We start from the raw sequence: 71,609 nt of genomic DNA on the forward strand, positions 1-71,609 counted from the left end.
CTCTGGGGCCAGTTTAAGATTTCTCTCCGTTCTGTGGTCACCCAGATTTTGCTCTTTTTTACGGTGGACAGCGAGTATTGCAAAAGCTGATGCTGATTTTATAGAAGGAACCAGATGAGAGAGTAGGAAAAGCCCAGCACATCTGTAGACTCAACTGAAGCTAAAATCAAAGCATCTGTACTCGTACTGACACCAAGTAGGTTGAGAAGAAGCAGAACAAACTTGTTTGTGCTACGACATGCCCAGCATATAAGTCCTCAGGTCTAACTTCTGATTTTGAATGATTTGATGACTGAGTCCCTCTGGGTCATATTGCTCATTCCTCTGTCATGGGGAGGGACAGTCCTTTCAACATCAAAGCCGTTGATTGTAGTTTTAAATGTCATTTGTTACATATCCATGCATACTCAAGTGTTTAGCGACATTAGCGACATAGTAGACCAATGTCTGCAATTTCCTTTGAATGCATCCAAAAAACAACAAAAAAAAGATGGAACAAGAGATGAATAGTTGATTCACATTAGCCAAAACATGGAAACAACCTAAATGTCCATCAACAGATGAATGGATAAAGAAGATGTGGTATATATACACAGTGGAATATTACTCAGCTATTAAAAAGGGTGAAATAATGCCATTTGCAGCAACATGGATGGACCTAGAGATTATCACACTAAGTGAAGTAAGTCAGAAAGAGAAAGACAAATACCATACGATATCACTTATATGTGGAATCTGAAATATACCACAAATGAACCTATCTACGAAACAGAAACAGACTCACAGACGTAGAGAACAGACTCGGGGTTGCCAAGGGGGAGGGAGGTGAGGGAGGGAAGGACTGGGAGTTTGGGATTAGCAGATGCAAACTGTTGTATACAGGTTGGATAAACAACAAGGTCCTCCTGTAGAGCACAGGAAAATATATTCAATACCCTGTGATAAACCATCATGGAAAAGTATATAAAAAAAGAACGTCTGTATGTGTAGAACTGAGTCACTTTGCTGTACAGCAGAGATTGGCACAGCATTGTAAATCAACTATACTTCAATAAAAAAAAGAATTGAAAGAGATGAATAGTTAGATAGCTGGGTGATAAAGCAAATAGAGTAAAATTGTTCATTATAAGATCCAGGTGGTGATGGGCTTCCCTGATGGCGCAGTGGATAAGAATCCGCCTGCCAATGCAGGGGACACGGGTTCGAGCCCTGGTCCAGGAAGATCCCACATGCCGCAGAGCAACTAAGCCCGTGTGACACAGCTCAAGCTCTGAGCCCAAGCTCTGGAGCCCATTGAGCGACAACTAATGAGCCTGTGTGCCACAACTACTGAAGCCCACGCACCTAGAGCCCATGCTCCGCAACAAGAGAAGCCACCGCGATGAGAAGCCCGCGCGCTGCAACGAAGAGTAGCCCCCGCTCGCCGCAATTAGAGAAAGCCCACGCGCAGCAACGAAGACCCAACGCAGCCAAAAATAAATAAATTAATTAAAAACAGAAAAGAATACTGGATACTCTTAAAAATAATTGTTAAAAAAAGGATCTAGGTGATGGTGTTCACTGTGCATTTATTTCAACTTTTCAGTATGTTCAAAGTTTTGCATAAGATGTTGTGAGAAAATTCAACATTTATTAAAACCTTGTGATATTTATTAAAATATTTATGAATATAAATTTTATTAAAGTAACCTAGGCATCAGGGATACAGTGATGATCAGAAGACATGGCTCCTCTTGGTACAGCACTCGCTGAGAGAGACAGACACGTCAGCAGGTGATGATCAAACAGCATGGTGAGTGAAGTGATAGATACACACAGACTTCTCTGGGCGTGTCAAGAAGAACCCACCACATTTCGCCATGTGTATTTGTGCGGTCGTGGTGGTCAGGGAGATCTTCCTGGAAGAGAAGCCACCAGAACTCAGCCTCTAATGGCAATGGGATAGAGATCAGGTCAGGTAGTAGGGAAGGAAGGAATTCCATGAACAAACCCTGTATAGTGTTTGCAGCAGCGGGAGATGGGCTGGACTGGTCAGCTCTGGGGAGCTTGTGTTCCAAGCTGGCCAGCTGGGCTTGCTCCTTGGTGGTGGGGGGAGGTGGAATGGCTGAAGGTAAGACTGGATATGGCAGGGTCAGATTCGCTTTTTGCTGCATCTCTACCTAGCTGACTGCAGAGCATCCCTGAGACACCAAAGCTGGAGGTCAGGTCGGTGCCTGACTGTGCAGGTGTTCCTGTCAGGAGATGCACACATGGCAAGAGGGCTGTAGGTGGGGGGAACAGATTTGAGGAGCATTAGGATGTAAAATTAGAAAACTGGAGATGGGAAAGATGAAGGGTGGTAAGCACGCTGCTTACGGTTAGAGGGGCTGTTGAGGAGGGATGATGGGCTCAGCCTTGAACAGCTGGGGCACCCAAGTGGAGCTGCCAAGTTGGCAGCCAGAAAACAAAGCTGAAACTTAGGGAAGAGGTGGATACATTTCATTACTGGAATCGAAATAATGAAGTTTGAATCTGCAGTTGAGACTAACAAGGGAGAGTATGGAGAGTGATAACTGAAAGGGATGGGGTTTCCAATACCTGGAACAGTGCCTGGCACATAGGACGTGGTGATGAATATGAACAAAAGTGGGAAGAATTCTGGGACAAACATTCAAGGATGGTCTGAGAAAGGGAAGCTGGTAAAGGTGTAAGGACCGATCAAAGAGGGTGGAGAAGATTAAAGGTCATGTTTGGGAAGGAAGTGTTTCAGGACAGGGAGGAGGTTACAAATAAAAGATGAGGCTAAAATCTGTTCATGGGTGTAACAGTCAGGAGGTCACTGGTAGCCAAGGGATATCTACAGAGTGCAGAGGGTGGGGACAAGAGAGCACAGGGTGAGGAGTGGAAGCAGCTGAGGCATCGGGAGGAATGTGACACGATTCCTCCATACTGGAGCGCCGTGGTCTAGATCAAGGGTGACTGGAAGGCTTTAACTTTTCATCACACCCATAATTACTTGAAGAAAGATATCTAGGGACGTCCTACCCATTTACTGCTGTGATCTATTATCAAATTAAATCATGATTCATAAATAACTATAAAGAGCAAATTCTCCTTCAGTTATGGCCTGTATTCCTGTAGGAAGAAAGCAAATTGTGGCTAAGTAACATCAGCCCAGCATTCAACACAATTTTTAAAAATAAATTTTATGTATGTATGTATTTATTTTTGGCTGCGTTGGGTCTTCGTTGCTGCACGCGGGCTTTTCTCTAGTTGTGGCGAGTGGGGGCTACTCTTCTTTGCAGTGAGTGGGCTTCTCATTGCTGTGGCTTCTCTTGTTGCGGAGCACGGGCTCTAGGTGCGTGGGCTTCAGCAGTTGTGGCTCGCGGGCTCTAGAGCACAGGCTCGGTAGTTGTGGCGCACGGGCTCAGTTGCATGTGGGATGTGGGATCCCGCGGCATGTGGGATCTTCCCGGACCAGGGCTCAAACCCGTGTCCCCTGCATTGGCAGGCGGATTCTTAACCACTGCGCCACCAGGAAAGCCCTCAACACAATTTTAAATTAACTCAGACATTTATTTAGTGCCTGTCATGTTTTTAGTCACTGGGCTAAACTGAACAGAAGTTACCAGGAGAAAGAGAGAAGCTGGAATTACGGGAGAGGGAGGGCTGGACAATGAGGTGCTGGGCAGGGCAAACAGGCCAGGGGTGAAGGTGCTGGCCAAGGGCGTGAGCAGACGCAGCCTCTGATCAGGACGGTTGCTCAGGAAACAGGCGTGTGCGTGGGGCCAGGAGCGGGTTCCAGGGAGACCAGGTCTGATGGTCTTGGTGTTCTGGAAGAAGGAGGAGACTTGGTCTTCTGCTGAAAAGGAAGCTGAGGATTATCCCGGCAGCTTCAATGAAGTGAGAAAGGTCTGGAATAGTTATTGAGGAGCGATAAATTAAAGTAGCTGTGTGCAGACACACCAGGCCTCTCGTTAAACTGCAAGTTCTCTGAGGGCGATGTGGCCCTTTTCTTCCCCCTTGGGCGCTTGACTCCACGAAGGAAGACCCAAAGGCATTTTGAAAGCCTCCTACTCCATGATTTCATTCATTTTGAAAAATAATTATTGCCTCACAATTTTTTAAAGAGTTGGGCATCAGTGAACTTCTAGGCCGTTTAAGAGATTTAACAAATGTATGCAATTAACTTTTCTCCTACACAACATGTAGTAGCTCTAACTTAAAAATCAGAATTCTCAAGAAAAGGTGTGACATTAATTTTCTCAGAAAATAATTACTAAGTCAGGAGACCCTATCCAGTCAGTTCACCAAGATGTGTCAATCAAGGGCATACTTGTCAAAGTTCTGATAGTCCAAGTTCTATCCTCCAATGGCAGGGCAGGCTTCTCCTCACATCTGGTTTCCCATTGGCTCTGAGATGTGGGCGGGGCCACCCATTCCTGCTGCTGCCACTAGCTCCACCCCACCCCATGCAAATGAAATCAAAGCCTTGGTGAACCCACGTGATTGGTCACGTGGCACGACACACTCGCCCCACCCCCTCAAATGACATCATCACCCTCTCAAACTCTCACGAGAGTTTGCACAGATGCTGGTGAGAGACTGGCAGGCCAGTCCACTGTGGCAGGAGGGGGGGGTCAGGGGAGGGAGCTTCAATACAGACCCCCATTCCCACTGCTGAGTCTCCAGTCCAGCTTAAGACAGGGGCCCCTAGGGGCCTGTGGGGCAGTGCCCAGGGGTCCCATGCACACTCTTCCCCCATTGGCTGGCTGCTCCGGCATGCAAATGAGGGCGCGCGTCACTTCCGGAGGCCAATCGAGCGCCATTTTCTCTTTCTGGCCGAGCTGGGAGGAGGGGACGGGGTCGCGCGGGGTGGGCGCGCGCCGAGCCGGGGTCCCGCCGCGCGGGGCTGAGGCGGGCGGGCGCGGGGCCCCAGCGGGCGCGGCGAGAGCGGCGGGGGACGCGGCGGCGCTGCGGTCGCCCAGCGGTAGGTAACCCCGGCCCGCGCCGACGCCCCTGGCCCGGCCCGGCCCGGCCCGCGAAGTCCCGGCGGCGGCCCCGCCCCATCCCGCCCACACCCCGCGGCCCGGGGCCGCCTCATGAATCCCGCGACGTTCTCCCGGCGCGGGGTAGCCGCTAGAAGGGCGCCCGTCGTTCCTCCGCGTCACGTGGGGGCCGGGGGTGGGGAGGGGGCGGGGATGGGGGTTCGGGGGGCGGGGCGGGGGGACGGGACCGGGGTGAGGGGGACAAGGGGACTGGGCGGCGGCAGGGGAGGTCCGGGCGTGCGGAGGGCGGCGGGACGGGGATCCGGGGAGCCGCCCGGAGCGAGTGCGGACGCGGGCCGAGCGGATGCGAGCTCACCCGGCCTGCGCTGTGGCGGCTGTCTCAGGAGGAGAGAACAGCCGGTAGCAAAGCCCAGTTCCTTCACCCCTGAGCGTTTGGTGTGAATATTGACCACATGCAGTTGTTGACATGAACGTTTTAACTTTTCACATGTCGTCGCTTCCTGCGTTGACGTACAGTCTGGGTGCAGAATTTCTCCTCTCACTTGGCTTTGGAACGTCCAAACCTGTAGCCACCAGTTCACCCTGTACACAGTTGCAAAATGATAAGTAGTTAAATATTTAAAGTATTTTCTTTGAATTTGAATGGGAGGCTTACCTGAATGCTCTTAAAACGCGTTCTGATTGAATGGAATGGGTGATGGCAGCCTCTTGAGACCTGAAGGACTCTTCTGTGTGGTGATTTACAATGCAGATGGACAAGTGCCGGCAGACAGCGGCGGGTACCCCGGTCTCGCCAGATAGGTGGGGCGGGGAGTCAAGGTTGTGGGGAGAGGACCGCGTGAAAAGTGCGGCTTCTGGGAAGTGAAGTAATGCGTGCGTGACTTATTTAGAGCTGAACGAACTTTGATATTCCGGTTGGAGATGCAGCTGTGTTGAGCCAGTGGTCTTTAGGCGTGGAAGTGACAGACCTGTGTGCAGGAAGGGAACTGGTGCTGGCCTGGAGGGTGGGGCGGAGATGCTCACCCGTCCGTCTGAGCAGTGGTGAGGACGTGAGAGCTGGATTTAGGGTTAGGAATTGAAGGTCGGTGACGGGAGGTGAAGGTGGAGTTGTTAAAAGATTTTTAGCTGCAGAGATCTGGGACACCTTTTTAACTTGAACCCAGGTTTGCGATGTGCTTTTGGTGAATTTGTGGTTGAAGTCCCTTTGAGGGGTCACGCCCCAGCTTTCTGCCGTGGCCACCACTCTGGATGTCACACACCTGTTAGGGCAGTGTTTAACAAGTGGGGAGACTGACTGAAAGATGATGACTTGCTGAAGGCCGCAAGTCTGAGAAGGGGTCTTCCTGTGTTTGAACCCAGACCTTTGAATCTTGCTTTCATGCATTGTACAAATACTGTGTGTGTTTTTTTTAAAATTAATTAATTAATTTATGGCTGCGTTGGGTCTTCGTTGCTGCGCGCGGGCTTTCTGTAGTTGCGGCGAGCCGGGGCTTCTCTTCCTTGCGGTGCGTGGGCTTCTTCTTGCAGTGGCTTCTCTTGTTGTGGGTCACGGGCTCTAGGCGTGCGGGCTTCAGTAGTTGTGTCTCCCGGGCTTCAGTAGTTGTGGCGCACAGGCTTAGTTGCTCCGCGGCATGTGGGATCTTCCCGGACCAGGGCTCGAACCCGTGTCCCCTGCATTGGCAGGCGGATTCTTATCCACTGCGCCACCAGGGAAATCCCTGAATATTATGTGTTTTCAAAGTTACTTAAAAACAAAAAAACAACAAACCTGTATTCCAATAGTTGGGACATTTCATGTAGATTTTTTGGAGTTAGATAATGGCAACTCACAGTTCTAAGTGCTTTTCTTGTATTAAACTGTTCTTTCTCAAAAGTGCTTCTCAGAGTAGGTTGTGCAGAAGGAACTGAGGCCCCAGGATTAAGTGACTTGTCGAAGATCACACAGCTAGTCAGCTGTGGAGCTGATTTGAGCTCAGGCAGTGCAGCTCCAGAATCTTTTGCTCGTGAGATGATTGTGTGGGGTTGCTTCTGAAGTGAAATCTTTTTAGAACTGAAAAGAAACTGAACTGAAAAGAACTGAACTGAACTGAAAAGAAAGTTCTGTGGCTTTAAAAAGTATTATATTACCTGAATGATTTTCTTTTTTGCAGTGTATTTTTTCAATAATGGAATATTCTTAAATAATCATGATACTAAAAAGCAACAAAAGAAACCCTTTAAGTGCCTCTTTGGGAAGTAATATTTTCTTGTGCACATCAGCACAATTTTTGGTAATCCCGTGTCTACCACACACTGTGAAATTAAAGGTAATTTACTATGAACAGAGGTGGATAGATTAGTGCAGCTGCATTAGCCTGCTGTTTTCTAATGGTGAAGATACAGATTTAACCGAGTACTAAGAATATATAGAGAACAGCATCAGTAAAGGATCTATAGGTATGGAAGCACTGAACAACTTCTTTCCTAGTTAATTAATCCACTAGGTCCTCTTTATGAAATCTTGCATCTCTTAGAATGGAGAAATAATGGTAAAAGTCACCTTCTGTTCCCCAAAGTGATTGGCAACAGCAGACCAAGGATTTTGAAAGAATTGTTTTAAGGTTATGAAACTTCTATGATTTACCTACGTTTTATTTTTTATTATCTTTACTTGGTTTCCCTAAAACAGCAAACTGCTGAAAAGGGGAAACTTTTTTTTTTAATTAAGAATGGATCTGTGTACTTGTTTTGGGAGGGGGCGGGGAACCACAATAGCGATGATGAGGGAATGGGGCACTTGCAGTTGAGAATAAAAAGCTCCGATTCTCCAAATTGAAGAAGACAAACTTCCTTGGCCCTCCTCCCAAGCCTTGAACAAGTAACTGCCGAGCCCTTTAAAACTTGCCCAGTCACTGGAAGCCTCTTTTCAGTGCCTTCCTCCTGAGGGTCGGCCTGTCGGTAGCAGCCTTGGGAACCATCCTGTGAAAATTGGCCAATCCCTAAACTGCTTCTGAGAGTGTACCAATCCCTGTACTCCTTGCTTCTCAAAACTGTGATAAGATCAGCACTTGCTTTGTAAGGCCAGATTTCTTTGCAAGCAAAAAATTCAGCTTTTTTGTTTTGGATATATGTGGATGGTGGTCTTAACCTTGGACAATTCTATTTACCAGCTTTGGGGAAAGAAGAACCCCAAAGGATAGAGAGGATAGTGGGACTTTAAGGAGGAAATAACGGCAAGTCTGATAAAGTGAGTGGAAAGCATAAAGAAGGATTTTTGTTGAGGCATGCTCTGGCCAAGGAAGCCAGTCTGGGCTTGAAAGTGACCTTGTGCTTAATATTTAGGAATGCCACCACGAGGTTCTTGACAGCTCCTCTGTTAAATTATGCTTTTGAAGGCTAGAACCCAATTCAGTGAATTTTATTGTTAATAATTTTATTATTAGTTTTTTTTTTTTTTTTGCTGTACGCGGGCCTCTCACTGCTGTGGCCTCTCCCGTTGCAGAGCACAGGCTCCGGACACGCAAGCTCAGCAGCCATGGCTCACGGGCCCAGCCGCTCTGCGGCATGTGGGATCCTCCTGCACCGGGGCACGAACCCGTGTCCCCTGCATCAGCAGGCGGACTCTCAACCACTGCGCCACCAGGGAAGCCCTAATTTTATTATTTTTAACTTTACTTCCTATGATTTTTATATCTCCCAGTTCTAAAATGCTAAATGATCCTTCAAGCTCACTTTCTACTGAGCCTGAGATATACTTTTCACATAGATAACTTGTCTGAAAAGCGTGTCTGTTCCAAATCAGCTTCTCAAACACTTCATGTTTCTTTATTACCCACGACAAGTTCCTCCCACTGTTAACCCTCCCTGCCCTGCTCATCTCTCGTTTTATTCCAGTCCACCTTTTTGGTTTTACTTACCTTTTGCCCAGTATATTCAGACTTTTACTACCTTACCTCAGTCATTTTCTGATGCTGATCTATTCCCTTGGAATGTCTTGGACTCCAAGTCACCAACCCTCCATAGCCTTTCCATTTTGAACCTCAGTGATAGGCCCAGATGTGCAAAGAAAACATGATTCCTGCCCTGAAGAAGTTCAGTCCAATAGGGAAAATAGGTGTAGAAGTAGATAATTACAACGTAGTGAGGTGAGTGCAATGAAATAAGTATAAACTGGCCACTCTGGGAATTCCTCAGAGGGGCACCAAGCTTATCCTTGAGGGAGGAGGGGTTATAAGAGGGTATAGAAGCGGAATTGCGGGCTTACAGAAATTATTTAAGATCTTGGGAGGTACTGCCAGTTGTCCTGTAAACATGCAGAAAGTACAGTTTTTCTACTTATCCTCACTACCAGTGGTTATTATCAATCTTTAAGTTACTGTTTTGATAATAAAAAATTGGCATTCATTTTTTTACCTGGCATTTCTTTAACTCGAGTTTAACTGATTTTGTTTTATAGCTTGCACATTAAAACTCTTTTTGAAATAGTTTCGGATTTATAGAAAGTTGCAAGTACAGTACAAAGAACTTCTTCCCCTGAATCATTTGAAACTAAGTTGACAAAAATGATGCCACATTACCCCCAATATTGTCTGTTTCCTACAATAAGAACATTCTCATATATATCCAGAACACAACCATCAAAATCAGGAGATCAATTTATTACCATCTAATCCTCAGACTCCATTGAAGTTTTGCCAGCTGTTCCAATAACATCATTTATAGTAAAGAATCTAGTTAGAATTGCGCATTGAATTTAGTTATCTTTAGTCTCTCTCAGTCTGGAACAGTTCTTAGTTTTTCCTTCCATGATCTTTTTCTAAGTGTATAATTAGTTGATTTTTAGTAAATTTATAGAGTTGTGCAACCAACAGCGCAATCTAATATTAGAACATTTCCAGCACTCTCCCCAAAAACCTATCCATGTGCAGTTACTACCCGTTCCCACCCGCAGCTGACTGCTAATCTACCTTCTATCTCTGTAGATTTGTCTTTTCTGAACATCTCATGTAAATGGAATCAGACAGTATGAGGACTTTTGCGTCTGGCTTCTTTCACTTAGCGTCATGTTTTCGAGATTCATTCATGTTGTAGCGTGCATCAGTACCTAGTTACTTTTATTGCCAGATACTATTTTGTGGTATGGGTATGCCATATTTTGTTCATCCAGTCAACATTTGGTGGACACTTGGGTTGTTTCCACATTTTGGCTATTATGAATAGTGTGCCCTTGTATCATCTGGACACTTTTGAAGATTGCAGGTTAGATATTTTGTACAGTGTCTCTTAACTGAATGTCTGCCAGACTTCTGTGAATTACACTTTCCCCTTTGGTTATTAACAAGTATTTTGTGGGGAGATGCTTGGAAACCATGTAAAATATCCCATTCCTCACTAAACTTTCAATTTATTAAATTGTTTATGTTACCATGGACTTAAGTTTACATTCTAGTGGGTTATATTTTGGTTACTATTTCTGAATACCAAACCACCCCAAAACTTTGTAGAATGAAACATTTTATTAAAAAAACTCAGTAATTCTTTGGGTCAGGAGTTCAGGTGGGAGCAGGGAAGCTGGCTTGTTTATATTCCACAATGTCTGGGGCCTCATCTGGAAAGACTCAAAGGCTCAGGGTGACTGGACAGCTGCAGGCTCTAGAGCATCTTCACTCTTGTGTCTGCTAGTTGATGTGGAGCCTCTCCATGTGGGCTAGTTGAACTTCTTACAATAAGGAGTCTAGATTCCAAGAGTAATGGTACCCAGAGGGCAGGCAAAAGCATGTGGCATTTTTATGGTCTACCTTTGGAATTCACATGGTATTACTTCTGCCACACTTTATTGGTTGAGGTTGCCAGAAAGTTCTGCGCAGGTTCTAAGGGTGGGAGCATAGATGCCCCTACTTTTTGGGAGGAGTGTCAAGGACATATTTTAAGGAAAGCATGTGGGATGGGAGATCCTGTTACGCTATCTTTGGAAAATTCAGTGCCACAGATTAATCTGTTATTGTCATTACTTATTTGGTACCCACATTGTCCCACATTTGGCTTGTGGGAACTTCTTCAAGCGCTTGACTTCTTTTGAGTCCTTTTGACATGTCTCACCATTCTTTGAGCAACTTCGTTATTTTCTGGCATAAGACATTCTAGGCTCATCTTGTCTTTTATGTGCTCCAGCCCTAGAATCAGCCGTTTTTTCCAAGGAGCCCTGTTTCCTTTTAATGGAAAGTGGTATTTAGAAAGTAAGATTTGAGGGACTTCCCAGGTGGCACAGTGGTTAAGAATCTGCCTGCTAATGCAGGGGACACGGGTTCGAGCCCTGGTCTGGGAAGATCCCACATGCTGTGGAGCAACTAAGCCCATGAGCCGCAACTACTGAGCCTGCGCTCTAGAGCCTGTGAGCCACAACAGCTGAGCCCGTTTGCCACAACTACTGAGCCCATGCCCTGCAACAAGAGAAGTCGCCGCAATGAGAAGCCCCCATACTGCAATGAAGACTAGCCTCTTCTGTCCGCAACTAGAGAAAGCCTGGGCGCAGCAACAAAGACCCCACGCAGCCAAAAATAAGTAAATAAATAAATAAAATTAAAAAAGAAAAGAAAAGTAAGATTTGGGCCCAAGGAGTGCTCACTGCTACTGGGGTGTGTAACTGCTTCCAGGCTCTCGCAGTGGACAGAGCTATACAATATACACAGACACATTAACAAATGTATTTATTTTTAATCTATGTATGTGTTAAAAATAATGAGGTCACAGCTATACCTCTTATCATGGTCAAGTACCACAGGATTTATTTTAATTTTATGCTTTTTCAGGTATTTTAAAAACAGCTTTATGGAGATGTAATTTACATACCATACACTTCACCTTTTTTTAAAAAAAATATTTATTTATTTGGCTCTGCCGGGTCTTAGTCGCGGCACGTGGGATCTTCACTGGGGCACACGGGATCTTTAGTTGCGGCATGCAGGATCTAGTTCCCTGACCAGGGGTCGAACCCAGGCTCCCGGCATTGGGAGCGTGGAGTCTTAACCACTGGACCACCAGGGAAGTCCCCAGTTCACCTATTTAAAGTGTACTTACTAAGTGGCTTTTAGTAGGTTCACAGAGTTGTGCATACATCACCACAGTCGATTTTAGAACATTGTCATTATTCCAAAAGGAAACCCTGTTCCCCTTAGCCATCACCTTCCAGTCCACCTCAGCCTTAAGCAACCAGTATTCTCCTTTCTGTCTCTATAGATTTGTCTGTTCTGGATACTTCATATACATTGGATCATATAATATGTGGTCCTTGGTGTCTGGCTCCTTTCACATAGCATAATGTTCCCTCACACAGGATCTTTGTTGAGGCATGTGGGAGCTTTCGTTGAGGCACCAGGGCTTCTCTTTAGTTGTGGCTCATGGGCTCAGTAGTTGTGGCCCACGGGCTTAGTTGCTCCACGGCTTATGGGATCTTCCCAGACCAGGGATTGAACCCATGTCCCCTGCATTGGCAGGCAGATTGTTAACCACTGCGCCACCAGGGAAGTCCCCTTAGCCTATTTTTAAGTTGGGTTTTTTATTTGCCTTTTAATTATTGTTATGTATTCTGGATATAAGTTTCTTATCAGAAATAAGATTTACAAATATTTTCTCCCATTTTGTGGATTCTCTTTGCTTTTTTGATGGTTTCCTTCAAAGCAGGTAGGTCTTTAATTTTGATGAAGTCCAACTTATCTATTTTTTCTCTTGTTGCTAGTGCTTTTTGGTGTCATATCTAAGAATCCATTGCCAAATCCAAGGTCATGAAGATTTATGCCTATGTTTTCTTCCGAGAGTTTTAAAATTTCACCATGTGCATGTATGATCCATTTTGACTTAATTTTTGTATATGGTATAAGGGAAGAGTCCAACTTCATTCTTTTGTATGTGGAAATCTGATTGTCCCAGAGTAAAAATTACTCTGCTTTACCAGCCCTGTTTTAAAAAATTTTATGTGTGTATGTGTATATGTACTTATTACAGTTTTGTTTTCTTCCCTTTTAAGGAAAATTTCAAAAATGTTTCAAATTCCCGTGGAGAATCTTGACAACATCAGGAAGGTACGGAAAAAGGTGAAAAGCATTCTTATGGATATTGGGCTTGACAGCTGCAAGGAGTTGCTGAAGGTAAGAAGACATAAGTAACAGATTAAGAGAAGACAGTAATATTGGAGATACTGGGGGTGGTGAGATTTGAACTGGGAGGTTTTGGAGAATGGGTAAGATGCCTCAAGATGGAAATTGCCGACTCTTGAAATGAGGCGTGGGAATAGCATTCGTTTTTATTCATGTCTTTGACTTAAAGTGGGCTACTTTAGGTTCTTCCAGTTTTTAACGTTACTTTTAGGAGGGACTGTTTATAGTCATTAGTTGCAACATATTTTTGTTTTTGATCTTTGAGGCGAGTGTCTTGAATTACATAAATTATTTTATCAGAAGAAAACTAACTCAATTTTGTTAGAGTGATTGTCAAATGGGGATGCATACTTGTATGATAGGGTTGTTTGTTTTCTTTTGTTTTTTTCTGATTTGTGAATTTAATACATTCAGTCTTACAAAAGTTTAAAAATTCAGGTCACAGTCACACACTTTATTGATAAATTATGTTCTCATATAATTTTATCTTTTCTTATAACTGGAGAATATATGGCCGGCATAAAGAAATAAAAATTGTTAAATAAAGCTTGCTTTGTAGCTTTATAGCCACTTATAATTCTATGCATGTTTAATTCATAGCTATTGAAATAGGGATCGTGTCTGCTTTGAATTTTTCAGACTTGTGAAGAATTCGATTCAAGGTGTTATTGGCCTGGGAAGAGTTCAGTTTCTTAATTTTCAAATCTCAGACTTTGAACCAGATTGACTTTTATTTATAAAAAGGTGTTCAGGTGTTCTGATGCTGAAAGACCAATACGTAACCAGGATTCTCATTAATGGTCAGAATTGATTTTTGCTCTAAAGTAAAATTTCTCAAAGGTAGACCTCAAATAGTTATCTTCAAACATTACCACCCCAGAGAGATCTTCCCCCTAAAATGCTGCCCTTTTCACTTTGTTATCTTACCTGTTCTTTCTTCAGAGCTCCTGCAATACCTGATGTTATTTGTTTATCTGTATCCCTCACTTGAATGTAAGAAGGCATGGACCACATTGTTTTGTTATCCACTCTATTACCTGTACATGCTTAACATATATATTTTTTTTAACAAATATTTTTCGAGTGAATGAATGAAAGTAAAACCCAAGTAGAGAAGTACTTTCAATAACAGACTGTGCCTGAAAGTTTATTTGGAAATAAAAGGTTGGAGGAGATACTGAATTGGAAGCTCTTAGACACTGTTGTTCAAGAACAGTCTTAAAGTGAGAGCACGGTCATTGTTCCTGCAGCTCTGTCTGTAAGTCATATTTTATGCATGAGGAAGAAAGCAGGATAATCTTTTGGAGACAGGTTTGAGAAGGTAGATAGTGGACACACAGTCCATTAATAATAGATAAGTATGTGAGTTTAAGTAATATTTGCAGAGAATATAAAAATAACAAGCTAAGAGCACAATATATATAGACTGAGGAAATTTCAAATGATAATGTATGAGAAAATTTTTGGAATGGTGCCTGGCACGCAGTAGATGCTCAAAAAATGTGCCCTGAAGGTATAGCAGTGCCTTCAGTAACAGACTGAAACTCTCTGGAATATTTGGGGGATGAAGGCGTGGCTTTCACTTTAGTCCTGGCTAGCAGCTAGCGGTGTGGCCTTGGGCACATCCGTGACTCTTTGGGCCTCGGTGTCCTCGTTCCAAGGAATGTAGAGAATTAGTCAGGATACTTACCCTTGAAAGGGGTTGACAGTCTAGCAGGAGCTGAGACAAACTTGAAACAGTCATAGTGAGAAACAGACAGATCACTTCTAGCTGAGGAGGCTAGAACAGCCTTTATGGAGGAGATGAGATTTGAACTGTTTTTTGTTTGTTTTTATTTGTGTATTTATTTATTTATTTTTGGCCGTGCCGCATGGCATGAGGGATATTAGTTCCCCAGCCAGGGATAGAACCTGTGCCCCCTGCGATAGAAGCACAGAGTCTTAACCACTGGACCGCCAGGGAAGTCCCCATGTTTTTAAAGATAGGGTAGGATTCTCCAGTGGAATTAGAAAGAATATTTCAGGAACATGGAATTTAGAATCACAACCCAGTTGATTAATCCCCATCACACTAGGCTAAGTAAATTCAGTTTTTTAAAAAACTGTTCTATTTGGAAATAATAATTCAAACTTACAGAATAGTTACAAGAATAAAAATAGTACAGGGAACACTCATTACCCTTTACCCAGACTCACCAGTTGTTAACATTTTCTCCCATTTGCTTTAATATTTGCACACTCTTGCCTGTGCTGTGTGTGTGTAGTATTTTTCCCTGAGCCACTTAAGTAGGTTGCTTATCTCATGACCCTTATTACCTAAATACTTAAAGTGTGTGTTTTCTAAGAATAAGATTAGTCTCTTATATTGCCACAGGATGGTTATGAACTTAGGTAAATTTAACATGGATATGACATTTTTGTCTAATCATTTATAGCATTTTTTCCCCCTGTCAGTGGTGGACCCAATTTAGGGTCAGGTATTGCCTTTGGTTGTCATCTCTCTTTAGTCTCCTTTAATGTGAATTTACTTTTTAAATGGAATTTTTACAGAATTAGTTTTATTTTTAGGTAAAATGCCAGAAACAACTCAAATTTTTCATCCTGGAGTCCTTTGTTTTTGACATGGCGTAAAACTGGACATTCCTCACTAACTTGCTTCCTCAGTCAGCCTAAGAATTGTTTACTCATCTGAATTTGTTCAGGACTGTTTACTTTTTCTTTCCAAGACTATAGTGACACAGAAACGTACATACTTCACAAGAGAAAAGTAAGAGATTTGAATGGCATACCAGAATTGTTAATTAACTATTAGGTTAAATTTTACTATTTCTTTTGGGGGAAAATTTTTGTTTTATTAATTTGTAGTTGGGCCTATGTTTTGCAAAATTTTTGAAAATTCAAGCAATGTAGAAGTTCATTATAGAAAAATTAGAAAATATACACAAACTTAGAGGAAAAAAATGACTCAATTGTAAACCATTACCCCAGAATCTCCATGGTAAACACTGTTATATCTTTCCAGATTTTTAGAAACAGGACATGATCTAACTATAAAATACTATACTAGTAGCTTTGTTCTTACTTTTCTCTGAATCTCCTATGAAGAACTTCTTTCCACGTCAAATGCATTTATTCTTAATCCATTGTATTATTTAGAGTCTCTTGGTCTCAAGCAACGAAAACCAGTACTGACCAAGTTAAGTTAAGCAAGAGGGAATTTATCTGAAGTCTGTGGGTGCTTACAGAGAGTCAGCCCTGGGGACACCTGTCCATGTGGTCCTTTCCGTTTCCTTAGCCAGCATTTCAGATTTCATAGTGAGAAATCACTCTGCCTTCTCTGATTTCCAAGGTATATATGACTCCACTTATCCTAAGAGTTAGGCCCTCAAATCGTAGGCTGTACAGTTCTTGTCAAAAGCCTGGCTGAGAAAAGTGAATCTTAGGGGAAATAGGCTCTTCCAAGAACCTTATCTCCTTTTCTAAAAATAGATCTAAACCCTGCTACTCCTTAGAGTATCTTGAGGAGTTTTTTAAAAAGTTAACATTTGGGGCTTCCCTGGTGGCCCAGTGGTTAAGAATCCGCCTGCCAAAGCAGGGGACATGGGTTCGAGCCCTGGTCCAGGAAGATCCCACATGCCGCAGAGCAACTTAACTTATGTGCCACAACTCCTGAGCCTGTGCTCTAGAGCCCGTGAACCACAACTAACTGAGCCCTCATGCCACAAGCCCGCACGCCTAGATCCCATGCTCCACAACAAGAGAAGCCACCGCAATGAGAAGCCTGCCCACCACAACGAAGAGTAGCCCCTGCTCACTGCAACTAGAGAAAGCCCACGCGCAGCAATGAAGACCCAATGCAGCCAAAAATAAATAAAATAAAAATTTAAAAAATAAAATAGGGCTTCCCTGGTGGCGCAGTGGTTGAGAGTCCGCCTGCTGATGCAGGGGACGCGGGTTCGTGCCCCGGTCCGGAAGGATCCCACATGCCGCAGAGCGGCTGGGCCCGTAAGCCGTGGCCGCTGAGCCTGCACGTCTGGAGCCTGTGCTCCGCAACGGGAGAGGCCACAGCAGTGAGAGGCCCGCGTACCGCAAAATAAAATAAAATAAAATAAATTAGATCAAGATACTCAAAAAAAAGTTAACATTTGATCAGTTAAATTAAAGGCTACCTACATAATTTGGAGGACACTGTGCAAAACGAAAATGCAGGGCCATGGACAGGCCCCATAGGCGCACTGTCCCAACCCACAGCAGATGGGTGACTCCCAAGAGATTGCAACTTCTGTGCCAGGATGCTTCTGTTGCCTGGATCCAGGGTGGGCTCAAGGCCCCAAGTTATCTACCAAACACCTTGGTGCTGCCAGTCCAGGGTTGGGCTGGTTACCACCTTCCTCCTCCTCTCCCCGGGTCTGCCTGGCTCCCACCAGGGCGACTGGGGAATATGGACCTCTTGACAACTTGGTTATTGCCCCAGGTGGTGGACAAGAGTCTAGGAGTGGTTGCAGGGTGAGGGGAGTTTGGAGGGTTGTGGAGGGCAGGGACAGAATCTGTCCCAGGACAGTGGAGGTAGGACCACGCGTGAGCTGACGCTTAAGGCCCCTGACACATGCTCCACGGTCCTATCAGACTTCACTTTATAAAATAAATTCAAAGATGAAATTATTAACACTTTCAAAATGCTGACAACAGGGATTACACCCCAGCACTGGCCTGTCTGAGCACAGGGCTCTGTGCAACTGCATCGGTCGTTTTGAAAACTTTCCCAGTTCTTTATTTTTTTAATTTAGTTAAAAAAAAATTTAGTTATTTAACCTCATGTGGAAAATATTATTTCAGTATGTAATCAGTATAAAATAAGTAATGAAATATTTTAACCTCTTTTTTCTCTTAAATCCTCCAAGTGTATTTATAGAATTTTTTTATTATGGTAAGATATATATAACATAAAATTTGCCATTTTAGCCTTTTTTTTGGGCCACGCTGCACGGCTTGTGGGATGTTAGTTCCCTGACCAGGGATTGAACCTGGGCCCCGGCAGTGAAAGTGCTGAGTCTTAACCACTGGACCACCAAGGAATTCTGCATTTTAGCTATTTTTAAGTGTACAGTTCAGTAGCATTAATGATATTAACACTGTTTTGCAACTAGATTTTCATCATCTCAAACAAACTCAGTAACCTTGAAGTAGTAACTCCCCATGTCCCACCCCAGCCTCTGATAACCTCTAATCTACTTTATGTCTCTATAGATTTGCCTATTAAAAATATTTCATGTGAGTGGAATCATGCAGTATTGGTCCTTTTGTGACTGGTTTATTTCACTAGCTTAATGTTTTCAATGTGGCATGTGTCAAAATCTTAACTCCTTTTTATGGCTAAGTAATATTCCATTATGTAGACATATACCACATTTTATCAGTTCATCTGTTGATACACACAGGTTGATTCCATCTTTTGGCAGTTGTGAATAATGCTGTGGTGAACTTTGCCTCACAGGTATCTGTTTGAGTCCCTGTTTCAGTTTTAGGGTATATACCTCAGAGAAATGCTGGGTCATGTAATAATTGTTTAGCTTTTTGAGGAACCACCTAACTGTTTCCACAGTGGCTGCACCTTTTTCAGTTGCCACCAGCCGTGCATGAGGGGTCCAGTTTACCCACAGCCTTGCTAACATTTGTTCTCTCTTTCAGTCTCTCCCTCCCTCGCCATTGTGGCCACTAATGATGTTGAGCATCTTTTCATGTGCCTATTGTACTTTTTTGCCCATTTTTAAATTGGATTGTTTGTCTTTTTGTTGTTGAGTTGTAGTTTTTTATGTATTCTGGATATTAAACCGTTATTAGATATGTTTTGTAGATATTTCTTCCCATTTTTACTTTCTTGATAATATCTTGATGCACAAAAGTTTTAAATTTTGATGAGGCCCAATTTATTTGTTTATTTATTTATTTATTTATTTATTTTGCGGTACCTGGGCCTCTCACTGTTGTGGCCTCTCCCGTTGCGGAGCACAGGCCCCGGACGTGCAGGCTCAGGCGACCATGGCTTATGGGCCCAGCCGCTCCGTGGCATGTGGGATCTTCCCTGACCGGGGCACGAACCTGTGTCCCCTGCATCGGCAGGCGGACTCTCAGCCACTGCGCCACCAGGGAAGCCCGGTCCAATTTATTTTTGTGTTTGCAATGCTTTCTATGTAGTATCTAAGAATCCATTGCCAAATTCAAGCCAAGAAGATTTTCTCCTTTGTTTTTTTCTAAGAGTTTTATGGTTGTAGTTCTTTTTGTTTAGGTTTTGATCTGTTTTGAATTAATTTTGTATATGGTGTGATATAGGGGTCTAACTTTATTCTTTTGCATGTGGAAATCCAGTTGTCCCAGTGCCATTTATTTGACTAATTTTTCCCACATTGAATGGACTTGGCGGCCTTGTAGAAAATGATTTGGCCATAGGTGCATGGATTTATTTCTGAACTCTCAATTGTAGTCCATTAATCTTTATGTCTATCCTTATGTTAGTATTACACTTTTGATTACCCTAGTTTTGTGATAAGTTTTGAAATTGGGAAGTGTGAGCTCTCCAACTCTGTTCTTTTTTTTTTTTTTAACATCTTTATTGGAGTATAATTGCTTTACAATGGTGTGTTAGTTTCTTCTGCACTTGCCCTTAGTGTGTTTTCGATTACCTTCATTATTTTACTCAGGTTTCCCCATGTAAAACCCTAAAAGAAGTTTTTTTTCAGAACTCACACTAGGAGAGTATGTGGCATGTCTTGAGTGTGCTGGACCCACATCAGGGATCGGTCCTGACCATCCTTTTCATTGCTTGGTCAGCCTCGTTAGGCAGGCCCATCCCTTGAATCTCATTAAAGTGTAGAGGAAACTAGTACTGGGTTGCTTGATTAAAAAAAACAAAAAAACACATGTAATCAGTGGGAAAGTGGAAGAGACATTGGATGTTCTTTCTGTGTATGATGTGTGTGTTGCTTAGAGGAGAGATTTCTAATGTATGATGTGGACCCTTGAGGAATCATGAAGTTATTAGGGAGTACTACAATTTCTCTGGTGGCTGCAAATTCAAATGAAGCATTGTCTGAGAATTGAAAGTAATCTCTCCCATTAAATTACTGTTATATATCAAATGTTCATAGATACTGAGGTGATTAATATTATCCAAATTTATTTAAAAGTATTACTCTTCCTATCAGCTTTTGTCATCCTCTGTTTTCTCAATTAACAGCTATCAGAGATACAAATACTGTCACATGGAGGCCAGAAAGCTTTGAAGAAGCGGTAGGGAAAAAGGGGATTAAAAAAAGAAGGTCCCTAGGTTAGAGTGTCAAAGTATCTATCAGATTTATTGAGGGAGTTAGAGATAGAAGGAATTAATGTTGACTGTCTAGTAGAAGTTTGGATCCATGATCATTTTCGCCTTTTTGTCACCTTGTGGGTTATTACCTTGTAAGCCTTTTTTTCCTCCCAGTCTTGCCTTTGGTGCAAAAGCTTGACTACTCTAGCTCTTGCTTCTCACTGCACTGCACCACGTTCCTTTCTGTGCTGTTCTGCTCAGAGCTGCCATTTCTGAGGCAACTAGTGCACTTCTTTGCATCGAGTTACAGATTAGATGAGAACATTTCAACCAATGTTTACAAATTTGGGGTTGCTGCATCTAAATTAGGGAAGCTTAAACAAAAAGAGTGCACTGAACCCACCCCATGTCAATCTTCTGAGACCTATATATGTACAAACAGATTTTTAAAAATGTGTTAACCTATGTTTCTACATCTTATGTACAAAAATATATTGAAATATTCTTAATCCATTTATTTCCTAATGATTGTGGTTTTTTTCTTACTAGCTCTTTTTTTCCTGCATCTGACAATGGAAAGCACTCTTTCCTTTAAACCCTTCTCATCGCCTGTCATAGAACATTACTGCTTCCCTCTTCCTTTTCCAGTATTTTCTTATGAAAAATTTAAGCCTACAGAGATACTGAAAGTCTTGTACTGTGAAAACCCATGTACCTACCACGTAAAGTCTACAAAATTAACATGAATATGTATCTACACTCATCATTTTATCTTATTTTTTGATGCATTTCAAAGAAAGTTGCAGGCATTGATAAATTTGCTGTTTTTGTATTTGAAGTGAGACTTTCGTAGACAGCATATAATTGGATCGTGGTTTTTAACCCAATATGACATTCTCTACCTCTTATTTGAGTGTTTAGACCAGAGGTAGGCAAACTATGGCCCATGGGCCAAATCTGGCTTGCTGCCCATTTTGTAAATAAACTTTCTTGGAATACAGCCATGCTTATTAGTGTTTACATATTGTCTATGGCTGCTTTTGTGCACAATGGTGGGATTGAGTAGTTGTATCAAACAGAGACTGCATGGCTGTCAAAGCCTTAAATATTTATCATCTGACTCTTTACAGAAACAGTTTACCAGCCCCTGTTATTTAATGTGATTGTTGACATGATTGGGTTTAAATCTCCCATCTCACTGTTTCTTTTTACCTATCTTATCTGTTCTTTGTTCTTTTTATTCTTTTTCTGCTTTCGTTTGGATGAATATTTTTATGATTACATATTATCTCCATTTCTGGCTTATTAGCTATACTTTGTGGGTACCTTCCTCATATAATACTGCTTCACATATAGTATACAGCAGCATGCTTTCATTTCCCCTTCCAGCCTTTGTGCTGTTGTTGTCATATATTTTACCTCTATATATGTTACAAACCTCACAATAAAAGCAGTGTTCTATCCAGTTTTTTTTTATTTTATTTTTTTTTGCGGTACGCGGGCTTCTCACCGTTGTGGCCTCTCCCGTTGCGGAGCACAGGCTCCAGCGGCCATGGCTCACGGGCCCAGCCGCTCCACGGCATGTGGGATCCTCCCGGACCGGGGCACGAACCCGTGTCCCCTGCATCGGCAGGCGGACTCTCAACCACTGCGCCACCAGGGAAGCCCCATATCCAATTTAAATCCTTGTAATAATTTGCACTTTTCTCTAGTTCTGAATTGACCTGGTAGCAATGTATTAGCCTAGGTATAGTCCAAGGCAGATGTGATATTAATTGTCATTCTCTGGCTTAACTAATTCTTTATTTTATATTAAAATAGTCTTTAATTATTTAAAAAACCCAGTAATATATACTGTGAAAGTTAGAAAGTACAGGTTATCATTTCTTTAGAAAATAGAAATATGAAATATTAAATATGAAATGCCACGTGCCTGCGTTCAGAGATTTAGCTTTCTCTGTGTGTAAACATGTAAATGCGTGTAGTATTTACCACAGTGAGCTCATAGCGGTCACTCTTTTTTATTGCATGCTTTTTCAGTTACCTTCATCTTTCTGTGTCATTAAACGTTCATCCTATCTAATACCCAGTCCATACTCAGATTTCTCCAGTTGCCCCCAGATATTTTTCACACTCTGTCTCTTTGAAGCGGAATTCAGTCTGAACCCTGCTGCATCTGGCTTTAGTGTCTCAGAGTCACGTCCCTTTCCGTCTTGCCGTCCCTGTGGTGTTGTTAGCCACACACTTGAGCCCCTACGTCACTCCCCACCCTGACACTCTTCTCCGTGGTGCTCGCGCTGATGGAAGACAGTGTCTGCTCATGCAGTTTCTGTCTTTCAAAACTTACTTGTGGAAATCTCATCTGTTTATTTCTTATAAAACTGTAACTTTAAAAAATATATATATATATTTATATATATTTTTGAATTTACGGAAGACTAAATACATGGAAAAAAATCCAGCACCCTAACAAGTACGGCCAGGAAGGAAATCAGCTCTGTAATAGGATGGTTTAATGAACTACAATCAAGAAAGGATGGGAAAGGAAGAAAAAAATGTGCATTGAATTTAAGACACTGTAAAAACTCGGAAGACATATTCATTTATTATTCAAGTGTAAACTCAGTAAGTACTTGGTATAAATTAAAAGGCCGCTGCTGAGGTACAAAAACTGTAATATTAACTTGGATTATTTCAACATTTTCCCCAGGTCTCCAACTTGATGGGAACTCTGTCACAACTTGCCCTGGGCTGCATTTTCATTTCACTCTTCCCAAGTAGATTTCTTAGGTGCCAAGTAATCCCATCAGGTTCTAATTAAATATTTCTTTATCTTCTGAAATTATGTAATAATCTCTCTTTTTCTCCCTTTTTAAAAGGACCTTAAAGGCTTTGATCCAGGAGAGAAGTACTTTTATAACACATCATGGGGAGATATTTCTCTCTGGGAACCTTCTGGAAAGAAAGTGGTATGTATTTTCATTTTTGATTTTCATGTTTCCTAAGAACTTGGGGGTAAGTGTCAATTTAGTTCTGAGGAACATCATATGTTTTGGGGTTGCAGATGAATGAATGGGAGGAGGAGGAGGTGTAGTGTAAATATTCAGGGAAGTAGAAAGAAAAACAAAGTTAAACGTTTTGTGATATAGGATTATTGATGCTTTGAGAGTTTTCCGCCTATCAAGTTGGTAAAGTGATGTAGTGAAACTATTATTTGTCCTTGATTATTATATGTCTCTGATGTAAGAAGGGCTTCTGATTTATATAACTATTCTCAGTAAAAAGAAATGTCATGACTTTATATGTAATGAAGGTACATCCTGGTTTCAAAAATTAAAATAAGAATATGGAGTTTGAATCGAGGAACACAGTTTATAATACTTTGAAGCCTCACACTTAGGCAGATTCGAGCTAAAATATGTGACATACCGCTGAATACTCCTTCTTAAAGTGTTTTCTTCTGGAACACCCTTCCTGCCCCCCAGCCACTGGACCTATAGCACCTTCATCAGCGTCAAACCAGCACGTCACAGATATGACGTCACTGCCTCCCCTCACCGCTCCCCACCCCCATTTGGCCAGACCGTGTTGACCTTGGGAATTCTGGCTTTAACAACAAATTCCTGTAGCCAGTGAGTCATTTCTCCGTCAGAATTTTACTTAAAAAAATTTCCGTTGTCACCTTGTCCTCCTGAGTCCTGCTTTCTGCCCTGTTTTGTGTCTCTTATCCTCCTTAACCCGAAACTCCCCTCTCTACCCACAGATACAGGGTTCCTTGAAACTGCTTTGATTTGGTTATTCTGCTCAGAACAGCTCATAGCTATTCAAATATGCCTTGTTTTGAAGACCTTGGCTTTGTGAATATTTTCTTGGGCCTCCCTGATTTTTCTCATCCGAATTCTTAAAAGATTCTGTAACATAACATGCAATATAATTTATAATTTATGCTTTTCATCAATAAACATATTTTGAATTCCTGTTACAAACTAGGTAAAACTTTGAGTGCTTGATACAAAGAGGTGAAAGTTAGGGTTCTTTTCCTCAGGGAGTTTATGTTTTTGTTCGGGTGAATAGGGCCTAGCATAAAAAGTTAAATAACAATATGAAAGAGTGGAGATTGAATTTGTTAAGTAGATACCATATTGAGAAAAAAAACCAATAAACCACTGTTGCCTGGCATGGTGGAGGCTGTGTTGTCTGCTCGTTTTAGTACCTTACCCCTCTCTGTGCCGTAGGTAGCTTCTTGCTTTAATTTGTCTCTGGGTAATAGGATATGTGAACAGAGACAGTTTCGGGCACCATAGCAGAAAAGTGTGACCCTGCTGGATTATGTAGCTCATGCTGCACAGAAGTGAGATGTGTTGGACTTTTGGGTTTGGGACTGAGACGCTCAGGTTATATCAGGTGATGGAGCCCAGCTGTTGTGGGACCTGAGGACGAGGCCTTAGGCTGACAGAGAGACAGGGACTATCACAGGGACAGGATTTCCACCAGCACCCAGAACACCTGACTCCCCTTCTTTTCGGCTTCTCTCCTTGGTTATTTTTTCTAACTCTGTTACAGTGAACCAAGGTCTCACGCTCAAATTGTTTCTGATTGGTCACTGTCCTAGAACTTTCACATACAAGTTTTTCTCTGAACATTTTGTCAGGGATTTTGTGCTTATGGACTTACTATTTATTTTCCATTTTAATAGGTTTGTAGTGGTATCTGCTCTGGTGTTAGTTTGCATTTCCCTAGTGACTAATGATGTTGAGCATCTTTTTGTGTGTTTGGCATCTGGATACCCTCTTTACTTTAAAGTATTTGATGCTTAAAATGTTTTGCCAGTTTTCTAAAAATTGGGTTATATGTTTTCTTACTGAGACTTTAACATGTCCACAAAAATGATTCTGGACACAAGTCCTTTATTAGATATGTGGTTTGCAAATATTGTCTCCTAGCCTGTGGTTTGTCTTTTTATCTTTTAAACAGTGTCTTTCAAAGAGCAGATTTCTTACTTTGATGAAGTCCTGTTTATCATTGTTTTCTATTATGGATCATACTTATGGTGTCATATTTAAGAAATCTTTTCTTAACCCAAAGATCTGTTCAATACTAACAGATAGTAACAAGTTGTTAGTAAGTGCTATTGACTCTTTAATTCGGTGTAATTTTCATTAAGTATCTGGTTTTTCAGTACAGCATTTTGTGGAGTATAAGATGCACCATTTTAAAATGAACCACTAATGAAACTAAAGTAATACTTCACACTTAAGCTGTGTTGCAGCATTGAACTGTCAGTTGTAAGGTGTTTTCAGATTTCAGAGATATTAAAATATGGGGGGAAGAGTGTGTCAGAATTAGTGAAAAATGTTTTTTTACTTTGTGATCTGTGGTTGGCTGTTGCCCTAGGTTTATTATAGATCCTCCTTGAAGTGCCAGAACCCGGGATTTCTAATTGCTGGGAAGGCAGTAGTAACATGTTGTTGAATGAGTTTGGGTGATTTCTCTGACCAGTGACCCAAGAGGAAAACTGCATGACTAGGAGAGAACGTGACAAAACCCACTGGAGGGGAGTATGCGTATGTGTGTATGAGAGAGAGCGGTCACGAGAGCACAGATCTGGGAAGGAGCGGGGTGGCCTGTGGCCACTGCAGTAGCTGGAAAAAGGGTTGCAGAACGGGAAGGCCTCTGCCCCAGTGTTTAACCTGTCCGCACCTTAACCTCCCTCCTTTGTGAAACTAGGGCCCGTGTTTCCTGGGGCACCAGCTCTGGGGTCCGGAGGCTGTCATACTGCTCCAGGTTGTCAGACCAGCAAGGTTTCCTGGATGCTAGAACAGACTGTGCTCCTCAGTTGGCCAGCTGCTGTACAAATGTCTGTTCTTGTGCCCCAAGCTTGTTGAATTTCCCGTATTTGCCTTACAAAGAAATACCGTACTGTCAGAGTTACAGTCTGTGGCCTGAACTTACCTCAGGATTATTCACAGTGAGTTAGGCACAGTCCCTCTTTCTTCAGTGCTTGTCGCACGGTTTATTGGCTACTTGCTTGTGCCATGCGCTGTCTGTGTGTCTCCTGCCTTCTCCAGGAATCTGGGAAATGGAAGACAGTGATGATGGGGTTAACAATTTGCAAGTTTGGTTATATTAGATAAATTCCAGAAGTTTTAGAATTTGGAGTAAAAACAGCATTGGAACTAAGAGAAGTGGGATGAGAAGGGGAGACAATAACTTTTTCGTGCAGAAAATTGAGTTTATTTTAATTAATGCAGTTAGGACTGCATCAATTCAAAGTATAGGACTAAGTAATGAGATTTGTGGTTTAATGGCTGGCTTGGAAACAGGGTTCAGCTAACTGTGATTTTGGGGCCAAACTGTGTTTGTATGGCCTACATGCTGAGAATAGTTGTTACATTTTTAAATGTTTGAGAAGGAAAGAAATTGAAAAGAATACTGTTTTGTGACATGTGAAAATTTGAATTAGGGTCTCTAGTGTTATTTACACGTTATCTGTGGGTACTTTTCCCTTACAACACAGCACTAGATCTAGCCAGTTAGAAGAAAAAGAATCATATACTTGTCAACTGTAGAAGGTGTACCATCTGGTAGTTTTATTAAACTATGCTTGACTTTCTTTTCTTTTAACAGAGATATCGAACAAAACCATACTGTTGTAGCCTCTGTAAATACTCCACAAAAGTGCTTACTTCATTCAAAAATCATTTACATCGTTACCATGAAGATGAAATTGACCAAGAGCTGGTGATCCCTTGTCCAAACTGTGTGTTTTCCTCTCAACCCAGAGTTGTGGGGAGGCACTTCAGAATGTTTCATGCACCTGCTCGGAAAGTCCAGAACTACACTGTGAATATTTTAGGTGAAACTAAATCATCTAGGAGTGATGTGATAAGTTTTACATGTTTAAAATGTAACTTTTCAAACACTCTGTACTACAGCATGAAGAAGCATGTGCTGGTAGCCCATTTTCACTACTTAATTAATTCCTACTTTGGCCTGAGAACTGAGGAGATGGGTGAGCAACCAAGAGCTGACGACCCCCGTTCTACAGAGAAGATGCCCCCATCCGACAGGTATTACTGTAAAAAGTGCAGCGCCAACGCCAGCAGCCAGGATGCTTTAATGTACCACATCTTGACGTCGGATATACACAGGGATTTGGAGAATAAGCTTAGGTCTGTGATCTCAGAACATATTAAGAAGACTGGACTTTTGAAGCAAATGCATATTGCTCCAAAACCAGCTGCACGTGTGGCTGTACCACCCAACAGCAGTGCTCCGGGCATCCCAGCCACATCTCCTTGCTTCCACCTGGCCTTGCCACAGAACAGTCAGAGCCAAACTGTGGTACAGCCAGTTCAGGGTGCACCCCCCCCGGTGACTGGGGCCTCGGGCGCTTCTGGAAGCCTCACCCACTCCCCGCCTGCCGTTGCCCAGTCTCATGTGACTCTGGTCTCCAGTCCTCTGCCAGTGGGCCAGAGCAACCTTACTCTGCCGCCCTCAACACCTCAGCCTGTCTTTCTCTCTCATGGAGTTCCACTTAATCAGGCAGCAAACCCTCCTGCGTTGCCCTTGAGTCAGCCAGTGGGACCTGTAAATAAGTCGGTCGGAACCGGCGTCCTCCCCATAAAGCAGACCATCCGCCCGGGGGTTTTGCCGCTCAGCCAGCCTGTTGGGCCCATAAGCAGACCAGTTGGGCCTGGAGTTCTCTCGGTAAATAGACCTGTTGTGTCCGGTGTCCTTCCTGTCAATCCCTCTGTCACCCCTGGAGTTCTTCAGGCGGTCTCGCCAGGGGTGATTTCTGTGAGTCGGACAGTCCCGTCAGGGGTCCTTCCTGCGGGACAGATGACCCCTGCTGGGGTTATCCCTTCAGGACAGACAGCAACTTCTGGGGTTCTCCCTGCTGGCCAGGTGGTTCAGTCAGGGGTTCTCCCCATTGGCCAGACAGCGCCATCGGGGGTGCTCCCCACTGGGCTGACAGTCCCGCCGCGGGTCCTCCCTCCTGGCCAGACGGTCCCACTGAGGGTTCTCCCTGCAGGCCAGGTAGTCCCACCTGGGCTCCTTCCTCCCAACCAGACGGTCTCGTCAGGTGTTCTCCCTGTGAACCAGGGTATTAACTCTGGTGTTCTTCAGCTCAGTCAGCCTGTCGTGTCAGGGGTCCTTCCTGTGGGCCAGCCAGTGAGGCCGGGGGTCCTGCAGCTTAATCAGTCTGTGAGTACCAACATCCTGCCTGCTCATCAGCCCATCAGACCCGGGGCTTCGCCAAACACCGCTTTCCTAACATCAGGCTCTATTCTCAGACAGCTGATACCCACAGGGAAACAAGTGAATGGGATTCCCACATACACACTTGCCCCAGTATCTGTCACTTTGCCTGTGCCCCCTGGAAGTGTCGCCACTGTTGCCCCCCCCCAGATGCCCATCCAGCTCCTGCAGTCGGGCACGGCTGCACAGATGGCCAGCTCCATGGCCAGCCTGCCCTCCCCACCAGTGGTGGTAAATGCCACTCAGAATATGTTCGTTCAGCCTTCTTCGTCTGTGGCAGAGGCAAATCAGGTGCTCAAACAGGCAAAGCAGTGGAAAACCTGTCCAGTTTGCAACGAGCTCTTCCCTTCCAATGTCTACCAGGTCCACATGGAAGTGGCACATAAGCACAGCGAATCCAAATCCGCTGAAACACTGGAGCCGGAAAAGCTGGCGGCATGTGCACCGTTTCTAAAGTGGATGAGAGAGAAAACAGTTCGGTGTTTGTCCTGTAAGTGCTTAGTCTCAGAGGAGGAGCTTATCCGCCACTTGCTGGTGCACGGCCTGGGGTGCTTGTTCTGCCCGTGCACTTTCCATGATATTAAAGGCCTCTCAGAGCATAGTAGGGTTATGCACCTAGGGAAGAGGAGACTGCCCGTGGACTATAGCGACAAAGGATTTCAGCTGGATGTCGATGCCAATGGCAGCCTGCTGTTTCCCCACCTCGACTTCATCACCATCTTGCCCAGGGAGGAGCTGGGTGAGCGGGAGGTCTACTTGGCCGTGCTGGCTGGGATACACTCCAAGTCACTGGTGCCCGTGTACATCAAAGTGAGGCCGCAGACCGAGGGTGCGCCCGGGAGGCCTGGCAACCAGGCGCTGACCTGCCCTTTTTGCTTCGGCACCTTCGTGACGGCTGAGGCGTACGAGCTGCATCTGAAGGAGCGGCACCACATCATGCCAACGGTGCACACGATTTTGAAATCCCCGGCTTTCAAGTGCATCCACTGCTGTGGGGTTTACACGGGCAACATGACTCTGGCAGCCATTGCCATACACCTGCTGCGCTGTCGGAGTGCTCCAAAGGACAGCAGCTCAGGCCTGCAGGTCCAGCCTAATTTTATTGAGAACAGTGAACTGCTTTTAGTCAATGGTGAGGTGATACACGACTCCAGTTTTTCTGTAAAGAGAAAGATGCCTGACAGCCAGTTTGGGGCTGAGGAGCAGAGGGAGGGCGAGGAGCGGCCTGTCCCCACGAGCGCTGACAGAGAGCCATCCCCGGAGAAGGCGACGAGCGCCGTGCCTTCTAAAAGACAGAGGAGCGAAAGCAGGACGGAGGCGCCCCTTGTTCACGACGACGCTCTCCAGGTTTTAGCGTTAAATCCTAAAAGATATGAAGACCGTTCTTACGAAGAAAAAAAGCAGTTTCTTAGAGATTATTTCCACAAGAGACCATATCCCAGTAAAAAGGAAATAGAACTGTTATCCTCACTCTTATGGGTGTGGAAAATTGACGTGGCTTCATTTTTTGGAAAAAGAAGGTATATTTGCATGAAAGCAATAAAAAATCACAAGCCTTCTGTACTTTTAGGCTTTGATATGTCTGAACTTAAAAATGTTAAACACAGATTGAACTTTGACTATGAACCACAAAACTTGTAAAAAAAAATTAGGAAATCTAAAGTACTAGATACTTAGTAGTCTTTTTCAATTGAGATTTTTAAAAATGTTATTTTCTTCACTGTATGTTGAACTAATCAATTTCAGTGGTCTTTATGCTGCTCTTTAGATTTATTTCAGGTGCTCAGAAAGACTTTTATATAAAGAACTGAATAGTTCTTTCAAATTTATTGTTTCCTGCAGCTTGATTTTGTAACAGTTGTTTTTCATTTTTTCCTCTGTCATGTAAATTAAATCTTTTGATATTTCATGCATGCCTTGTTTTCCCAGTAGTGTCAGTATCGTATGATAAAAACTGAAATCTATATATGTTTGTTTTTCATTTAAGGAAATTTCAGCTTGTTTCAGAATACTTGATTAACTGCGAATTAAAACTGCTCTCCCTCAGCTTCACAAGTAGCAGCAGATGATACAGTAAATGTTTAGAGAAGTGAGTAGAAGCCCCTGTGACATGTCTGGTTCCTTAAGGATGCACTGCATTAACTTATGCTGATTTCTTCTTGTAAGGTATTTGCTTATTAGATTATACTTTCGATTTACGTTTTTTCAGGTTTGTCCTAACAGCTGTTTTTGATTGTAACTCAGAAAACCAAATGTTTTCATTTGTTAAAAATATACTGAACCTGAAGTCTGGTATTAAAGCTCATAAGTCAAGAGTTATTTTACAAATAAAAGTAATTCTGTAGGTACAAAAATACTTCTCAGTGTAGACTTTTCCCCTCTTTTTGATACGCTGATAAGTCTTTTCTCCATTCAAAGATATGACAATAAATCTTTAGTGCCTTTAGAACAAACACTGAAAACACACACACAAGCTCTCCTCCTAACCTAACTGTTCATAAACCAGTGAAAGGGAAGGACCGTGTTACTCAGGAATGAAATGTTGACCCCTGAGTGTGGCTACTAACTGAAATTTAAACACCGGTTTTCAGGGGTCAGGGTGAAATGAGTAGACTGGAGCTAGTCTCCTGGTTGGTGTATTAAATCTCTGACAGTTTCCTAGAGGTAAATGTATTCATTTTGGGGAAAAGGGCTTTCCCATGGCCTAGCTGTCCAGGTTACTGGGATGGGGTATTGCTAAGGAGCTCAAGTGTATTACTGTCCTTTGGACAGCTAAGCCTCAGTTTTTTCACACAATATAAAATAACTTAAAGCACCAGAAGCAGTAATGGAGACCATCCAGTTTAGACCTTAAGTCGTAGTGCTGGTGATACACAGCAGAGGCACCTGGGCAACATACTCAGAAGATAAGACAGTCTCTGGGAAATAAGATAATGTTACCGTATGGATTTTTGAAATATAGCTGCATGTCATTGCTGTAATGTGCGTTTTTGAGGCAGTCGTGAAACTGGTGTGTGATTGTTGGTGTGCTCTGTTGTAAATTCAAAGAGCTTGTTCAAGTTTATTTTTTTTTTACCTATTGTTTTCAGAGTGTCTATTTTGAATTAAAACTTGTTACACCACTGCAAGTAGAACTGTTTAATTCTTTTAACTGTTAAAACATCATGGTGACTCAGGAACAATCTAAACGTAGAAGTAGATACCATATTTATTTTCTAAAAAACATTACTTGTCATTGTGAAAATAAGCACAACCCAAAAGGGCTAATTACAGGGTCACAAAATAGATGTGGCTAGAGATCCTTGCCGTGTCTGGCAGCGGCTGGGAGTCGGCCATTCTCCAGGTTGTGCCCTGCTGAACGGCGCAGCTTGCCGTGTGCATGGTTTGACCCTCCCTTCAGTTGTGCACGTTAGGGGTTCTGTTGGCATTGGGGCCTGATCATTCTTTGCTCGGGTGACTGTCCTGTCCACTGCAGGATCGGGGCAGCATCCCTGGTCTCTACCCTCCAAGTCAGTGGCACCTCCACCCACCCCCCGGGCCCCCCGGGCTGGCAAATGTGTCCCTGCCAGGTGTCCCTGTGGGGCAGCATCAGCCCCTGAGGAGAACCACTGTGATGAAGGAATTCTGATTTCTAATTGTATTTCAGCTTTCGATGTGGAGTCTTTTTATACTACGCTAGTTACTGGTTATTAAATAATGTTTTAGGCTTATGGATCAAAATTTGATATAAGCTGAGCTTCAAAAAGTACATGGGAGTTCTTGCAAATGTAAAAAATGAGTAAATTTAGTACTGTTTTTGCCTCTGCTGTGCGGCATGTGGGATCTTAGTTCCCTGACCAGGGATCGAACCTGTGCCCCCTGCAGTGGAAGCGTGGAGTCCTAACCACTGGACTGCCAGGGAAGTCCCTATGTATAATTTGAAAATGAAAAACTAAACTATAGATTAATAGTGGTGGAGGTTTTTTAAACTACTCCATTAAAAGATTAGAAATTGAGAAGGAAAGGAGACAATCCTTTTTATTACCACGGTTACGAATAATTGTATACTTTAAAAAATTTTGTAATCTATGTAGCATGAACTCTAAAAATATTTCATATTTGGAGACACTGCTTAGGAAAGATCCTCCGTGTTCTCCTTGCTGCACGTAGTAAAGCCTCCCTTCTCCTACCCTCTCCCCCCCAGATTACATATTTGAAGTCTATTCAGTGAAAGACAAATTAGAATGTAGGATACTATTTTAGCTTCTGAATTCTGTTAACACATCCTTGTTTCGGATGTGTTATTTTTTAATAACTAGGAACCACATCACTTCATTTGTTACAGTGACTAATAAATGAGAGACAGTAATTCAGGAGTGCTCCAGAAAGCTTTTCATCCACCAAATAACAGGATAAGCACCTTCACCACCCACACCTTTGGTTATTTCTTCTTTTGATCACTGCTCTCCCACGCATCCCTCAGCATGCTGCTTCCAGAGTGAAACTGCTAGCAAATCTCAGTCTGTCGGATTTTGCCTTAGCAACTCAGCTGAGAAGCAAGTTGGCTTTGATTTCACCTTGTCCTAAGGCCCATGAATGTTTTCTCTAGAAAGCTGCAGGCGAATGAAGTAGGAAGGGCTGAGTGTGGACCCTACAGCTCTCGAGGACAGTAGGCCTCGGAGTCCGACACAACGGCAGGAGTACCTGCCTTCAGTTTCTGTGATGTGGGCCACAGGGCTGGCATGAGGGCAGGCAGACAGCAGAGGTGGCCGTGTCGAGGACAGTGCTGGGTACAAGGGCAGTGTTGGTACCACAGTAGCTTGAAGACTACATGGTATAGGTGGTGTCCGCCCACTCTTCCCCCTTCACCCTCATCAATGAGATCAAACAAAACATAGCCAATCAGTGAAGAGGCCAGGCCGGTCCTGAAAAGCCCACAGGGGCCAGAAGACCCTCATCCACGTACCACCAGGTAACCACAGAAACTAGGCTTCTGCACCACCGCACTGGACTGGCATTCCCGGGCCAAGGAGCTCTCCCAGGAATTCCTGGTCTGGGTGGTTCTCAGGAAAGGGCTGTTGCTCATATGAGACTTGTCAGTTGGCCTCCCTGGTGTTGTGGACACATCATCCTCTCCCTCAGGCTCAGGCCGGTTCAGTCTCCCTTGCAGAAGCCATGTGGTTCTGGTTCTTCATTCAGTATTGAAATAAGACCTCTGGAAATCCTACGCTGTGCTGTAGTTGGGCAGCAGCTGGGCCAGGCCTGCAGTAGACAGTTGCTCTTCTGCCCCCGAGTTCCCAGGGGTGTGTGGCCAGGGAGGGCAGTCGCCCACCTCCTGTTACCCTTTTCCAACAGCTCTTCACATATGATGATTATGTGCAACTTTCTAAGAGTTCACTAAAGAAAGCAACAACCCCGACCAATTAAGAAAAGAAAAAACAGCCCCAAAACTAACCTAGTTTTTACATTGTTTTTAAACAGACCTTCCTAGTAGATAATAAACATTTATCCACAGTTTACTATTGCTAGGAAATGGGCTGAGTATTTTAACGACAATGATAAGGATCTATTTAGTGCTTACTCAGCTGTGCACAGCTGACATGCATTTTAACTCTCAACCATCCTACAAGGTAAATGGTAGTATCTCGTTTTGCCTAAAAGGAAACCGAGGCATGGAGAGCTTAAGTAAGTTGGCCAAGGCAGGGAGCTAGTTAGGTGAAAAGAGCTAGGGCGATACCTGAGGGCCGAGCGCCATGCTCTTAGCTGGTATGATACATTCCTATGTTCACGTATTTCCCCATTTAAGCCTCATAATACTCTTACGATGTAGGGTTTATTTTACCTGCATTTTAAAGATGAAGAAATGGGATCCAAGGTAGAGTTACCAGCTGTACCAGTTTACTCAGGACTGAGGGATTTCTCTGAACTTTCAGTACCCAAACTGGGAGCATCCAGGCAGGTGGGGATAAGTTGGTCACCCTACTCAGAGGTCAGTTCACCCCCCACGGTGACATGTCCCTTAACTGATGCAGTACTGTCTGTAATAAATCTCTGTCTGCTCTCTCTAGACGCACACGTAGCCCTTTAGGGTGTCGAGATATACAGGGCATCCTGATCCTAGATGGTTACAGCACCAACAGTAACAGTGCCCTCTGTGTGCCAGGTATTGTTCTAAATGCTTTGCGTAATGAACTCAATGACATGATGTGTTGTGAATGAAAAGTGAGAGGAGGGAAGTCCTGGTTAGAACAACAATAAAAGAAGTACACACAGATTTGCTATTTAGATATCTTATAATGTCTCCCCATGTTACTAAATAGAGTCCCTGCTGAACTATCAACTAAGGAATAAAAATTCCAACTATGAGGTACTGCCAGAAAACTTTTCTTTAGTTTTTAAATATTTATTTATTTATTTATCTATTTGGCTGGGCCAGATCTTAGTTGTGGCATGCGGGATCTTTGTAGAGGCATTTGGGATCTTCAGTTGCGGCATGTGAACTCAGTTGCAGCATGAGGGATCTAGTTCCCTGACCAGGGATTGAACTCGGCCCTCCTGCATTGGGAGCGCAGAGTTAGCCACTGGACCACTAGGGAAGTCCCACTTTTCTTTAGTCTTAAAAACTTAAACTTAATTTCATTCTCTTACTGATAGTTATAATTTTAATGTTCTCAAACCAATTCCTTTTTCATAGGTGCTGAGAGTAAATATCTAAACATGCATTCCTTAACATAAAGCTTCACCTTGTAGCACACCTGCTGATTTATACTTCTGGAATCTATTTTTTCTGTTATGCAGTTATTAAATCTCAGCTTTAGAATTTTTCTAGTTTTTGATAACCTGTCCTAATTACTACTTAGTTTTTAAAATTTAAAAGTTAAAAATCAGATATCTGGGAGGGTTACCTTGTAAAGTAGATTAAAATCCAAATCCAAATCTGTTGTATCTGACAGGGATCTCTTAAGGCCACCATATTGGCAGGTGGAAAACAAACACTAACGCCATTCACTCAGATGGCCTAGCTCACTTTTTTTGTTCTAAGTCCTTATTGAATTTGTTACAACATTGCTTCTGTGTTATGTTTTGGTTTTTTGGTCAGGAGGCATGTGGCATCTTAGCTCCCTGACCAGGGCTCAAACCCTTGCATTGGAAGGCAGTCTTAACTACTGGACTGCCAGGGAAGTCCCCTAGCTCACGTTTTGAGAGGGAAAATGTATATAACGCTGCTAAACAGTAGCTAACACGTTTTCCACAGCCCGTTAAAGGAGGTGCTTCCCAAACCACTTTTCTTTATCCGACTCATAAAATCATGAGCAGTGTTCGTTTACTTTTAAACAAACAAAAAATTACATAAATTCCTTTTCAGAAGGAAAACTTTAACAATTAAAATTTAGAATTTTATCAATATTTAAATTATAAATCAAACCAGCTATATAGGTATGTTTGCTATGAACAAACTAAGACAGATCATGTGGTCATACTATCAAATGCAAATTCAGAATTAGTTGTCATAAATGAATATATTTTTTCAGAAATTAGTTGCTTACAGTTTACAGTCCACGATATGGAAAGTTTAATATATTAATTTACCATTTGCCTAAACATAATCTGGAGAAAATTGAATAATAGCAACGAATAATGATTCGGTAGTTTTTCTTAAAACAATGTTTCTATATAGATCTATCTTGAGCGTTAGTTGAGTTGTAAAATCCGTAAAAACAACAGTTTTGCTAGAGTTTATAGATAAGTTGACTCATTCTGCCTCCCCAGTCCTCTGTGGAGCAGCTTTCAGAATTGTTAGACTGAAGACCCGGAAAATCCTACATTGACTATGAAATAGTGATACTGACACACATACACACACACAAACACACACACAAGTTAATATGATATCAAACTCGGACTACATCTCACAGATTCTAGAAGGAGTTTCCATGCAGACTTAGATTTAAGGTCTTCTCATTACAAGGAAAGCACTTTTGGTCCTGAAAAGGACAGGAGATTTATCCTCAGTTTGCTGTTGTCTTGTGGAAGATGACTTAAGAATTCTTAACACTGGGAAAGTCATGAGATCATTTTAAAGAAATTATGCGTTTTGCAGGGAAGGTAATTTTTGGTTATTTTTAAAATTTAATTTTGTCTAGATTTTATATGTGCTTTCAAATAACTAACTGGAGTGGCTACGTACATCAATAAGACAACTTACACAAAAGAAGGAGGGCAGCTGATGCAGGAATTTCTGAAGCTCACTGGGGAAGCCTAAGTTTAGCCGGGCCAGTGGCTCCTCCCCACTCCAGTCACATGACTCCAGGCATGTTAGCAGAGGCCTTTTCACTACGTTCAGCTCTAAGGTGAGTGCCCTTCTCATAACTAATCAGAAGATCAATAGCCTCGCACCAGAACTCACATTGTTATCACAGTAGTTCTTGGTGCCCTGTTTCCTTGTTGCCTTATATTTCACTGCTGACCTTGTTTTTCTTCACAGGTGGTGGTAATGACCATCTTGGTCCAATAAGCCACTAATTTAGAAGTAAGCAGGATACACATATATCAACACCCAGTACGTAGAATTTTCTAACCATATCCTAGCTATTGGCATTGCCAATTTTTTGGCCTCTACATAACATTCTGTGTTAGATGATTTGATGACTAAAGGTGAAGCTGGGATACTGAAAGTAGATGTATTGTTACAACATGGAATCAACTCAGAATTTTAAAAACGAAAATGGAAAATCTTGGTAAATTCATTATGAGATCTATTCAGTAATCAAAGTAGATTGACATTACTGTGATTACAGGTTCTTATCTGAGTCCCACTTAGAAATGAATCTTTAAATATATGTTTAGAACTGCACACTTTTTTTTTTTTTTGGCTGTGCCGCGCGGCTTGTGGGATCTTAGTTCCCCGACCAGGGATTGAACCTGCACCCTCCGCAGTGAAAGCCACTGTACTGCCGGGGAATTCCCAGAATTGTACACTGTTGTCCAAATGAAACATATCTTATTTCCAGGATCAAAATACCCATAATGTCTGAGGGTTGCAGTGTAATTAAATGATATCCTCAATCTAATTTCTCAACACTTAAGAAGTTCAGGGTGTGAACTACTTAACCTTACTCTGCCATCTGAGAAGCTATGCCGGTTCTGGCTGTACTTTGCCTGTTTTTCCATTCACAAAATGGCAGGTGGGGAGAGGTGATTCCTTCTGTGTTTCATAAGATATGGCCTCAGTATAATATGTTTTATTTTCAATGCACTAGAAATAGAGAATGGGTCTTTGCCAATTCCTGGACAGTTAATTAGTAATTAACTGCTTCCTTGCAATGACTTGTGTAAGAATAGATTATTAGTTTGGCATCAATGCATTCCTGCCCTACAGGGTTGCCAAAGTGTCTACAAGAAAAACACTAGACACCCAATATCTTGTAATAACCTATAATGGAATATAATCTGCAAAAAAGCCTAGTCACTGTGCTGTATGCCTAAAACTAACACAGTGTTGTAAATCAACTATACTTCAATTAAAAAAAAGACTAGACGGATTCAAAGAGTTCAGAACACAGTATATTCTTGAGGGTAACCATAAGAGTCTTTTGCCTTCTGATATAAAGTCCACCTCATTTGGTTGTAACTCAAACTATGTAGACTAGCATAAAAGTCTAAGAGATTGTCTTTCATTACATTTCTCCATGCACCCCGCATGGTCAGGACCTTTTGCCCATGAGGATAAGCAATGTGAAGGAAGACAGTGCCAGAATGATTAATTTTCTTTGATTTAAAATTTAATATTCATTTATTTAAAAAATTAAGCTGCTACCTACATTTGGTAATGTTATATTCTTCCAGTAGTGGTTTCTCACTGCTAAGACACTATTTGTTTGCATAGTCTAAGATTATCAGCAACATTATTTTATAAGTATTTCACTATCGGGATAATATTGCAGACTTTTCTTCCTAAAGCAGTAAAGTACCTTTGGACCGGGTTTTCCTGGGTATGTGCTATATATATCTGTCTGCCTATCATAGTTTATATCGATTGAGATGATATGTCCAGTAGTAGAAAGATGCTAATAAAAATGCAAAGGGCAGCTTGAGTCGCAGTAAAGCAAGGTGAAGTGCTTTGACTGTTGAGTTCATCTGAAGCTGTCAGAATATGTTACACACATCAAGTGTGTCTGCCTCACTTCAGGGGCTTTAGGGAAGTGGGAGGTGCACTTTCACGTACAAGACGTGCAGAGTCCCTACAAACCTAAAATCTAAAAGAAAAGGGTGAGGCTAGAACAAGTTACTCTGATGACATGATTTTGGATAAATGTGGTCTTCATTACTGTATAACGTACTATAGGTTTCCAAAATTTGTCAAAATCAGCCTTTCATGTTGGACCTTTTGAGTTCAGTGGTTCAGTCCCTCGTCACTGGAGGCTCTGGGAGTTTGTACAAGCGTGTGTGGCTTGGGTCTGTGTTTACATTGCTTCAGCCCCTTCCCCCTGATTCGTTCTCATATTTTCACCTGAGCCCACCTGTGAGTTGGCGTTAAATTGCCACAGACTGAAGCGTGAACTGCCCTAGAGATTTAAATCCTAACATTGATTCCTCGCCAGGTGCTAGTTACAAAATCATAACCTGAAATGAAAAGATGGTAAATAGATCAAATAGCTTTTTTTTTCTGTTGCAAATTCGGTTGGCATCTGAATATTTGGATAGATTAGTTAAAAATCCAAATATCTTGGTAATTTAAATATATCACTATATCTTAGTGTTTAAATCACAGCAATGTCTGAGATATAATTCAACATACCCGCAAACTCATCAACTGTCCTTAGAAGTCTTCAAGACTCCTGTCTGAATCTTCGTTCTGTAATAAAGAAACATTAGTTTAGGATTAACTGAATTTGTGCATTTGATTTATGAATAAAATTTATTTTTAAGTTTTTAACGACTGTGCAAAGAATAGTGTTGGTTATTAACTTGGTAATTTGAATTGCAAAACTATTTTTACATGGAATGCTTATGTTTTTAAGTTGATAGCGTTGCTTAATAGAAGTAACTATTAATTCAATTTGATTAACTTCTTGTTTCCATTATCGCCATTTGTAAAACCTGACAGGAATTTTACAAATGAGCAGGGGCTGAGGTGCTTTCTGACTTGTATTAATTTTAAAGGATACATATTCAAAACCTCTTGATCACGTGCAATGGTGGCATGCTAAGTATGCAATGCAGCCACTGAAGATGGCGACCAGTGTGGTTGTGGACGGGCACTTGTAGCCACGAGGTACCTCACTCATCCATTCGTCATTCCCAGCTACTTCAGTGGTGATGCCAGAGGGAGCAGACTTGCCTCAGGTGTGACCTGAGCCCGAATCCAGCACCTGTGCCCTGTCGACTAAGAAACGTGCCTTCCTGAGCTGCTTCCTTAACAAAGGTTCATACTCCTTGTGCCTTATACGTTGTTTGATGGTAAATGAGGCTTTCTTTAAAGGCAAGTTTTGAGAGTTGCAATAAGAAATAGGTGTGATTTTTTTTTGGATGTTTCAGTAGAAAATGTTTCTGAGAGTATGTATTTTGCATTTGCTTAGTACCTGCAGTTTGCTCACCTGAGTCTGACAATCCTGTGGAAGAGATAAGTTAGGCTTTGCTTCTTGCTGATGAGCAAACCGGCCCAGAGAGGTAAATGACTTTTCTTAGGCCATATGATACGGTGGTTGGCAGAGCCAGATCTAAGTTGGAGTTACTGACTTATTTTCTAGCATACACTACCTCTCCATGAAGATAAGTCTTTAAAAAATAATGTTTTAACGTGGGATAACAGATGACCTCAGTGAGAGAGAAACGGGGAAGCTGCTCAATCAACCCGAGTGCAGCCGAGGTTGCTCACTGGTGGAGGGGAGGGAGAAGAGGCCGGCAACACCTGCAAGCACTTGAAGCAGCACCTGAAAGTGGGGTCCTTGTAACAGGAATCCCACAGGCCTGCTGCTTTAAACTGATGTGATTCCCACAAATCGAAGGAAGCGGCAAACTGACGCAACTTATGTTTGACTTTCAGATTCTCCAGCAGCGTTTTTCAACCTGGGAAGGGCCGAACACCCTACAAAGGTTAAGGAGCGTGAGAAAGAAACACTTTCAAAGCTGGACAGCCCTAAAGCCCAAGCGAATCGCAAGCTGCTAACAGCAGTGCACGTGACGGCGCTATCTCCACCCCCGACCCTGACGTCAGCAGACCTTCCCGTGGGCTTCAGCGAGGACGGATTCTGCTCTGGACAGCCCAGAACTTACTTGAAGAAAGCGTTCTGCTGTTTGAAGAGGTCAGGATAAGTGTTGTCTGAGAGGACGTGAGTGATTCCATGGCCCTGGAGCCTGCCTGCTCTGACACCTCGGCCTTACCTCATTTCAGGTTCAGAGAAAATTAAAGTCTCCGGCTCCACCAAAACCCTAGGACACTAGCTCCACCCCTTCAGCAGAGGCACAGCCCAGAGGCGAGGACGAACACCTCCAGGGCGGCTGGAGCACCTTCTTCTGACACTGGCTGCCCTTCCAAGGTGGGTGATAGTATCTCACTCATCGCTGTGCCAGCTGGGCTTGTGCAAGGACAGTGTAAAAAGCTTCGTTCTTTAAAACCTGTAGAGTCTGAGTGGCACATGAGTCCTGTCTTTGCTGCAAGGGTCTGGGGTTCATTCCGTGCTTTTCCTTTGGGTACTGAATTCTGCATTCAGTTAGGAAGCATCACATTCAAGTTATTCCTTGTCCCCAGACCTCACTGCCCTCACCTTTCTGCCTGGAACGCTCCAAACCACGCTTAAAGCAGCTACTCCTTCTGTTCCTCAAACTAAGACCAGCATGATCCTTAGATGCATTGTCGAGAAATTAATGTAATCTGGGAACGTGTCATGTGACCTTTAAGGCCCGTTCATACACGGACCCCAAAATGGTTCGTTGCTCCACATATTCTTGGTTATCAGACCACAGGTCAACAGGGCAGTGTGTGTGTGCAAAAGGATGTTTGTACACAGGCACCTGAAGAGAGAGGGAAGGAGCCTGGATGAACAAATCAGCTAAGAATCCAAAGCGTTATTTCTAGACTGCTTATGACCAGAAATTTGTACTCGTTTCCTTTTTTCCCCCAATTTAAAAAATTGTTAGAATACACGTAATATAAAATTTACCATCTTAACCATTCTTAAGTGTACAGTTTGGTGGCATTTAAATACATTCACATTGTTGTGGAACCGTCACCACCATCCATCCAGGGAACATTTTTATCTTCCCAAATTGAAACGCTGTCTCTATTCAACACTAACTCCCATATTTCCCCTCCCCCAGCCCCTGGAACCCAGCGTTCTACTTTCTGTCTCTATGTATGATTTTGCCAACTCTAGTGATCTCCTTTAAATGGAATCATTCAGGATTTGTCCTTTTGTGACTGGCTCATTTCACTCAGCATAATTCCTCCAGTTTCATCCATGTTGTAGTGTGTGTCAGAGTGTCCTTCCTCTTAAAGGCTGAATAATATTTGGTCATATGTATTTCCATTTTTTGTTTATCTGTTCATCCTTTGATGGACACTGGGGTTACTTCCATGGTTTACCTACTGTGAACAAAGCTGCTGTGAACATGGGTGCCAAGATGCCATGCTCATTTGCTTTCAGTTAACGCTCAGCATGTCTGGGCTCCCGTGAGGCTCAGCTGTGACCTCTACGTGTCCGGGGAGATGGGCTGCGAAGCCCTTGCTGCACCTGGTGCAGGACGAGATGTGACTCCCTTCTTTGTGTTTTTCTGTACTTTACAAGTTTTCTAAAATTAAAGTGTGTTTATTTAGTTCTTTAAAAATACAAGGAGTGTATCATCGAACAGTGCTACCGGTTGGGAAAGGTGATTAAATCCAATCGACCCACACATAAGTGAGATCACTGTATTTGTCTTTCTCTGACTTACTTCACTTAGCGCGATGCCTTCAAGGTCCATCCATGTTGTCGCAAATGGCAAGAGTTTATTCTTTTTTATGGCTGAGTAGTATTCCATTGTGTGTATGTATGTGTGTGTATTTATGTAAATATGTATTAATGAAAATTATATGTATATAATTACACTAGGCCTGTCAATATTTTCTTTATATACTTAGGAGCTCCTATGTTGGCTGCATAAATATTTACAAATGTTATATCCTGTTGTGGATTGAGCCCTTTATCACTATGTAATGCCCTTTTTGTCTCTTATTGCAGACTTTGCTTTAAAGTCTCTTTTGTCCAATATAAGGATAGCAGCCACAGCTTTCTTTTGGTTTCCATTTGCATGGAACATCTTTTTCCATCCCTTCACTTTCAGTCTGTGTGTAATGGAGACAGCATATAGATGGGTCTGTTTTTTTAATCCATCAGCCACTCTGTCTTTTGGTTGGAAAATTTAATCCATTTAAATTTAAAGTTATTATTGGTAGGTATGTACTTATTCCCATTTTGTTAACTGGTTTCTGGCTGTTCTGTAGTTCCTCTGTTTCTTCGTCTCTTGCTCTCTCCCTTGTGGTTTGATTACTTTCTTTAGTGCTGTTCTTAGAGTCCTTTCTCATTATCTTTTGTGTGTCTGCTATAGGTTTTTGTTTTGTGGTCACCCTGAGGCTCTCACATCTAACAATCTGTATTTACGACAGTCTACTTTAAGTAGATAACAACCTAACTTTGAACACATTCTAAAGCTCTACATTTTAATTGCCCCCCAAAATTTTATGTTGTTGGGGGTCACATTTTACACCTTTCATCTTGTATATCCCTTAATATTATTGTAGTTATCGTTACTTTTACTACTTTTGTCTTTTAACATTCATATTAGCTTTGTAAGTGATTAATGCAATACCTTTACCTTTATCAGTGAGAATTACACTTTCATATGTTTTCTTCTTAATAATTAGAGCTTAAAGTCATCCTTTTAACATTTCTTGTAAGGCCGGTTTAGTGCTGATGAACTGCATTAGCTTTTGCTTGTCTGGAAAACTCTATCTCTCTTTCAATTCTGATTGATAACTTTGCCAGGTAGAGTATTCTTGGTTAGAAATTTTTTTCTTTCAGCACTTTGAATATATTGTGCTACTCCTTACTGGACTGCAAAGTTTCTGCTGAAAATACTGCTGATAGTGTTATGGGGGTCTCTTGTATGTAATAAGTTGTTTTTCTCTTGGTGCTTTTTTTGGAAGTGTAGTAGATTTACAATATTACATTAGTTTCAGGTGTACAGCATAGTGAATACATATTTTTATAGATTATACTCCATTAAAAATTATTACAAAATCATGATTATAATTCCCTGTACAATATATCCTTGTTGCTTATCTATTTTACACATAGTATTCAATAGTTTCTATAACTTAATCCCATCCCCCTAACATGCTCCTCCCCACTTCCCTCTCCCCAGTGGTAACCACTAGTTTGTTTTCTATATCTGTGAACCTGTTTCTGTTTTGATATATACATTCATTAGTTTTATTGTTTAGATTCCACAAATAAATGACATCATACAGTATGTGTCTTTCTCCGTCTGATTTATTTCACTAACATAATATTCTCTAGGTCCATCCACATTGCTGCAAATGGCAGTGTTTCATTTTTTGCTTATGGCTGAGTAATATTCCGTGTGTGTATCGTTTATCCATTTGTCTCTTGATGGACACTTAGATTGCTCCCATATCCTGCCAATTGTAAATAATGCTGCTCTGAATGTTGGGGTGCATGTATCTTTTCAAATTAGTGCTTTGATTTTTTTCTGGATAATACCCAGGAGTGGAATTGCCAGGTCATATGATAGTTCTATTTTTAGGTTTTTGAGGAAGCTCTGTACTATTTTCCACAGTGGCTGCACCAATTTAAATTCTCACCAGTATGAGTTCCCCTTTCTCCACATCCTTGCCAACATTTGTTATTTGTAGACTTTTTGATGATAGCCATTCTGACAGGTGTGAGGTGATATCTCACTTGTTGTTGTTTTGGTTTGCATTTCTCTAATAATTAGTGATAGCATTTTTTCATGTGCCTGTTAGCCATCTGTATGTCTTCTTTGGAAAAATACCTATTCAGGTCTTCTGCCCATTTTTTGATTGAGATGTTTGTTTTTATTGATATTGAGGTGTATGATGTGTTTATATATTTTGGATACTAACCTCTTGTCAGTCATATCATTTACAAATATTTTCTCCCATTCACTAGGTTGTCTTTTTATTTTGTCAGTGGTTTCATTTGCTGTGCAGAAGCTTTTAGGAGCTTCTTAAAAGCTTCTTAAAAGCAAGCAAAAGCTTTCTTTTGCCTTAGGAGACAGGTCCAAAAAATACTGTTATGATTTATGTCAAAGGATGTTCTGCATATATTCTCTTCTAGGAGTTGTATGGTTTCAGGTCTTATATTTAGGTCTTTAATTCATGTGAGTTTATTTTTGTATATGATATGAGGAAATATTCTAATCTCATTCTTTTACATGTAGCTGTCCAACTTTCCCAGCACCACTTATTGAAGAGACTGTCTTTTTTCCATTGTATATTATTGCCTCCTTTGTCATAGATTAATTGACCATAGTAAGTGGTTTTACTTCTGGGCTCTCTATTCTGTTCTATTGATCAATGTGTCTGTTTTTGTGCCAGTACCATACTGGTACGTGGTACGTGGGACTCTTAGTGTTATGGCCTCTCCCGTTGTGGAGCACAGGCTCTGGATGCGCAGGCTCAGCAGCCATGGCTCACGGGCCCAGCCGCTCCGCGGCATGTGGGATCTTCCCGGACCGGGGCACGAACCTGTGTCCCCTGCATCGGCAGGCGGACTCGCAACCACTGTTCCACCAGGGAAGCCCTATCATTCCATTTTGATTACTGTAGCTTTGTAGTATAGTCTGAAGCCAGGGAGCATGATACCGCCAGCTCTGTTTTTCTTTCTTAAGTTTTTTTGTTATTTGGGGTCTTTTGTGTTTCTGTGTAAATTTTAGGATTATTTGTTGTAGTTATGTGAAAAATGTCATGGGTATTTTGATAGGGATTGCATTAAATCTGTAGATTGCTTTGGGTAGTATGGCCATTTATTTATTTTTATAGCTGTTTCAGCTTTTTAAAAAATTTTTTAAAATTTATTTTATTTATTTTTGGCTGCGTTGTGTCTTAGTCGCAGCATGCAGGATCTTCGTTGAGGCATGTGAGATCTTTTGTTGCAGCACGTGAGCTTTTCGTTGCGGTGCTCGGGCTTCTCTCTAGTTGTGGCGTGTGGGTTTTCTCTTCTCTAGTTGTGGCGCGCAGGCTCCAGAGCGCGTGGGCTCTGTAGTTTGCGGCACACAGGCTTTCTAGTAGAGGCGCATGAGCTCAGTAGTTGTGGTGCGCGGGCGTAGTTGCCCTGCAGCATGTGGCATCGTAGTTCCCTGACCAGGGATCGAACCCGTGTCCCCTGCATTGTAAGGCGGATTCTTTACCACTGGACCACCAGGGAAGTCCCAGTAGGATGGCCATTTTAACAATATTAATTGTTCCAATCCAAGAGCACAGGGTATCTTTCCATTTCTTTGTATCATTGTCTCATCTTCAGTTTTCTTCATCAGTGTTTTATAGTTTTCAGAGTATAGGTCTTTCACCTCCTTGGTTAAGTTTATTCCTAGGTATTTTATTCTTTTTGATGCAATTTTAAATGGGATTTTTCTTGGCTTTCTCTTTCTGATAGTTCGTCATTAATGTATAGAAAAGCAACAGACTTCTGTATATTAATCTTGTAACCTGTAACTTCACTGAAATCATTTAGTGGTGGAGACTTTAGGGTTTCCTATGGATAGTATCATATCTTCTGAAAATACTGACAGTTTTACTTCTTCCCTTCCAATTTGGTTACCTTTTATTTCTTTTTTTTGGTCAGATTGCTGTGGCTAGGGCTTCCAGTACTATGTTAAATATCAGGGGTGAGAGTGGGCATCCTTGTCTTCTTCCTGATTTTAGAGGAAAAGCTCTTAGCTTTTCATCATTGAGTGTGATGTTAGCTGTGGGTTTGTTGTAATGGCCTTTATTATGTTGAGATATATTCTATCTGCTGCAACTTTGATGAGAGATCATGAATGCATGTTGCACTTTGTCAAATGCTTTTTCTGTGTGTATTGAGATGATCATGTGATGTTGATCCTTCCTTTTATTAATGTGGTGCATCTCATTGATTGATTTGTGGATGTTGAACCATTCTTAGGTCCCTGGAATAAATCCCACTTGATCATGGTATATGATCCTTTTATATATTGTTGTATTCAGTTTGCTAATACTTTGTTGGGAATTTTTGCATCTATATTCATCAAAGATACTGGCCTGTAATTTTCTTTTTTTGTATTGTCTTTGTCTGGTTCTAGTGTCAGGGTGATGGTGGCCTTGCAGAATGAATTTGGGAGTGTTCTGTCTTCAGTTTTTTGGAATAGTTTGAGAAGGATGTGTATTAGCTCTTGTTTATATGTTTGGTAGAATTCCTCTGTGCCACTGTCTGGTCCTGACTTTTGTTTGTTGGCAGGTTTTTTTCTTTTTTTCTTTTTTTTTACTACAAACTCAATTTCACTATTAGTGTTTCACAGATTGTCTATTTCTTCCCGATTCAGTCTTGGAAGATTGTATATTTCTAGAAATGTATCCATTTCTTCTAAGTTGTCTTACTTGTTGGCATGTAAGTATTCTTAGTGTTCTTTTATGAATTTTTATATCTCTGTGTTATTGGTTGTTATTTCTCTTCTTTTGTTTGTTTGTTTCTTTTTTTAGCCTCTATTTTTATTTGTTTCCTCTCTGATCTTTATTATTTCCTTCCTTCTGCTGACTTTGGTCTTTGTTCTTCTTTTTCTAATTCCTTTCACTGGTAGGTTAGGTTGTTTATTTGAGATTTTTGTTTGTTTCTGTATCACTTTAAACTTCCCTTTTAGAACTGCCCTTTTGCTGCATCCCATAGATTTTGGAAAGTTGTGTTTTTATTTCCATTTGTCTTGAGGTATTTTCTGAATTCCTCTTTGATTTCTTCATTGACCCAATGTTTTTTTAGTAGCATGTTGTTTAATCTCCACATGTTTGTGCTTTTCCTATTTTTTGTCCTGTGATTGATTTCTAGTTTTATACTGTTGTGGTCCAAAAAAAAATGTTGATATAATTTCTATCCTTTTAAATTTGTGAGGGTTTTTTGTGGCCTAGCATGTGATCTGTCCTCAAAAACGTTCCATATGCACTTGAAAACAATGTGTATTTTTCTGTTTTTGGATGGAATGTCCTGTAGATATCTATTAAGTTCAACTGGTCTATTGTGTCATATAACCACTGTTTCCTTATTGATTCTCTGTTTGGATGAAATATTCATTGATGTAAGTGGGGTGTTAAAGTACACTATTATTATTTTATTATTGTCAGTTTCTCCTTTTATGTATTTCAGTATTTGCTTTATATATCTAGAAGCTCCTATATTAGGTGCATTTATGTTAACAAATGTTATATCCTCTTCTTTTTTTATAAATTTATTTATTTAATTTTTGGCTGCGTTGGGTCTTCGTTGCTGCGTACAGGCTTTCTCTAGTTGCGGCGAGCGTGGGCTACTCTTCGTTGTGATGCGCGGGCTTCTCATTGCAGTGGTTTCTCTTGTTGTGGAGCACAGGCTCTAGGCGCGCGGGCTTCAGTAGTTGTGGCAGTCGGGCTCAGTAGTTGTGGCTTGCAGGCTCTAGAGCACAGGCTCAGTAGTTGTGGTGTACAGGCTTAGTTGCTCTGCGGCATGTGGGATCTTCCCAGACCAGGGCTCGAACCCATGTCCCCTGCATTGGCAGGCGGATTCTTAACCACTGTGCCACCAGGGAAGTCCCTATATCCTCTTCTTGTGTTGATTCCTTTATCATTATAAAATGCCCTTCTTTGTCTTTTGTATAGACATTGTTTTAAAGTCTGTTTTGCCTGATATGAGTATTGTTACCCCAGCTTTCTTGACATTTCCATTTGCATGCAGTATCTTTTTCTATCCCTTACTTTCAGTCTGTGTGTGTCTTTAGCTCTGAAATGAGTCTTTTGTAAGCAGCATACATATGGGTCTTTGTTTTTTGGGCTGTGCTGTGTGGCATGTGGTATCTTAGTTCCCAGACCAGGGATCAAACCTATGCCCCCTGCAATGGAAGCGTGGAGTCTTAACCACTGGACTGCCAGGAAGTCCCTAGCCAACCTATGACTTTTGATTGGTGCGTTTAGTCCATTGACATTTAAAGTGATTACTGATAGGAATGTACTTATTGCCATTTTGTTACTTGTTTGCTGATTGTTTTTGTAGTTCTTCTCTGTCTTCCTTTAGTTTCTTCTCTTGTGGTTTGATGATTTGCTTTAGTGTTCCTTTCTCTCTAGTTTTTCTGTATCTATTGTAGGTTTTTGATTTGTGGTTACCATGGGGTTCATATATTTCGACCTATAACTATATCTACCTGTTTTTTTTTTTTACCTGTTTTAAACTTGTAGTCATTTAAGTTCAAAAAGATCTAAAAGATTCTTCTAAAAGAGCTACATTTTTCTTACTTTCACATGTTACGAGTTTTTGATGTCATATTTTACATCTTCATGTTTATCCCTTAACTGCTTATTATAGTTCATTTTACAATTTTTTGCTTTTTAATTTTTGTACTAGCTTACTGAAGTGGTCAATCACAGCCTTTAATATACATTTGACTTTACTAGTGGGATTTTTCCTTTCCTATGGATTCTTTGTTCTTGTAGCCTTTTGTTTTCCGCTTTAGCATTTCTTTTAGGGTCAGTTTAGTATTGATGAACTCTTTTTGTTTTTGCTTATCTGAGAAATTCTTGATCTCTCCCTCAATTCTGACTGGTTATTTTGCTGGGTAGAGTATCCTAGTTTGTAGATTTTTCCCTTTCAGCACTTTATATCATGCCCTTCCATTCTGGCCTGCAAAGTTTCTGCAGAAAAATCAGCTGCTAGCCTTTTGGGAGTTCCCTTGTATGTGACTCTTGGTTCTTCTCTTGCTGCCTTTAGAATTCTCTCTTTAACTTCTGCTGTTTTCATTATGACATGTCTTTGTGTGGGTGTCTTTGGGTTCATCTTGTTTGGGACTGTTCTTCCTGTACCTGAATATCTGTTTCCTTCTGCAGTTTGGGAAGTTTTCAGCCATAATTTCATCAAATACATTTTGACTCCTTTTTCTCTCTTCTCCTTCTGGGACCCCTATAATTCAAATGTTGGTATGCTTGATGTTGTCCCAAAGGTTCCTTAAACTGTTTTCTTTTTTATGTTTCTCTTTTAGCTGTTCTGAATGAGTGATTTCCATTACTCTATCTTCCAGATCACTTAGTATTCTTCTGTATCACCTAGTCTGCTGTTAATTCCTCTTGGGTATTTTTCATTTCAGTTATTGTATTCTTCAGTTCTGAGGGGTTCTTTTAATATTTTCTAGTTCCTTGTTAAATCTGTCATGTGTTCATCTCTTTTTTTTCAGTCAGTATTCTTATTCCCAATGCTGTGAACTCTTCATCTGGTAAATTGTTTTTCTGTGTTACATTAGTTGTTCTCACAAGGGTTTTTGTGTTCTTTCATTTGAAACAAATTCCTTCTCATTTTGCTTATCTTTCTCTGTCTCTGTGAAACTAGATGAAGCAGTTACTGATCCCAGTCTTGGAGGGGTGGCCTTGTGTGGGGATGTCCCGACACAGTCTGCGTGTGCCAGCTGCTTTGCTGGGAGAGCTGGATCTGACGTGAGCATGAGTCACATCTTCCCCCAGGGTGTGCTGGCACCTACCACCTTGGTAGGAGGTGGGGCTGGATGTGGAGGTGGCAGAGTCAGGTGTGAGCTGGGTTCTCAGACCCTGAGGGTCAGTCTGAGCTGGTTCGTTCCCTGTAGGTGTGTGCCCTCCCTCCGAGCGTCAGCACCTTTGCTCCAGAGGGGAGTGCACTGGAGCGGGCGCCCAGGGCTTGCTGGGGGGTGCCTGAGCAGCACGGGCACCAGTCACAGTTGCAGCCAATCCTGACCTGCTATGAATGCCAGTAATAGCCATCCTCGCCCTGTTCAGGTGCCGTGCTGGGTTGAGTCAGCTCTGGCTCCTCAACCAAGCACTCTCCTCAGCTGCAGCGGCCTTCACCCTCCTGAGTGCGGTGCGGGCTGCACCACAGAGCGAGAGGGGCCACAGGGGGTGCTCAGTGTGGGCCGGGCCATGGCCCGGGTTGGTGTGGAAACTGACCAGAGCCCGGGCAGTTTCTATCTGCTTCCTCCACTTGGCCCAGGAGTGAGCAGGCATGTGCCCACTCTTCACGAGTAGAGTCTGGGTTTGTCACATCCCCACTGCTGGTTCCACTGGTTTTCAAACCAGCTAAGGGGACTTGGCCTCCTCGTGTTGGACCCCAGGGCCGGGGTGCCCAGAGGTGGTTCCAACTGCTCACTCCCCAGGGAGGGTCTCCCGAGTCAGTGTCATCCCCCTCCTTTGTGACCCCTCCCAGGGGCGCAGGTCCCGACCTGATCGCTTCTCCCCCCTTCCTACTTAGCCCTGTAGGGCTCTGTCTTACAGCCTTGGTTATAGAGGAATCCTTCTGCCAGTTTCCAGTGAGAATTGCTCCACATGTAGATATATTTTGATGTGTTTGTGGGGGTAGGTGAGCCCCGTGTCCTCTTCCTCTTCCATCTTGATGTCCTCTGGAAAAAGCTTTTTAAAAAAATTGTATTGAGGTATAGTTAATTTACAATGTTGTGTTTAATTTCTGCTGTACAGCAAAGTGACTCAGTTATACATATATATATTGTTTTTCAGTTCTTTTCCATTATGGTTTGACATGGGATTTTGAATATAGTTCCCTGTGCTCTACAGTAGGACCTTGTTGTGTATCTGTGGCAGTAGCTTTTACAGTATAGAAATATGTAGTCCTGTGGGACTGCTGTGGAGGCCTTGCTGGCCACCAGACGGGCGATCTGAGGTGTCCCCTGGGCAATAGTTGCAAAAACTGGGGCTCTAGACGAGTTTATAAGCTCCTTTCTGGAAGATACCGCTGAGCGGGAGTGAGGCAGAGGGGGCGCATAGGATGGTGTCCCAGCCCGCGTTCCCTGAGAGCACCTCTGTTCCAGGGCCTCGGGCTGAGCCACACCTGGAGCCTGACCCTCAGGCCGAAGCTCCGGGACAGGAAGTAGGCCTCTTTCACGGAGAGAGTCGGGGTGTGTTCCGGTGTGGTGTCTGTGCGGAGTCCTGGGGTGGGACCGTGCCAAGAGCTGTCTCTGACCGTCACAGTCCTGTGGGCCCAGGAGCACAAGCCCACTGGCCGCCAGAGCCGGGTGTTCACGGGCATCCCGGGGCAGCAACAGTGGGACACCAGTGGTGTGTAGGAGCTCCCCCCGAGCCGTGGGCTCTGGACGTGCTGGAGCGAGGATGCAAACACCCAGCTCTTGAGGTCTCTGGAAAGGTTTGCGCTCAGCCCTTAGATGTTGTGTGTCAGCCTGCTCCTCAGGCTTCTGCCTTGCTGGTGAGCCAGTAGGGCCTCTTTCACAGGAAGACTGAGCTCCTGGGCCTGCTGCCTCTTGTTGTGCCCTGAGGGTGGTAGCTGTCTGAGACTCCGCCTCCACTGGTTATGGTGCTGTGGGACCTGTCCGTGTAAGGCCCACTGGCAACTGGAGCCGGGTGACGTGGAGGTGTCGCCTGGCAGCAGCTGCAAAAATCAGGGCGCCAGAGGGTATAAACTCCTCTCTGGGAGATACCAGTGAGGTGCAGCAAGGCAGGGGGTGGGCAGGAAGATTGCATCCACCAGCCTCCATTCCCTGGAGCACCTCTTGGGCCCCTGCAAGCCTGCCATTTCAGAGGCCTGCCCCTCAGGCCAAAGCCCCTGGACAGCAAATAGGCCTCTATCTCACAAAGACGGGCGAATGTTTTGGTCTGTTATCTGTGCAGCGCCCTGGGTTGTAGCCTGCCAAGAACTCTCTCCAATGTTACAGTCCCAGGGGACCCAGAAACGCAAGCCCTCGGTGTTCAGAGCCAGGTGATCAAGGGGCATCCCCTGGGCCGAAGCCTCAAAAACCAGGCACCTGACGTAAGAACCGGGGCACTGGTGTGTGTAAGAGCTCCCCTCCCAGAGGTGCTGGTGCTGTGGGCGTGGCAGAGAGAGTGGTGAAGACATGCACCCTCCCAGGAGACAGGAAAAATGATGGGGCTTGCCGGCCCTCACGAGGCAGAGAGAGAGCCAGGATGGCTCCACAGAGACAAAAGGAGAAAGGTCTCAGTTAACCAACAGGCCACCCCCAGCTTTAGCAAGAGGGAGCACAGTGGCAGCGCCAGCGCCCTGTCCCTGGTGAGTGTCCCACCAGGCCTGGCTCCTCGGGCCGAGGCTCTGAGATCAGCCAGTGAGCCTCTGCCGTCAAGTCTGGGCCCTGGGCTGAGTGAGCCTGCGTGTCAGAGCGCCTCTGGGCCTCCTGAAGCCTGCTGGGTCTCGCGGATGCGGGGCTGGGTGGGCTGCAAGCCAGATGTTTTGGGGGCCCGTCTCTCGCCGGGGCGCCCTTTGTGGGGTGCAACCTCTGGCTCCTCAGGGAGAAGCTCCAGGTTTGTGATTCCCTCCTTGTGGTGGGCAGCTGTGCCAGGGGTGGGTTTATGGGGAGACTGCGTCAGCCTCTCCTACCCGCTTCCACGTGGCTCTTGTCTCGTTTGTCAACGTGAGGTAGCTGCTCGGCGAGTTGAAGGTCTTTTTCAGAGGAGATGGTTGCACCTGCAGCTGTAGACGTGTGGGAGGGGAGTTCAGGGTCTTCCTGAGTCACCCCACTCTGGGTCCCGATGGCTGCAGTTTGGGGCATCAGTTTGGCAGCGTTTCAGCTTTCTTTCTCCTGCTGTGCTTGCAACTTTTCCGTGAGATTGTTTCCAAAGAGAAAGAGAACTTCAAAAATGTTCATACCCTTTGATTCAGTGATTTCATCTAGGAATCTATCCTAGAGAAATAATCAGAAATCTAAGCCACGATTGATGTATAAAGCTTCCACACTTTTTGTAATATAAACACTGTAAATAACCCAGTGTCTCAGGGCCTTTGTGCTTTTCGTGTGTCTACGCTTTGTTACTTCAGTGCTGAACTGTCTAGACGCCTACGGGGCCATCTTTCTTCAGGGGTTATATTTTTGAGAGTCACACTTTGTGAAGCACCTTGTGGATAGTTTGGGTTGGTACACTTGAAGACAAGGCGGAAGGAAATGGCTCTGTGGGTAGAAATCTAGGTTCAGTATTTGAAGGTGTCTGATGTGCACTTCTGAATGGGCTCAGATACTTGTGGCGTTTCAGGGCTCCCGCCTGAACACCCAAAGAGCCCGAGTGGAAACAGGTGCAGCAGAGGCTTCCGATAGCACCAGGTCTGTGCAGGGGCAGGAATATGGACGTTGAGCCGGAAGCCTCGACTTAGTCTCGGTTGGCCTTGCACAGCCGGCGACTGGCCTCGCTCAGCCGGGCAGTGAGGGAGGCGTCGTGAGGGCCGCGAGGGGTGCCGCTGTCGGCTGTGAAGCTGCTAAGGGGAGTGGGGATGAAGCGTCTGTACGGACGGAGCAGCTGCAGTGGGCAGGCGGAGGCTTGTCCCGGGGTCACAGTGTTTCTCAGTGGAGCGGCGCTGGCAGTGCAGTCCCAGCAGCACCATTTCCGCGCTCCCAGCACGGCGTCATCCACGGGGGTCTAACTCGTTGCCAGCAGCCCCGGGAGGCACTGTTTCTGTCACCCCCACCCCACCGCCAGCCTGAGGGTCCACAGGGACCTCCAGGTTCCCTGCCAAAGTGTCTTCACTCTGCCAGGCATTTCAAACAGAGGAGATTTCATGTGGGGAACTGATTACAGCTGCCCCCCAACCCACCGCCAGCCGGGGCTGGTGGAATAGAACAGGGGTGATGACCAGTTTGGCTATAGAGGCAGGAAGCCAGGTGACGAGGATGGAAATGCTGGAGAGGCTGCCCTTCCTCCCACCTGCCAGAGACCGCTTGAAGGCCGGTGTCTTGGGGTCCGGCGCTGTGGCTGGCACACTTCTCCCTCGGCACCACAGAGCATGGGAGGGCGGGCCTGCATCCGAAGAGCGGAAGGTGAGCCACTAGCAACTTAAGGTGTTGTCAACTCACCTCAGATTGTGGCACTGCTGCCAGGCAGCCGGTGTGATACGTCCCTCTTCGCTGCCAAAGCCCCAGTTTTGTCTGGGTGGCCATTCCTCCCATCGTGGTGAAGATGGGCTCCACATCCAGGGTCCACGCCCACTGCCCTGGCTAGTGCTGGATTTGGAGCGTCACGTGGCCTGGAGCTCCACTATCTACCCGTGTGGACAGAGCTGGCCTTTTCTCACGTCTAGTGAGGTGTCGCCAGTCCTGGCGGGTGAGTGTCCTAAGTCAGGAGCAGTAAGGTACTGCCGACCCCACATATGCGTTCTCATTTACTGTGTTTATTTAATGCATATGTGTTCTTTGATCTTAATTTGTACCTGAACCTGGATTTATAGTCTGAGAACTTTCACGTTGCACAAGGGCAGGGCTGGGAAAATCGGGCTCTGCGCGGTTCATCCGCAAGGTCAGACTGATCCCAGCCCCGAGCTGTGGCCGCAGTGGGATGATGTTTCGTCAGCACTAAACATCCTGACCACGAACGTAGCCTTTTCTGCGTTTTGAACCCGAGTTCAACCTGGGATACTGACAAGGGGCCGGGATGGTGGGAGTGGAAACCATGCAGCCCCTGAGGGAGCAAAGAGAATATGAGCACACAAATTAGGAACAACGTACAGGAGTCCAGGGAGTGCACTTTGTTCCTGTCTAAGAAAGTTCTCACTAATAAACACACCTGTCCCATGCCGGGGAGCCTGACCCCTGACCCCTGACCCTGGGGCATGAGGAGGAGCTGGGGTGAGTGAGCCAGAGGAAAACGGGCTGTGGTTAGGGTAAGCTGGCTGCTGCTGAGCACGGCTGGGTCTCCCAAATAGGCTACCATTCTAGCAGCATTCAGTTCTCTAAGGTGCTTTTAAACACAGAAATCATGATTCTGAAGAAAGGAAGAGAAAGGATGTTTAGGGTCAGTGGCCCAGAACAGGGAAGTTTCCCTTTGATATTTTCTACCTGAGTGATCCTGGTATGAGCAGCCCTTCAGTGTATATTCTTGATGTCATTTATGCTGGATGACAAATCCTGGAACCACTATTGTTAGATGGACTGGAGGTTTATGGCTCAGTCCAGAATAATTCAAGGAGGAGACTGGTGTTTTTCCTTAGTGGGAACTGTGTGGATGAATGTTGCATTTCTTTTTTTTATAAATTTATTTATTTATTTTTTGGCTGCATTGGGTCTTCATTGCTGTGCTCGGGCTTTTTCTAGTTGCGTTGAGCGGGGGCGACTCTTGGTTGTGGTGCACGGGCTTCTCACTGTGGTGGCTTCTCTTGTTGCGGAGCACGGGCTCTAGGTGCGTGGGCTTCAGTAGTTGTGGCACACAGGCTCAGGAGTCGTGGCTTGTGGGCTCTAGAGCACAGGCTCAGTAGTTGTGGCACACGGGCTTAGTTACTCGGCGGCATGTGGGATCTTCCCAGACCAAGGCTCGAACCCATGTCCCCTGAATTGGCAGGTGGATTCTCAACCACTGCATCACCAGGGAAGCCCCGAATGTTGCATTTCTGGAAGCAGATAGATGGGGCGGGAAAAGTACTGGATGTCAAAAAATATGGGTGTGAATTATGGCTCTGCAAATTACCATGTGATCCCGGAAATATCAGTCTACCTTTACTTCTTCGTTTTATAAAGTAATGGTAAAAATTTACAATATCCTCCTTCTGGTTTTGCTTTTATTCATAGCAGTTACTGGCAAACAAAATATTACATCTTATACTCATTTTTTATTATCTGTTTCTAAAGTACAAGGTCCATGGAAACATTTGTATGCTCCCACTCACTAAATAAAAAAACGAAGAGAATATAACAACCTCTGAACAAAGAGCTTATGCTGGTTTAGGAGACAAAACACATAAAACCAAAACAGCAACCTGAGGATATTGAGTAGGGTTTGCAGTGCTTCCCTGAGTCCCTGGAAGCTGGTCTATGGAAGCTGCTTCTCACCTGTGCTCTGGGCTTCGGGTGGGGTTCATATGAAAAATGTAACTCGGGGGGCTTCCCTGGTGGCGCAGTGGTTGAGAGTCCGCCTGCCGATGCAGGGGACACGGGTTCGTGCCCTGGTCCGGGAGGATCCCGCGTGCCGCGGAGCGTCTGGGCCCGTGAGCCATGGCCGCTGAGCCTGCGTGTCCGGAGCCTGTGCTCCGCAGCGGGAGAAGCCACAGCAGTGAGAGGCCCGCGTACCGCAAAAAAAAAAAAGTAACTTGGTCCTGGAGCAATCAGGCAGACGACTCAGTTTGCCGTGAAACACCTGTAGTCTCGCTCAACAGATCACTGGGGTCCCTACTAGAAGTAAGACTTGTGTGCAAAGAGCTCTTCCCCCGGCACGCTGGCTTGGGGTCAAGAGGGTTCAGGTTAAGAAATGTGTTTCCTGTCAAAGCTCCCTCGGGAGGGAGCGTGGAAAATGGCACTGGTTTCCTGGGCTGGGGACACCAATGGTGAATCATTCTGTTTGCTTTTTAGTAACATAGGAACAGTTGATGCCACTCCTTGGAAATGTTGTTCAGTAACGCAATGTTCTCAATCCCTGAAAGTTATCTTTTTGTGAAGGTAAAGAAGAAAACAAAATAAGTGAGGAAACGTAAGAGGGTAAAAGAATTTGTATGTTGACTTGGGATGTGTTTGGGATACGAAATACTTAGCAGACTGATGTCAGAGGCAGACAGGAGGAACAGGTGTAGCTGGAATAAAAAGTAAACCACAGAACAGTATTTCTGCCCATCAGGAAATACTTTTTGCAGGCTACCTGATATTAGGGTCTCAGTACCAGCATTATCCAGGTATCTTTGCAACTTGCAACAAGACCCCGCTCCCTGTCTCTGGCTACTTTGTGTAAAACTGTGAGATACTATATAACCTCACTGATTCGTGGACAGGGTCTCCCTATCAGCTGAAAGGTTGGCCCTCCTGAGATGTCACAGGCTCTGGGGCTGGCAACGTGCATTACTACGAGGTCAAGTGACCTGCGCTCCCTGGCAGGTTAGCCAGGTATCTGCCCCTGCATCTCCGACTCCATCACAGGAGCTAACTCAGAGCATGTATCCAGCTTCAGTACCTGCCTGCCTCAGCTCCACCTCACAGGCTGCGGGGGTGACTGTCCCAATGCTCGAGTCCCCCCAACTCTAAATGGAAAAGGGCTGCCTGCAGCTCAGCGTCAGTGAGGGGATTCAGCGAGGTGGTGCACACTGGCAAAGCTGAGATAGTTGCGCCTCTTTCTTCCAGGAGTTATTGGTGTTTGCTGCTGTCACCTTGACATTTGTAATTTACTGAATGAGATCTTGATGTATTATACATTTAGTAATGTCCATGATGATAAAGTGTTAATGGAGGTTTTGCAAACCAGGGTATATTTTGAAAAAGCTGTATAGTAAGTATTCAGAAAAGCTTTTTCAAAAGGACTTCAAAAGAAGGTTCTGGACCTACAACACATCTATCTCCTATCAAATACGAGTATAATTTGGTTACCTGAAATGCCTTACTACCTGCTTGAGTTTGAGCCCATTTTTCCCATCTGTAAAATGGGGCTACTACTACTTGCCTGTGGAGGAAGTGTGAGGATTACGTGAAAAAAAAAAAAATAAGGCACACAAGAGGCACTTGGTAAATATTAGGTATTTCATCCTGAGGCTGAGTTTCTCTCTGCTGATCGTTAACCGACATTCTCTCCAGTATTTAGAACACAGCTGAAAGCAGCAAAGAAAAAGTTTTATTCTTTGATATAAAAGAAAACTTTAATGTGTATACAACATAGTTTTTTTTGTCCTTTTTTTTTAAAAAAAAGAAAATCGCAGAAATATAGACCTGGATAGAAAAATACACTCAAGCAGCTGCTCAAGACAATTCATAACTCCTAAAATAATGAACAATCGCACACAAATCTCAGCGTAAGCCTTTTTTTCCTTTAAAAAAGTATTCACATTTACTTAAAAACACACCTAGTTATTTGACAAGATATTCAATAACCAGCAATAACTTAATAAAAGAACATTTCCTTTGTGATAGTAAGTTAGCGTAAGAGTTTTGGTTCTACAATACTTGTCATAGTAAAAAAACACTTCTGACTCCTGGTGCCCAAAAATGCTCATACAGTTCATTGGAGCCCATAAATTTGGGGGTCCTAGACCTCAAAGGGGAGCATCTTTGGTCTTCCCTGTACTTAGGACCAAAACAGACAGTGATCCTGGCATACAAATAACAAAAACAAAGGTGCAGGAGACCACAACTACTCAATAAAAGCTATTTATGCCCAATAAATAGTTTCCAAAAGAAAAATAATTTGCTTTTCACTGAATGAATTCAGGAGAAATGAATTCAGGAGAAATGAACACATTGAGATACACTGTTTTCCACCTGTTATCAACCTGCCATCCATAAAGTCAGTTCTGCCACTACCAGCAGGGGGTGCCTGACCACAGGAGAAACAGCCACATAGTTTCCCAAAAGGCAACCTACAAAAATACGTTTACCTGTATTTACATGAAAACTTCTTTGGGTGAAAGTTTAGTTTTCAAAGTACAAGTGTAACATTTTCTCCTCGACACTGGATGCAAGTAGAAAATACAGGTCATAGAAAGTTTGATTGGCTGAAACATGAATAAACCTTTAAAATTACTAAATATGTGAATATTGCTAGAATACCAAAGGAAGTGACAATGAATTTAATCTGTGTTAGAAATCTTTACATTCCATGTGACTTGTTATTTAAAATCAAAGATAACAGAACCCATACATCCAAATGACTGACCTTTCAAAGGCCTGTGTGAAGTGTTGGAAACACTTCAGAAACTGCCCTCAGAGTCACAATCCACAGGAAAAGACTGGTTTTTACCTCAGAGTAAATGCTGGCTTTTGATCACAGACGGTACTGGTGAGCTGTGCCTTCCACTGTCTTCCCAAAATTGAATTCACCTCAAAGGCTAAACAGGGCACCTCTGACGGCCTCACAAAACTGCCTGTCGGGGCGAGTCCACCGCTGCGGCCACCGCGACCACTTCACGCTATGTGAGACAGGACTGCAAACAGTGCAACGTTCTGAAATTCATCCTCTACCGCCATGCTTATTATTCCAGGTATGGGTGCATTTGCTCTTGAAAACCAGCCTCTACCTTCCTGCCACGTCCCATCTTCATAGCCTCTGGCCCGTCAGCAGAATCAGTGCAAGTCGGCAGGAAGCACAGTGAAAACATGAATTTGACTATTTTAAAAAAGTAATTTTAAAGCTTCATTTTAAAAAGTATATTTTTAAAATTTAAAAACGAAGTATTTTCTGCACTTGGTCAGATTCTTTCTACCACTTGACAAAGGTGCTAGACCCTCACCCAGCCTCGTACAGACGGTGCAGGTATTTCATGTTCTGTGGAGAAATTCTACAAAAATACAATATGCTTTTCTCTCCATAAGTTGGAATAAAGAGTAGGGTGGTGGGAGAAAAGGGAGGGATAAGTAAAAACAACAAAAAGGAGGCGTGCAGTATACAATTTTTTCTTATTTTAAGACTGGAATAAAACTTGAAGAAGTATTTCCCCTCGGGAAACTGACCTGTCTGACGCCTGGCCCTACAGGGTGACTGCCGGCCCGTGCTCTTCCACCCCTCCGGGGGGCAGGGCCAGGCTGTGGCGGGGGTCAGACCGGAGGGAGCTGAGCAGCCTCTGGACACTGCCCTCCCGCCCAGGGCTGTGCAGGCCGGGCGCCAGGCCAGCGCCGTTGACCCGAGCGAGGCTGCCTGGTGGCGGCCTGGGTACCAGCCGGGGCTCCAGGACGCCCTCGAGGACCACGTCGGCCTCTTCGTCGCTCTCCATCTCGTCAGGGGGCAAGTTCTGCAGGACGTGGGCTGTAGGCAGGCTGTGGCGGCTGGCCGTGCTGTCCGAGGAGCGGCCGGAGCTGCCCAACGCACGGCTGCCACGCACCACGTTGTTCCTCTGGTTGGCCGGCTTGACCGTGACGATGAGGTTGTGGCTGTTGGCGATCATCATGTCCGTGACCTGGTCCAGTGTCTTCCCAGCCACCTCAATCCCGTTCACCTCCAAGACCTCATCGTCCACGGCCAGCAGCCCAGTGCTCTCGGCCAGGCCGCCAGGCACCATACGGGAGATGAAGATGCCGGGCACCTTCTCCAGCCCTTGTGGGGCCACGCGCACGCTCGTGCCGTCGCGGATGTAGAAGCCCAGTGGCTTCTGGCAGCCATGCCGGTACAGCCTCACACGGCGGTGTGTCTCGGGGAGGATGTCCACGTCGATGATGGAGGACACGGGGCGGAAGTCATGGGGCAGGCCAATGTGCAGGTGTGTGCGCCGGCGAGGGCCGTCCTCCCGCAGGGCCAGGGGGCGCCGCCGCCTGGACAGTGAACCCACCCCGAAGCTGCAGCGCTCGGCCTCTTCTGGAAGAGCACAGAGGAGTCAGTCAGAGGAGAGACCCGCGGGCAGTGGGGAAGCACAAGTCGAACAGCATCGAACACCCAGAGCCTGAGGCTGGCCGTCCAGGTAAGGCCTGGCCTCCTGCAGCTCCCTTCCCACCACTTCTCTGACTTGTGGTGTGACCCCAGGGAAGTCTGAGGCAATGGGCAAATCAAACCGTATAGAGAACTGACTGAAACACAAGTCTCCCACACAGGCCCAGGAGCTGAATGATCGATTCATTTTGTCACACTTCAGTTTTGGGGAAAGTCCCAACCTCCTGGATGATATGCAAACACAATGCAGTAACTTTATGGGTTGTTTTGCTGAGCCCACAGCAATCCTGGCCCCAGGTGAGCTGGCCCAACAGTATTCACCAGGCAAAGGTTTGATGCCGAGTTCAAGCACAATCACCTCCTTAACAGTAGCTCTCCGGGCAACCAACAGAATGGTTGAAAGGTTAAGAGAATTAACAATAGATGAAAGGTTTAAAAGTGCCTGACTGGATTCTGCAATGACAGTGGAGCGGGAAGCACCAGGAACGTCTTCCAACCTGGACCACAACTGCAGGGGCAGAATCTGTCTGATGTAACTAATTTGGAACTTGAGAGTCTGTTGAAGGCTCAACTTCCAGGGGAAGAACTGGATGGTAATTGCAGTCAATTTTGCTCAGTTTCAACTCTCAGCACAGTAGCAGCTGCCTAGCCCACCCCCCAGCACCCTGGGAGGCAGCTGTGCACTGTTCCTGGAGAGTATGTGGGCCAGGGTGGGCAAAAAGGACCCTGCTCTCCAAACATCAGGCATCTGTGCCCTGATTACGGACTGCTACTTCTGATCACAAAGGTGTAGACAGAGGTAGGTGGCTATTGTACCTCCCCGCATTGTTGCAAGCCCCTCTCCTTCTACCTGAAGGAACGTCCAGGAGAGTTAATGGACTGGCACCCTTTCTCTCCCTCCATTTTTCACCTTTTTTCATTTTGGGAGCCAGACCTTAAAGTCTAGGACAGTAAAAACAACTGCATATATGGGGAAAGTTAGAAGTGACTGTGCATGCTCAAGGAAAGACTCAGAAAGGACCTTAGAAAACCTTAAGTTCACACCTTAATGTTGATACTCAGCAAAGAGCCTCCAACAATTAAAAAAAAAACACCCCAAAACAGTAACAAAAACCCAGCAAACCCTGGGGAAGGGGTAGAATCTGATTTCCAGAGCTACCATGTTATTAGCTTAATCTCCAGTGTTCAACAACAACAAAAAAAGTCACAAGACATACAAAGAAACGAGAGTGTGCCCCAAAGGAAAACAGTAATAGAAACTGTCCCTGAAACAACCTGACGGCAGATTTACTAGACAAAGACTTTAAAACAATGGCCTAAGACATGATCAAAAAACTAAAAAAAAAAAAAGAGATGTGGGTAAAGTCAAGAAAACAATGTATGAACAAAATGGAAACATCAACAGACAGAAAACCTAAAAGGAAACTAAATAGAAATTTTGGAGATGAAAAGTACAATAATGGAAATTATTGAACAGGGGACTCAAAGGCAGATTTGAGCAGGCAGAAGAAGGAATCAGTGAACTTGAAGACAGGACAGTAGAAATGATCATATCTGAGGAACAACAAAAACAAAAGGTTAAAGAAAAGAGAACAGAGTGTAAACAATCACTGGGACACCATTAAGCAAACTGATATATGCCTTGTGAGAGTCTGAAAAGGAGAAGAGAAAGGGGTGGAGGGAACATGGGAAGAAATAATGGCTGAAAACTCCCAGACTTGAGGAAGTGTGCCAATGCAAACATCCAAGCTCAACAATCTCTATGTAAGATGAAGTCAAAGAGACACAAGATTACAAAATAATCAAACCTAATAAAGACACAATATAGGGGGCAGAGTCAAGATGGTGGCATGAGAAGATGCCAAGTTAGCATCTCCCCACAACTAGGGCTCCTGCCTGCCACTGATGGGGGACCCTGATGCCCAAGGAGACGGGAGGAATCCTCAAGTAAACCGGTAGGATGTGGGGGGACTGGGGGGGAGGAGAAGTGGAAGCCAGACAGGATGGGGCCCCTGAGGCCGGGGAGATCAGGAGAGGCAGGGGGAGGGGCCCTGTGAGAGGAGCAGGAGAGGAGTGGAGGGCAAGTGCCCACCCACTCAGGCCTGGGGAGCCTGCTGGGCTCCCAGGCTGATCCCCGCCCTCCAGGACAACCCCCCCACCGGCAGCATTCGTCCTGGAGGCATAGGAAGGAGCCGAGAGGAGAACAGGAGAGGCAGGTGGGAGGGGCCCTGTGGGAGGAGCAGGAGAGGAGGGGAGGGTGTTTGCCCTGCCCACTCAAGCCCGGGAAGCTTGCTGTGCTCCAAGGTGAAGTCCCCCGCCCTCTGAGACCAGGAGTGGGGGGCACGCCTTGGCCCCTTCTGTTCCGTTGAGCCTAAGCCCCACCCTGCACAGCCCCCAGGGCCTTTTCCAGCCCTGTGGGTCCTAAGCATAGGCCCCGCCCACCACCCAAACCTCGCTCTTGCTTAGGCCCCGCCCTCCACAGCCGGGGCCTTTTCCCCCCTTTTTTCCTCCTCTTTTTTTTTTTTACTATTGTGGTACTGTTGTACCCTCTGGTTGTTGATCCATCTATATTTTTACTCATATGATTTCTAACATATCTGTTAGGTTCCTAGTCTAATTCTATTTTGGGCTTTGTTATTGTCCTCTTTTTTTGTTTCGCCACCCCACATGGCTTGCAGGCTCTTGGTTCTTGAGCTGGGGGTCGGGCCGAAGCTCCTGCAGTGGGAGCTCCAAGTCTGAACCACTGGACTAACAGAGAACCTCAGACCCCAGGGAATATTCATCGGAGTGAGGTCTCAGAGTTCCTCATCTCAGCACCAAGACCCAGCTCTACCCAACAGCCTACAAACTCCAGTGTTGGAAGCCTCAGGCCAAACAACCAGTAAGAAAGGAACATAATCCCACTCATAAAAACAACAACAACAACAAAAAACATGGGACAGCAAAAAAATATTTCCAGATGAAGGAGCAAGGTAAAAACCTACAAGACCAAATAAATGAAGAGGAAATAGGCAGTCTACCTGAAAAAGAATTCAGAGTAATGATAATAAAGATGATCCGGAATCTCGGAAATAGAATGGAGGCACAGATTGAGAAAATACAAGAAATGTTTAACAAAGATCTAGAAGAACTAAAGAGCAAACAGAGATGAACAACGCTATAACTGAAATGAAGAATACACTAGAAGGAATCAATAACAGAATAACTGAGGCAGAAGAACAAATAAGTGACCTGGAAGATAAAATGGTGGAAATAACTGCCGAGGAGCAGAATAAAGAAAAAAGAATGAGAAGAATTGAGGACAGTCTCAGAGACCCCTGGGACAACATTAAACACACCAACATTTGAATTACAGGGGTCCCAGAAGAAGAGAAAAAGAAAGGGTCTGAGAAAATATGTGAAGAGATTATAGTTGAAAACTTCCCTAACATGGGAAAGGAAATAATCACCCAAGTCCAGAAAGCACAGAGTCTCCCATACAGGATAAACCCTAGGAAAAACACACCAAGACACATACTAATCAAACTAACAAAAATTAAATTCAAAGAAAAAATATTAAAAGCAGCAAGGGAAAAACAAAAAATAACATACAAAGGAATCCCCATAAGGTTATCAGCTGATTTTTCAGCAGAAACTCTGCAGGCCAGAAGGGAGTGGCAGGATATGCTTAAAGTGATGAAGGAGTAAAACCTACAACCAAGATTACTCTACCCAGCGAGGATCTCATTCAGATTAGATGGAGAAATCAAAAACTTTTCAAACAAGCAAAAGTGAAGAGGATTCAGCACCACCAAACCAACTTTACAACAAATGCTAAAGAAACTTCTCTAGGTGGGAAACACAAGAGGAGAAAAACACCCTCAAAAACAAACCCAAAACAATTAAAAGAATGGTAATAGGAACATATATATCGATAATAACCTTGAATGTAAATGGATTAAATGCCCCAACCAAAAGACACAGACTGGCTGAATGGATACAAAAACAAGACCCATATATATGCTGTATACAAGACACCCATTTCAGACCTGCGGACATATACAGACTGAAAGTGAAGGGATGGAAAAAAGATATTCCATACAAATGGAAATCAAAAGAAGTTGAGTAGCAATACTCGTATCAGATAAAATAGACTTTAAAATAAAAACTGTTATAAGAGATAAGGAGGGACGCTACATAATGATCAAAGGATCAATCCAAGAAGATATAACAATTATAAATGTTTATGCATCCAACATAGGAGCACCTCAATACATAAGGCAAATGCTAACAACCATGAAAGGAGAAATCGACAGTAACACAATAATAGTAGGGGACTTTAACACGCCACTTACACCAATGGACAGATCATCCAAAATGAAATAGATAAGGAAACACAAGCTTTAAATGACACAATAGATGAGATGGACTTAACTGATTATTTATAGAACATTCCACCCAAAAGTGGCAGAATACACTTTCTTTTCAAGTGCACACGGAACATTCTCCAGGACAGATCCCATCTTGGGTCACAAATCAAGCCTCAGAAAATTTAAGAAAATTGAAATCATATCAAGCATCTTTTCTGACCACAACGCTATGAGATTGAAAATCACTTACAGGGAAAAAAAACTGTAAATAAACACAAGTACGTGGAGGCTAATCAGTGAGCTACTAAATAACCAAGAGATGATTGAAGAAATCAAAGAAGAAATTAAAAAATACATAGAAACAAATGACAACGAAAACATGACGACCCCAAACCTATGGGACGCAGCAAAAGCAGTTCTAAGAGGGAAGTTTACAGCAATTCAGTCTCACCTCAACAAACAAGAAAAATCTCAAATAAACAATCTAACCCTACACTTAGAACAACTAGAGAAAGAAGAACAAAGAAAACCCAAAGTCAGTAGAAGCAAAGTAATCATAAAGATCAGAGCAGAAATAAATGAAATAGAAACGAAGAAAACAATAGCAAAGATCAATAAAACTAAAAGCTGCTTCTTTGAGAAGATGAACAAAATTGATAAACCCTTAGCCAGACTCATCAAGAAAAAAGGGAGAGGATGCAAATCAATAAAATTAGAAATGAAAAAGGAGAAATCACAACTGACACTGCAGAAATACAAAGGATAATAAGAGAGTACTACAAACAACTATATGCCAATAAAATGGACAACCTGGAAGAAATGGACAAATTCTTAGAAAGGTACAATATTCCAAGACTGAACAAGGAAGAATTAGAAAATATAAACAGACCTATCACAAGTAATGAAATTGAAACCGTAATTAAAAATCTTCCAACAAACAAAAGTCCAGGACCAGACAGCTTCACAGGCAAATTCTCTCAAATATTTAGAGAAGAGCTAACACCAATCCTTCTCAAACTCTTCCAAAAAATTGCAGAGGGAAAAACACTCCCAAATTCATTCTACGAAACCACCATCACCCTGATACCAAAACCAGAAAAAGATACCACAAAAAAATTATAGACCAATATCACTGATGAACATAGATGCAAAAATCCTCAACCAAATACTAGCAAACAGAATCCAACAGCACATTAAAAGGATCATACACCACGATCAAGTGGGATTTATCCCAGGGATGCAAGGATTCTTCAATATACGCAAGTCGATCAATGAGATACACCATATGATCATTGAAATAGATGCAGAAAAAGCTTTCAACAAAATTCAACACCGATTTATGATTAAAAACTCTCCAGAAAACGGGCATGGAGGGAACCTACCTCAACATAATAAAGGCCATATATGACAAACCCATTCAAGCATCATACTCAATGGTGAAAAACTGAAAGCATTTCCACTAAGATCAGGAATAAGGATGTCCACTCTTGCTACTCTTATTCCATGGCAATCAGAGAAGAAAAATAAAAGGAATGCAAATTGGAAAAGAAGAAGTAAAACTCTCACTGTTTGCAGATGCCATGATACTATACATAGAAAATCCTAAAGATGCCACCAGAAAACTACTAGAATTAATCAGTGAATTTGGTAAGGTTGCAGGATACAAAATTAACGCACAGAAATCTCTGGCATACCTATACACCAACAACAAAAACTCAGAAAGAGAAATTAAGGAAACAATCCCATCTACTATTGCAACAAAAAGAATAAAATACTTAGGAATAAACCTGCCTAAGGAGGTAGAAGACTTGTACTCAGAAGACTATAAAACACTGATGAAAGAAATCAAAGATGACATAAACAGATGGAGAAATATACCATGTTCTTGGATTGGAAGAATCAATATTGTGAAAACGACTGTACTACCCAAAGCAATCTACACATTCAGTTCAATCACTATCAAACTACCAATGGCATTCTTCACCATTGAATTAGAACAAAAAATTTTACAGTTTGTATGGAAACACAAAAGACCCCAAACAGCCAAAGCAATCTTGAGAAAGAAAAATGGACTTGGAGCAATCAGGCTCCCCGACTTCAAGCTATACCACAAAGCTACCGTAATCAAGAAAGTATGGTACTGGCACAAAAACAGAACTATAGATCAATGGAACAGGATAGAAAGCCCAGAGATAAACCCATGCACATATGGGCACCTTATCTTTGATAAAGGAGGCAAGAATACGCAATGGAGAAAAGACCGCCTCTTCAATAAGTGGTGCTGGGAAAACTGGACAGCTACATGTAAAAGAATGAAATTAGAACACTCACTAACACCATACACAAAAATAAACTCCAAATGGATTAAAGACTTAAATGTCAGACCAGACACTATAAAACTCTTACAGGAGAACATAGGAAAAACACTCTTTGACATAAACCACAGCAAGATTTTTTTTGACCCACCTCCTAGAGTAACGGAAATAAAAACAAACAAATGGGACTTAATGAAACTTAAAAGCTTTTGCACAGCAAGGGAAACCTTAAACAAGACGAAAAGACAACCCTCAGAATGGGAGAAAATATTTGCAAATGAAGCAACTGACAAAGGATTAATCTCTAAAATATACAAGCAGCTCATGCAGCTCAATATCAAAAAAACAAACAACCCAATCCAAAAACACGCAGAAGACCTAAATAAACATTTCTCCAAGGAAGATATACAGATTGCCAACAAACACATGAAAGGGTGCTCAACATTACTAATCATTAGAGGAATGCAAATCAAAACCACCTCACACCAGTCAGAATGACCATCATCAAAAAGTCTTCAAACAACAAATGCTGGAGAGGGTGTGGAGAAAAGGGAACCCTCCTGCACTGTTGGTGGGAATGTAAATTGATACAGCCACTATGGAGAACAGTATGGAGGTTCCTTAGAAAACTAAGAATAGAACTACCATATGACCCAGCAATCCCACTACTGGGCATATACCCTGAGAAAACCATAATTCAAAAGGGTCATGTACCACAATGTTCATTGAAGTACTGTTTACAATAGCCAGGACATGGAACCAACCTAAGTGTCCATAAACAGATGAATGGATGAAGAAGGTGTGGCACATATATACAATGGAATGTTACTCAGCCATAAAAAGAAACGAAACTGAGTTATTTGTAGTGAGGTGGATGGACTCAGAGTCTGTCATACAGAGTGAAGTAAGTCAGAAAGAGAAAAACAAATACCGTATGGTAACGCATATATATGGAATCTAAAAAAAAAAGAAAAAGAAAAAAATGGTACTGATGAACCTAGCTGCAGGGCAGGAATAAGGATGTAGACGTAGAAAATGGACTTGAGGACACGGGGAGGGGGAAGGGTAAGCTGGGACGAAGTTAGAGAGTGGCATGGACATAAAAACACTACCGAATGTAAAACAGCTAGCTAGTGGGAAGCAGCCACATAGCACAGGGAGATCAGCTCGGTGCTTTGTGACCACCTAGAGGGGTGGGATAGGGAGGGTGGGAGGGAGGCTCCAGAGGGAGGGGATATGGGGACATGTGTATGCATATGGCTGATTTGCTTTGGTGTACAACAGAACGTCCACACCATTGTGATCAATTATACTCCAATAAAGATGTATCAAAAAAAAAATACTAGACTCAGTATAATCTTACATGCTCCAGGACACAGGGCAGGAGCAGTAATTTGAAAGGAGGCTGGGTCACACCCACCTGCTGATCTCCGAGCGCCCCCTGGAGTGGCAGGAGGCATCTGCAGCTCACCCTGGGGACACAGACGCTGGTGGCAGCCACCTTGGGGAACTCATCCTACCACATGGACACCCGTGATGGAAAGTGCTGTTTTTGAATTCTCCCTATAGCTTATCAGCTTCAGGACCCAGCCCTGCCCCGCCCAGCAGCCTGCAGGCACCAGTACTGGGAGGCCTCAGGATAAGCGACTAGCCAGGCAGGGACACAGCCCCACCCCCACCAGCAGGCAGGCTGCCTTAAGACCCCCCCCAGCCCCCAGCCACTCCTGCCGACAGCCCCGCCCACCAGAGGGCCTAGGCCCTGGCACCACACCCTGGAACTAGATGCAAGACCCCCACGGCCTTGCCAGAGGGGGTCTTGGATCTAGCCAGAGACTAGAGACTAGATCCACAGCCAGAGACTGCAGGACCCAGCTCTGCCTACCAGTGGGTAAGTACCAGCCCCAGAACCCCCTGGGCCCCCAGCCCTGACCAGAAGCAGGCAGACACCAGCCCCAGGACCACTGCAGCCAGAGACTCCAGGACCAAGCTTCACCCACCAGTGGGTGGTCGCTGGCCCGAGGATCCCTGCCGCTTGCCTTTTCAGGTGTCAGGCGACATGTCAGCAGGCTGGCAACAGTATCAGGACACCCCAGGACTCAGCCCCGCCCACCAGTGGGACGACACCAGCTGTAGGACCCCAAGGACCCTTCAGCCAGAGGCCTCGGGACCTGGCTTCACCAAGCAGTGAGCTGGAACTAGCCCATGGACCCCCCAGTCCCCAGAATCACCCACCAGAAAGCCAGACCAGCTCTGAGATAACCTTAGAATCCTCAGCTAGCTGCCCAGGGATACAGTGGGCCAGCACCAGCCTTGGGATACTGTAGAACCCACAGCCAGCCATGTCAGGAGCAGGACCCACCCACCAACAGGCCAACACTAGATCCAGGAACCCTGGTTCCGCAGCCATCTGTGCCAGAACCAGGCTCTGCCCAACGGTGAGCACCAGATCTGGGACCACCCTGGGTTCTGCAGCCAGCCACCTTGTGACCTTGTCCTGCCAACCAGAGGCCAGCAGCCTCCGCACAAGGCAGGGCCTGGCAAACAACCAGACAGGGCCAGCTGCACCTACCAGACTGCCCACAAAAGTCATCCTGCCACAACAGAAGGACCAGCGCAGCCCTCATATAGCCCTAGAGCAAACAGCTCTGGTGACTAGAGGGCAGTGTGCCGCAGGGAACATAGGACATCTCCTAAAAAAGACTACTTCTCTAAGATCAGGAAATGCAACCAACATACGAGACACACAGAAATAAAAACAGCAAATTAGGTAAAATGAGGCAACAGAGGAACATGTTCCAAATGAAAAACCCCCGAAGAACTAAGAGAAGTGGAGATGAGCAATCTACCCAATAAATAGATCAAGGTAATGATCATAAAGATAATCAAAGAACTTGGGATAAGAATGGATGAGCAGAGTAAAAAGTTAGAAGTTTTTAACAAAGAGTAAAAAAACAGAAGGACCAGAGACAAAGAATACGATATCTAAAATGAAAAATACACTAGAAGGAATCAATAGCAGATTAAATGATGCAGAAGAATGGATCAGCTAGCTGGAAGATAGAGTAGTGGAAACCACTGAAGCTGAACAGAAAAAAAGAATGAAAAGAAATGAGGACAGTTTAAGAGACCTCTGGGACAACATCAAGTATACTAGCTTTCTCATTATAGGGGTCCCAGAAAGAGGAGAGAGAGAGAAAGGGGCAGAGAACATATTTGAAGACATACTAGCTGAAAACTTCCGTAACCTAGGAAAGGAAACAGACGTCCAGGTCCAGGAGGTAGAGAGTCCTAAGCAGGATCAATGCAAATAGGACCACACCAAGATACATTGTAATTAAAATGGCAGAAATTAAGATAAAGAGAGAATATTAACTGCAGCAAGGGAAAAGCAACAAGTTACATACAAGGGAACTCCAGTAAGGCTAACAGCTGACTTTTCAGCAGAAACTCTGCAAACCAGAAGGGAGTGGCACCATATATTTAAGGTGATGAAAGGCAAAAACCTACAACCAAGAATACTCTATTTGGCAAGGCTCGTTCAGATCTGATGGAGAGGTCAGAAGTTTTACAGCTAAGCAAAAGCTAAAAGAGTTCAGCACCATGAAACCAGCCTTACAAGAAATGTTAAAGGGGGGGCCTCCTTGGTGGCGCAGTGGTCGAGAGTCCGCCTGCCGATGCGGGGGGCGTGGGTTCGTGCCCCGGTCCGGGAAGATCCTACATGCCACGGAGCAGCTGGGCCCGTGAGCCATGGCCGCTGGGC

General features: G+C 43.7%; 2 protein-coding genes and 1 non-coding gene across 12 annotated transcripts in view; 1 reads left to right on the forward strand and 2 right to left on the reverse strand.

Annotated features, from left to right (window-relative positions):
- Window positions 1-4,864: 4,864 nt before the first annotated feature.
- ADNP2 (ADNP homeobox 2) lies at window positions 4,865-42,149 on the forward strand. 10 transcript variants are annotated; one of them, XR_003435318.1, is made up of 8 exons: window positions 12,793-13,111; window positions 23,303-23,392; window positions 27,051-30,774; window positions 34,733-34,827; window positions 36,809-37,015; window positions 39,828-40,089; window positions 40,711-40,969; window positions 41,059-42,149. XR_003435318.1 is itself a non-coding variant. In XM_027118846.1 (4 exons), the coding sequence occupies exons 2-4, from the start codon at window positions 13,004-13,006 to the stop codon at window positions 30,324-30,326; spliced, it is 3,474 nt and encodes a 1,157-aa protein (XP_026974647.1). In that variant the 5' UTR covers window positions 4,865-4,969; window positions 12,991-13,003; the 3' UTR covers window positions 30,327-31,809. The 10 variants fall into 10 exon arrangements, 4 of the variants coding, with proteins under 4 accessions (XP_026974647.1, XP_026974648.1, XP_026974646.1 ...); XR_003435316.1 differs by having other exon boundaries at window positions 39,828-40,969; XR_003435317.1 differs by having other exon boundaries at window positions 39,970-40,969.
- TRNAE-UUC (transfer RNA glutamic acid (anticodon UUC)) lies at window positions 18,124-18,195 on the reverse strand. The gene has a single exon. It is a non-coding gene; the product is annotated as a tRNA-Glu (tRNA).
- Window positions 42,150-60,122: 17,973 nt separating the features above from the next.
- The window catches only part of PARD6G (par-6 family cell polarity regulator gamma), a 105,957-nt gene continuing 94,470 nt past the window's right edge, over window positions 60,123-71,609 (reverse strand). Inside the window, exon 3 of the mRNA XM_027118848.1 lies at window positions 60,123-61,113. Coding sequence (XP_026974649.1) covers window positions 60,293-61,113 — 821 coding nt within the window. The 3' untranslated portion in view covers window positions 60,123-60,292. The remainder of the gene's footprint in view (window positions 61,114-71,609) is intronic.

Source organism: Aethalodelphis obliquidens, unplaced genomic scaffold, assembly GCF_003676395.1.
Source record: "Aethalodelphis obliquidens isolate GAN/ISIS:26980383/991018 unplaced genomic scaffold, ASM367639v1 scaffold19, whole genome shotgun sequence".
Taxonomy (NCBI): Eukaryota; Metazoa; Chordata; class Mammalia; order Artiodactyla; family Delphinidae; genus Aethalodelphis; species Aethalodelphis obliquidens.

Coding starts and splice junctions, on each gene's coding strand:
- ADNP2 (XM_027118843.1), top strand. CDS start 12,938: ATGTGTGTATGTGTATATGTACTTATTACAGTTTTGTTTTCTTCCCTT. Junction 13,112..23,302: donor GCTGCAAGGAGTTGCTGAAG/GTAAGAAGACAT, acceptor CCTTTTTAAAAG/GACCTTAAAGGCTTTGATCC. Junction 23,393..27,050: donor AACCTTCTGGAAAGAAAGTG/GTATGTATTTTC, acceptor TTCTTTTAACAG/AGATATCGAACAAAACCATA.